General features: G+C 42.5%; 1 pseudogene; it reads right to left on the reverse strand.

Annotated features, from left to right (window-relative positions):
- Nucleotides 1–14,097: 14,097 nt before the first annotated feature.
- On the reverse strand, nucleotides 14,098–45,523 carry LOC128942657 (coiled-coil domain-containing protein 171-like; annotated as a pseudogene).
- Between the last annotated feature and the right edge of the window lie 26,566 nt (nucleotides 45,524–72,089).

Consider the following 72,089-nt stretch of genomic DNA (forward strand, 5'->3'; position numbering starts at 1 on the left):
CTAATTCAATGGAGTCACTAAGAAAGAGCAGGAAGGCATACAAAAGTTATCGGTTAGGTTACATCCAGGGAAAACCTCTACTTACGTGCCAGCTGAGTCAGGTAGTAAGCAGAATAAAAAATGGCAAAAGCAGCAAAAACTGCAGCAGTGAGTTCCTCCCTCATTGTGGCACTGCTCTACAAGTGTGCAGGCTGTGCTTACACAGTTGGTAAAACAAGGCTCTTGTCAGTGCACAGCTGTCCAATGACAAATGTCTTAACCAGGAGGATGCTCCTGCTCTCAGCAAGACCTACAGCTGCTCTGACACTCAGGCCTTCTGTGCACCAAGGCAACCTTCTGATGTCACTATCACGACGTGGAAACCATGCCCTGACATCGCAAAGTAAACCTTCTATGTTGGTCTGTGAATTTATGCCAAGCAATAACCAACCTTCCCTACAGCAAACACAAAATAGCCTGCAAAGTTCTCCTCTGTCAAAAAGCAGCATAAATTCCCCTCATGAGCCAAACCCTGTTGTTCAAGAGATCCAAGAGGAACTCCAAGAGTGCACAAAGCACCTACAGCCTGGACCCCAACTGAGCACTCAGATGGGACCCAAGCAAAGGAAACCAGGCCAAGAAAATGGCCCACAGCATTGCACAGAACCAGGAGAGAAGCCACTGCTGGCATAACAGCTGAAATCATTCCTAAAAAATCTCCCCACATATTTGAACATTTCTTGGACATGCCCAGGGCTCTGGTGCATGTACATCTCTGCCTTTATTCCCCTTTGGAAGCAGTCAAACTGGCAGCATCTGCCTGTATGCAGGAGCTGCTCCAGGCTGGGAATGTCACTGGTGGTGCTGATTTCCAGAGGCTTCTGTGTGCCAGGGGAAGCCAAGGCAGGAGCGGGTTGAACGGCGCTGCTGCTGCTGCTGCTGCTCTGTGCCAGAGAGCCCTGGCTGGGCAGGGCACAGTGCCCACTGCGCTGCGGGCTCTTTCTTCTGCCTGAGCTGGGCACACCTGCAACAAGGCATGACAACTGGTGGGCAAACCAAGGGGTTTCTGGGGCTGCTCTGCTCTGCACACACCCAGGACACCTTGGCTCCCAAAAAGGTCCACCAGAGGAAAACATAAGGTGAAAATGTTTCATTTTGACCTTTCTTTCCTGCTTACAGAAGTTGCCAAAATGAAAGTTTCTAAGCAGGGTCTGATCCCTGCTGCCAGCTCAGGGTTGGAAAGGAGGCATTACTGTATTTTAGTACTTGGTGCACAGGGAATCACTTCTCTTACATATGTACACGCAGCAATCTCACTTACTACTTTGTATCCATGGAATTAAGAAATATTCAATACTTTGCGGAAACTCACAGGCTAAACATTACTCCAATTTTATCCGACATATTTCAATCACTCTCAGAATTTATTGACATCAGAGTAGGAGTGGGTCCCTGGTGGTCACTGTCACAGGCTCAGGAGGAGACCCATGCACAAAAGAACCTAAGCCCCAACCGGGCCTGCAAAGCAAATAATACACAGAATCACTGAATTTCTAGGTTGGAAGAGACCTTTAAGATCATCGAGTCCCACCCATGTTCTAACACCTCAACTAGATCATGGCACCAAGTGCCACATCCAGTCTTTTTTTAAACACATCGAGGGATGGTGACTGCATGCACCACCTCCCTGGGTAGATGACTCCAGTGTTTGACCACTCTTTCTGTGAAAAACTTCCTCCTTAATTCTAGCCTGTATCTCCCTTGAGACAGCTTGAGACTGTGTCCTCTTGTTCTGTCTGTTGTTGCCCGGAGAAAGAGACCGACCCCCAGCTCACTACAGCCACCCTTCAGGAAGTTGAAGAGAGTGATAAGGTCACCTCTGAGTCTCCTTTTCTCCAGGCTGAACAACCCCAGCTCCCTCAGTCATTCTTCATATGGCTTGTGCTCCAAGCCCCTCACCAGTCTCGTTGCTCTCATTTGGACATGCTCAAGCATCTCAACGTCCCTCATAAACTGAGGGGCCCACAACTGGACGCAATACTCAAGGTGTGGCCTCACCAGTGCTGGGTACAGGGGAAGAATGACCTCCCTGCTCCTGCTGGCCACACCATTCCTGATACTAGCCAGGATGCCATTGGCCTTCTTGGCCACCTGGGCACATTGCTGGCTCATGTTCAGCTGACTGTCAACCAACACCCCCAGGTCCCTTTCCACCTGAGCACTGTCCAGCCACACTGTCTCCAGCCTATAACGTTGCAGGGGGTTATTGTGGCCAAAGTGCAGGACTCAGCACTTGGACTTATTGAACTTCATCCCATTAGATTCAGCCCATAAATCCAACCATTCCAAGTCCCTCTGCAAAGCCCTCCGTCCCTCTAACAGATCAACACATGCTCCCACCTTAGTGTCATCTGCAAATTTGCTAATGAAAGATTCTAAACTCTCATCCATGTCATCAATAAAAATATTAAACAGAACTGGCACTGACCCCTGAGGGACACCACTGGTGACTGGCCACCAGCTGGATGCAGCACCATTCACCACCACTCTCTGGGCCCGACCATGCAGCCAGTTCTGAACCCAGAAAAGAGTGCTCCTGTCCAAGCCACAGCCTGCCAGTTTGTCTAGGAGAATGCTGTGGGAGACAGTGTCAAAGGCCTTGCTGAAATCCAAATAAACAACATCTGCAGCCTTCCCTGCATCCACTAGGTGGGTTACCTGGTCATAAAAGGTGACCAGGTTGGTCAAACATGACCGACCCCTCCTAAACCCATGCTGGCTGGGTCTGATACCCTGGCCATCCTGTACATACTGTGTAATGGCACTTAATATAAACTCTTCCATTATTTTGCCAGGTACTGAGGTCAGGCTGACTGGTCTATAATTACCAGGATCCTCCTTTGCACCTTTTTTGTGAATGGGTACCACATTGGCCAGCTTCCAGTCATCCGGAACCTCACCAGTGAGCCGGGACTGTTGGTAAATGATGGAGAGTGGCTTTGCAAGCTCGTTTGCCAGCTCTCTCATTACCCTGGGGTGGATCTCGTCTGGTCCCATAGGTTTATGAACATCCAAGCATTTCAGTAGTTCTATGACTGCCTTCTCTTGGATAATGGGGGGAACCATTCTGCTCCCTGTCACCATCAACCAGCCCAGGCGGGCAGGTGTCTTGAGGGCAAGTCATCTTCCCACTCAAAACTGAGGCAAGGTAGGCATTAAGCGCTTCTGCCTTCTCCTCATCTACAGATATTAAGTTCCCTCCCTTGCCCAATAGAGAACAAAGGCTGGTCCCACCCTTCCTTCTAGCATTAATGTATTTGTAAAAACATTTTTTATTATCCTTTACAGAAGTTGCCATTCAGTGTTCAAAATGAGCTTTGGCCTCCCATATTTTTTTTCTGCATGCTCCAGCAGCCTTCTTGAATACTTCCTTAGAGACCTCCTTCCAATGCTGATACATCCTCTGTTTATTCCGAAGTTCCTCCAAACCATCCTTGCCCAGCCAGCCTGGACATTTACCCTGCTGACTGATCTTTCAGCACACAGGGACAGTCTGTTCCTGTGTCCTCAAGATCTCTATTTTGAGGTATGCCCACCCTTCCTGAACTCCTTTGTTTTTAAGGGCTGTTTCCCAAGGGATGCTCTGAATAAGTCTCCTAAACAGGCCAAAGTCTGCCTTCCGGAAGTCCAATGCAAGAGTCTTACTGGTGCTCCTCCTGACTTCAGCAAATATTGAGAAATCTATTAGTTTGTGATCACTCTGCCCCAAGCGACCTCCAACCACTGCATCTCCCACCAGCCCATCTCTATTTGCAAACAGCAGATCTAACACAGTGCCTCCCCTGGTGGGTTCCCCCAGCAGCTGCAACAAAAAGTTGTCCTCCATGCATTCTAAGAATTTCCTGGACTGCCTCTTTACTGCTGTATTAAGTTCCCAGCAGATTTCTGGTAGGTTGAAGTCACCCACAAGAACAAGGGCTGATGATCTTGAAACATTACCTAGCTGCTTATAAAATAAGTCATCTACCTCTTCTTCCTGGTTGAGTGGATGATAGCAGACTCCCAGTAGGGTGTCAGCCTTGTTGGCCTTCCCCTTAATTCTTACCCATAGACATTCAACTCCATCTGCCTTAGTTTCAATTTCTATGGCATCGAAAGTCTGCTTAATATAAAGGGCCACCCCTCCTCCTCTTCTTCCTTTCCTGTCTCTTCTGAGGTGCTTGTATCCATCCAGTGCAGTACTCCAGTTATGTGAGTCATCCCACCACGTTTCCGTGATGGCAACTACATCATAGCTCTGCAGCTGCACCATGGCCTCCAGCTTTTCTTGTTTGTTGCCCAAGCTGCATGCATTGGTATACATGCACCTCAGCTGGGCTACTGACTTCACCCTTAACTTAGCCTTGCAACCCTTGGGCCTGTTTCCAGATAGCTCAGCTGGTTCCCCTTCCCCCTTCAAACATAGTTTAAAGCCCTCTCAATGAGGTCTGCCAGTTCATGAGCTAAAAACCTTTTGTCCTTAACAGAGACATGTACCACATCTGGCTCTAGCAGAGCAGATGCTGTAAAAGTTTCCCCATGATCAAAGAATCCAAAATTTTGCCGACGACACCAACACTTAAGCCACTTGTTGATGATGTGGATTCTCCTGTTTCTTTCATCATTTTCCTCCGCCACCTGAGGGACTGAGCAGAAAACTACTTGTGCTCCTGCCCTATCAACTACCTGACCCAGTCCCCTGAAGTCCTTTCTAATTGCCTTGACACTCCTCTTTTCAATCTCATCACTACCAGCCTGGAGTATCAGCAGTGGGTAATAATCAGAGGGCTGAATCAGCCCAGGAAGTCTCTCAGAGATATTTTGTACCTGGGCTCCAGGGAGGCAACAGATTTCCCTGTGGGATGGATCTGGCCAACATATGGGGCCCTCAGTTCCCTTCAGAAGGGAATCACCTACTATGGTTACCCTTTTTTTCTTCTTGATCTTAAAGGTAGTGATCCATCTTACAGATGAATCATAATTGGGGGGTTGACTGGGCAGACAATTTTCTCCTAAATCATCTAGTTGCGTCTCCAGATCCAGGACCTCATACCTATTCTGAAGTGGGACATACCAACCCCTGGATTCCCAAAATCTGCTGAGCAGGAAGAGATGGATTGTGGTGATCGGCACCAGGGGCAGGTAGAGAGTGCACTTCCAGGACATCCCCTGGATCAGAACGCTGTGCATGTCTTGTCCTTCTCACCCCTCCACCCCAGAACCAAGGAGCATCCCCAAGGAGCCAGTACACCTCGTGCTCCTATTCCTGCTGTTGATTATAAGTCTGCTTCTGAAAATATTAGAGCCATCTGGATGTGGGTTGAGAGACCACATCCATGGGGAGTGGTTGAGGTGGGTGGGTGTTTGCATTTTGAATTTTTTTCCTTTTATTACGTCTTTTATTTGCATGCTTGCTTGATTTCTCTTTTTATTTCATAGCAAAATTGTTTTTCCTCTATTTCTATTACAAACCATTCATATTCTGTAATAGCCTTTCCTTTCAAACATAACCATTTCCAATCACTGCATTTCTGTGGTTTGTAAATCCTATTTTTCCTCAAGGGATAATACTCAGCCTCATGTTTCACCCCAAGCAGCTCGTACACCTCCTGGTCCTCCTGGTCCTGGTCCTGGTCCTGCTCCTGGCCCTGGGCCTGGTCCTGCTCCTGGTCCTGCTCCTGCTCCAGCTCCTGCTGGTAAGTTTTCTTTTCAGGCAGTTGTAGTGACTGGGATGTCACTACAACTGCCTGCATCTCCCTTCACGCTGTGCAGCTTCTGTAGGCCAATACAGCAACACTTCATTGTAAACATAATGGAGCATTACAACTAGTGCAAACAGAAAGGTCATGATACTTTATAGAGAAGGGAAAGCTGTAGGTGGAAGCAAACATAGGGTTTAAAATTATTACTGGAAATATTTTCCATTCGTCTCTATGTCCTTGTGGGTTTGCTTTGGTTTTTCTTTGAGTTTGGATGCTTGGTTGCTTGGATTCTTTTGGTTTTGGGGAGTGGTTGAGGTGGGTGTGTGGGTGTTTGATTTTTTATTTTCTTATTTAAATGCTTATTTTAATACTCTTTCTTTTAATAATAGATTTGTTTCTCTATTTTTCTGTTACAAACCATTCATATATTTAATCATTGTTCATTTCAATCATAACCATTTCCAATATGTTCATTGCCTTGGTCCTTAAATCTTTTCTAGAAGAGATAATATTAAGCCTTGTGTTTCACCCTAACAGCTCATAGACCTCCAGCTGCTCCTGGTCCTGCTCCTGCTCCTGCTCTCGTTGCTGCACCTGGTCCTGGTCCTGGTCCGGGTCCTGGTCCGGGTCCTGGTCCGGGTCCTGCTGGTAAGTCTCTTCTTCAAGAGAGCAGCCACTGTAGTCACTGGGATGTGGCTTCCTAGCCAGCATCTCCCTGCACGCTGCACAGCTTCTGTAGGCAAATACAGCAACACTTTAGTATAACGATAATGGAGCAATTCACCTAGTGCAAAGAGAAATGTTCTGAGACATTCTTCACACAAGAAAGAAGTGGTGTAACTAACACAGGGATTAAAGTTTTTGTCAGACTGTAGGAGAAGTTGCTTTCCTTGATTAAAAAACACACTTTAGGATTTATAAGGACCAGGGGAAAAATATGTGTGTGAAAATATGTAAAACTTCAAACAATGTCTAATTACAATACTTTGTAGGGCAAGATACTTGTGCTAATGTCGTTTGCCTATTAAGGATAATAAAGAATATTTATATGCCATGTCTTTCAAATAAGCAATTAAGAGGCAGACAGTTGTAAATACTTCAAATACATAGTCTTGTCAAAGCTATTTTACAACAAATGTAGATTCTCTCCTGATATGTTTTTGTTCATTTTTTTTTATTCTAGCATTCTGGGGACGTCAAAGATTCAGAACCTACAGTCTGTCTGAAATCGACTCAGGTTACAGTAGTATGACACCCGACAGAACCTACACTCTGTCTGGAAGCGACTCAGTCTTCACTTCATCACCCAGCAGATCCTATAGTCTATCTGGAACCGACTCAGGCCTCCATAGTCTGACACTCGGCAGAACCTATACTGTGTCTGGAAGCGGCTCAGCCTTCAGTACGTCACCCAGCAGATACTATACTGCGTCTGAAGGCAACTCATTCTTCAGTACGTCACCCAGCAGATACTATACTGCATCTGGAAGCAACATGTCTGGAGGTGTGTCATCCTACAGAACCTGTACTGTCTCTGGAACCAACACTGCCTTTCCTTCCAACTACAAGCATTTCCATTCCATACATCTCCTTTCTTTTTAAAATTTACCATCACTGAAGCAAATTCACTTTCTCTGAACAGACTCCATCAGGCCTCCCCAAGGAGCCAGTACACCTCGTGCTCCTATTCCTGCTTTTGGTGGTAAGTGTGCTTGTGAAAATGTTATAGTGATTTGGATGTGGGTTGAGATCCCACATCCAAGCGGACTGTTTGCGGTGGGTGGGTGGGTGTATGCATTTTGATTTTTTTCCTTTTACTACTTCTTTTAATTGCATGCTTGCTTGCTTTCTTTTTTTTTTTCCTTTTTAAATTGCAAAGTTGTTTTTCCTATATTTTTATTACATACCATTCATATTCTGTAATAGCCGTTCTTTTTAAACTTAACCATTTCCAATGGGTGCCTTTCCATGGTTTATAAATCCTATTTTTCCTCAAGAGATAATATTCAGCCTCATGTTTTCCCCTCAAGCAGCTCGTACACCTCCTGGTCATCCTGGTGCTGCTCCTGCTCCTGCTCCTGCTCCTGCTCCTGCTCCTGCTCCTGCTCCTGCTGGTAAGTCTCTTTTTCCAGCAATTGTACTCACTGGGATGTGGGTTCCTAGCCAACATCTCTCTTCATGCTGCACAGCTTCTGTATACCAATACAGAAATGCTTCACTGGAAACGTAATGAAGCATTACAAATATGGCAAACAGAAATGTTTTTATACTATTTAGAGAAGTGTAAGGGGATGGCAATGTCTAATAGACAGTTTAAAATTATTATTGGAAAGTTTTATTTTTCTAATTGTTTCAATTTTTTTTTCCAAATTGTTTCAAATTGTATTTCATTTTCAAATTTCATTTCAAATTGTTTTTTCTTTATTTCTCTTACAAATCATTCTTATTTATTAATAGCCTTTCCTTTAAACCATAACCATTTCCAATCTGTGCATTGCCTTAGTTTTTAAATATTACTTTTAATCAAGAGATAGTATACAGCCTCGCGCTTCACCCCTAGCACCTCATAGACCTCCTGCTCCTCCTGCTCCTGCTCCTGCTCCTGCTCCTGCTCCACTTCCTGCTCCCGTTCCTGCCCCTGGTCCTGGGCCTGGGCCTCGTCCTGCTGGTAAGTCTCTTCTTCAAGCAATTGTAGTCATTGGGATGGGGGTTCCAAGCCAGCATCTCCCTTCATGCTGCGCAGCTTCTGTAGGCAAATACAGCAACAGTTTAGTATAACGACAATGGAGCAATTCACCTAGTGCAAAGAGAAATGTTCTGAGACATTCTTCACACAAGAAAGAAGTGGTGTAAATAACTCAGGGATAAAAATTTTTGTCACGACTGTAGAAGCTTCTGGTTTCCTTGATTAAAAAACACACTTTAGAATTTATAAGGACCAGGGGAAAAATATGTCTGTGAGAATATCTAAAACTTCAAACAACATGTGATTACAATAATTCCTAGGGCACGACAGTTGTGACAATGTCCTTTGTCTATTAAGGACTAATATAGAATATTTATATGCCATGTCTTTCAAATAAGCAATTAAGACACGGAGCAAACAGTTGTAAGTACTTCAAATACGTACAGAGACCTATTTAAGAGCAAATGTAGATTCTCTCGTGATTTGTTTCTATTTTTTTATTCCAGCATTCTGGGGACGTCCAAGATTCAATACCTACAGTCTGTCTGAAACCGATTCAAACTACAGTAGTATGACCCCCGACGGAACCTATACTGTGTCTGGAAGCGACTCTGTCTTCACTTCGTCACCCAGCAGATCCTATAGTCTATCTGGAACCGACTCAGGCCTCCGTAGTCTGACACTCGGCAGAACCTATACTGTGTCTGGAAGCGGCTCAGCCTTCAGTACGTCACCCAGCCGATACTATGCTGCGTCTGAAGGCGACTCACCCAGCAGATACTATACTGCGTCTGGAAGCGACATATTTGGAGGTGTGTCATCCTGCAGAAACTTTACTGTCTCTGGAACCAACATTGCCTTTCCTTCCAACTACAAGCATTTCCATTCCATACATCTCCTTTCTTTTTAAAATTTACCATCTCTGAAGCAAATTCACTTTCTCTGAACAGACTCCATAGGGCCTCCCCAAGGAGCCAGTACACCTCGTGTTCCTACTCCTGCTATTGATTATAAGTCTGCTTGTGAAAACGTTATAGTGATTTGGATATGGGTTGAGAGCCCACATCCATGGGGAGAGATTGAGGTGATTGGGTGGGTGTGTGCATTTTGATTTTTTTCCTTTTATTACTTCTTTTAATTGCATGCTTGCTTGCTTTTTCCTTTTTTTAATAGCAAAATTGGTTTTCATTTATTTCTATTACAAACCATTCATATCCTGTAATAGGCTTTTTTTTTCAATCATAACCATTTGCAATCAGTGCATTTCCTTGGTTTGTAAATCCCATTTTTCCTCAAGAGATAATATTCAGCCTCGTGTTTCAGCCCTAGCAGCTCGTACACCTCCTGGTCATCCTGCTCCTTCTTTTAAGTCACTTTTTCAAGCAATTGTAGTCACTGGGATGTGGGTTCCTAGCTGCCATCTCCCTTCCTGCTGCACAGCTTCTGTAGGCCTATCCCGTAACACTTAATTATAAACACAATGGAGCTTTAAACCTCGTGCAAACAGAAATGTTATAATACTTTTTAAGATGTAGGCTAACACAGGGATTAAAATTAATACTGGAGGATTTTTTTTCCCTATGTGTCCTGTATTTGCTTAGATATTTGTTTTTTTAGTCTGGGTTTAGCTGCTTGGTTGGTTGGATTCTTTTTGGGTTTTCAAAGTGGTCCTTGTGGTTGGGTGGTGTTTTAGTTTTGATTTATTTTTTTAGTATTTCTTTTAATTACATTTCTTAAACTAAGTCCCTTCTCCTTTCTTTCTGTTTTAAACCATTAACATTTTTATAATAACTTTTCCTTTCAACCACAAGCATTTCAGGTCTTAGTGTTTACTTGTTTGTTAAAACTTACTTTTTTTCAACAGGTAATTTTCAGCCTTCAATTTCATCCCACGCAGCCAGTACACCTGCTACTCCTACTTCTCCTGATGGTAAGTCTGCTTTTCAAGAAATTATAGTCTCTTGGATGCGGGTTTCTAGGCAGCATCTCCCTTCATGCTGATCAGATCTTGTACGTAAATACAACAATACTTTATTTTAAACATAAGGAGCAATAAAACGAGTGCTAACAGAAATGTGAGATTTTTTAAAGAGAGAATGAGGATGGTGAAACCTAACACAGGGATTAAAATTACTTGTGTAATTTTTCTTTTGGTTCTTGACTGCATGAAAAATTTTTGTTTTCAGTTTGGATTTGGTTGGTTGGGTTCTTTGGTTTTGGGGAGTGGTTCCGCTGGGTGGTTTGGTGTTGGGGCTCTAATTTTTTTGTTTTAAAATTATCTCCGCCTTCAACTTTTTTTTTTTACTGAAGGCATTTCTTTTCTTTATGTGATAAATCATTGTAATAGCCTTCCCTTGCAAACATAACCATTTCAGTTTCATATATTTCCATAGTTTTAAAATTCACCTTCTCTGAAGTACATTTACTTTCTCTACACAGAATCATTTCAGCTTGTCTTCGTACCCCAAGGAACCATTTCACCTCGTACTCCTGATCCTAATGGTAAGTCTGCTTGTCAAGAAATTATAGTCATTTGGATGTAGGTTCCTTGCCAGCATCTTCCTTCATGCTGCACAACTTCTGAAGACAAATACAACAATACTTGATTGTAAACATAATGGAGCAATAACACTATCGCAGATATTTTGAAATAGTAATTTATTGCAACTATAGCCATTTCAAATCTGTGCATTTCTTTGCGTTTAAAAATGTACCTCCTCTGAAGTCATTTTATTTTCTCTGAACAGCCTCTTTTCAGTTTCCGGTTTCAGCCCAAGCTGCTCGTACACCTCCTGCACTAGCACAAGCTCATGATGGTAAGTCTGCTTGTCAAATAATTGTAGTCACTGGGATGTGAGTTCCTAGCCAGCATCTGCCTTTATGCTGCACAGCTTCTGCAGTCAAATACAACAATCCTTAATTGTAAACATAATGGAGCATTAAAACTATTGCTAACAGAAATATTCTGAGACATTTATCAGAAGAGAAAGGGGTGGTGAAAGCTAACACAGGGATTAAAATTACTGCCGTGATTCTCTCCATTGGTGCCCAATAGCTTGGCTATTTTTGGTTTGGGGTTCTTTTTTGGTTGGTTGCTTTTTATGATTTTTTTGGTTTTCCAGAGTAGCAGTAGTGTGTGGGTGGCTTTTTGACGTTTTGAATTTTTTTCTTACTTTTTTTTTTTTTTTTTGCCATATGCTTCTTCCTTTCATTATGTTACATACCATTAGCGTTTTTTAATCATATTCTCTTGCAAACACAACCATTTCAGTTCTGTGCTTTTCATTGCTTTTAAAAATTTACCTTCCCTGAAGTAAATGTATTATCTCTGAACAGATATATTTCAGGTGAGCTTTGGACCCAGAGCACCCCGTACACCTGCTACTTCTACTCCTGCTGGTAAGTCTTCTTTTTGAATGTTTTCTTTTCTAACTTAGTTTAATTACATTCTTTCTTTCATTCTTTCTTTTGTTCTTTCTTTCTTTTTAAGAGCCAAAGGCTTTTTCCTTTCTTTCTGTTATAAAACATTAACATTCAGAATAAGTTTGTTTCCTTGAATAAAAAACACAGCTTTGGAGTTAATATGATGAGAAATAAAAGATGTCTTTATGTGAATACTTGTAGCACTTCATTTAAAGTGCTATAGCAACTATTTACGGGCTAGGATACTTGTGCTAATGTCCTTTGTCTATTAAATATTTATATATAATAATCAGGTGCCATGTGTTTCAAAGAAGCATTTAAGGAGCAAACATCTAGAAGTACTTCACATACATGCCCTTGTAAGGAGCATTTAAGAGCAAACATTAATTCTCTCTCGATTTGTTTTTTATCCTTTTGTTTACTCTAGCACAGCGGAGAGTGCCTAGACACAGAGTCCACACTGTGTCTGGAACCAACGTACCCCCCTTTGTGCTACCAGCCAGACCCTACAGTGCATCTGACACCAACATCCCCTCCAGTGCGATGCCACGTCGAACAGGTTTTGGGTCATCAATGGAACCAGCCATCAACCTAATTCCAACCAGATCCAATATTGGGCCATCCATGGATGCATCGTCCCACACGAGACAAAACAGAGCTTTTACCATGCCCTCAAGCAACACGCCCTCCCACCTGACAGGAAACACAGCTGGTATTGGGTCTTCATCCTTCAGTTTCAGACCACGCAGAACCAGTTCTTTGCCTTCAGTAGCTCCTTTCAGGCGGGATGTGATACCCAGCACTAGAAGAAATAAGGAAATTTAATTATCAGATGTGAGAGAGTTCTTCATAGAAATACTAGCTTCTCTCCCGAAGAAAAACACTCCAGCAACACAAGATCTAAATAAAGTACAGTCTTACCTACTTTTGTATTGTGGTTCACTGTAGATATTTTTTGTAATTTCATATTGTTATGAAAATGTCATCCATATCTTCACATTTCTGTGTTTCTAATTAAAAAGCACTTCTTTATATAACTCTTTTTATTGCAGTTTTTAATTTTTATGTAGTATATTTTAAAATGTTATAAAACAACACCTTTTGGGTAATTTTCCCCATTACTAAAAAATAATAAATCCACAAGCCATTTTAGTCTCTGTCTCTCAAAGTTGTTTCATATCCGTGTATTCTAAACCAGGATTTCCATACTTTAATAGGATTGAGAGAGGTCCATGATATGTACACCAGTGACTCCTCTTGTGGAAAGTCATGGCCCTGTGTTTGGTTTGAAAAGGCAGGTGTCTGCTAAGAGAGGAAGGAGCCTCCCTTGAAATCAAAAATGCAAACTCCCTCTCTCTGAATTATCATTTTGAAATTAAGGGGCTCTCAGGCAAAGACATGGGAGTAGGAATAGTAGTTGTTTCTTAGGAAAATTAAAACACAAATGCACTAGTACAAAAACAAACTACTGACAGAGTCAGAATATGCCCTGACACTCTGTTGGTCAGGGTGTTGGTAGCAGTCCAAAAATGGACAGCATGGTGGCTGTAGCTTTCTTGGAATGGTGGATGTGGTTCTTTTGAAGCAGTGATCCTGTAGAAGGGTGTAGTCTTCCTCTGAAGGTTCAGCGGTCGTGTAGATGCGCTTGGTCTTCTTCTGGAAATCTAGTGAAAAAAAAGCTGCTCTTCTGGGAATCTAGTGGGAAAAGTGCCTCTTTCCTGTGAGTCAGCTCCCCCCACCCTTCTTGCTGCTTCTCCTACCCCGACCACGGCCTCCCCTGCCCCCACTGCGCCCGCCCCCACTGCAGCCACCTCTGCTGCGGCTCCCCCTACCCCTCCTCCCGTTCTCCCCCCGCTCCCGCCGCAGTCCTTCCCATCCCCGCCACCAGTCCCTCAATCCCAGCCCCCACCCCTGCTGCTGCCACCTGCACCCGGGCGGGTATCCCCATCCCATCCCTGCCTGCTGCACTGGCAGGTCTCCCTGCATGCCGGCACACCCCAGCCGCAGCACACCACGCTGTACCCGCGGCAGCCCAGACCAATCCCACCGGCCCCTCTCCCCCGCTTCTCCTTTACCCCCACCCCAGGCTTTCCAGCCGCCCACCCACCCTCAATGTCACCCGAACGGAACCTCAGAGACCCCCCACGGTACCACCCCACTTCCTCAAGCCTGTGCATGTCATTCTGCTGCCCTTCCAGCTCCACTGCTGGCTCCCTCTGGCCAAGCTCTTTTGTGCCTTCTCTCAGCCATAAAAACCCCTGCAAAATCTCACTCCAACGCGCCGTAAAAAGCATAGGCCACGGCCTGCTCGCTCTCATTCCTCCTCTAAGGACAGCAGTGGCAGTGACTCTGATTCTCATACAGAGGACATTGACCCATGGGCTCTCATTAAGATAGAAGCGACCAAGGCAGGAGACTGGCAGATGGCACAAAAAATTAACACCTTCTCCGTAGATTATAAAAAGGGAAAAAGAGAAGGAGCCACTAAGAGAAAAACATGGGAACCTAACTCAAAGAAGGAACTCACACAATTAAGAAATATAGCCAAAGTACATGGCAGAAGTTCACATATTTTTAGACATTTCCTAGAAGCTATGTTCTCAACACATATTTTAGTACCCCATGACATTAAAAATATTGCCCACTGACTCCTTGCCCCAGCAGAATATATGTTTTGGAAAAGGCATTGGAAAAGACAATTAAAAACATTATTAGATTCATATTCTACAAATGCTGGTAAGTCTGATTTCACCGTTGAACAGCTAGCTGAGGAAGGGGATTTACAGAAACCCTCTGACCAAGCTGACCCCTTACCTAAGGAAGCATTACACGATGTGGCACTTGCAGCAAAAACTTCCTTGCTTCTTACCCCAGATAACTCTATCCCTACCCAACACTTTTCTAATGTTAAACAAGGAGTAGATGAAAGCTTTATCAAATTTCTGGACAGAATTAAAGATGCTCTGAAAAAACAGCACAGAGGCAAGAAAGGGGCTGTTATGCAAGCTTGCCATGAGTAACCCAAATGAACAATGCAAAACAATTCTGAGGTCTCGACCCTTGGATACAGAACCTACCTATTACATGCCCTGTTCTAAAAGACTTTTACACTGTTTTCCCTCTCTCTGTGTTTTCACACTTGTTCAACAAGGTTTTCTTTCTAAGAATATTAATCACAATATCCCAAAAAATGGTTGTGTATTTGCTCCCTAAGTATTTACAAAGGAACAATTAAAAACCAAAAAATCTGTATACATGCTGGATGTAAAATGCAAATAAAAATAAACTTGAGAATTCTGCCAAAAAACCTTAAGAAAAAAACCCCATGTATCCTGTAAAACCCAGAGTATCCATCTACAGAATACAAAAATGGGCACGTTGTAGAAGACAAAATTTGTAAAATGATTCTGCACAGAATTCTATGCTTTCAAGCTTTTTGCCCTTCAGGGGCAGTGCCATTCTCTGAACTGGAATGCTCTGAGCATGTTCTGCTCACCACGGCAACTTTCTGCTCTCCCCTGGTACAGATCATCCTCCCAGCAAAGGGGGAGTGCAGCCACCACAACTCGCAGCACTTTCCCACACAGCAAGAACCTGAAGTACAGAGATGGCTTTCACCAGCTCCTGCGGGTTCTAATAGTGCCACCTCTCGGCTGCTGAAACCCTGAATTTCTGTGTCGCGATGTCTTAGTTTATTGACTTAAATCTTTTGTTATCTTGTGGTGTGTTCAAGTGTTCCCCGAGTAATTACACTTCGGTCTTCCCTGTGTTATGATCTCCTACCCAAATGGCCGTCAAGGAATCTCCTCCCTCCTCACCAGATTTTTCCCTGTCTGTCAAGACAACCCGGCCCCTTGGGCCCATCCATCAGCCCAAACCCTACCCTTTGTTCCAGAAAGTTCCCTGTCCCTCACCCCAAGATCCAATCCCCACCCCAACCCTGTCTCCTCCCCTTGTTCTGATTTGTTGTAGCCTTCAAAACCACACCATGAGAGTCGCTTATTGGTTACTATATGGTGTCCACCCCCTGTTTTGAAAGATTTTAAAAACCCGTGCACAGCAGGGATGGGAGTTGTTTTTAGTTTTGCTTGTTGTTTGCAATTCATTTCTATGTGCTTTTCTCCCGCCTTTTCTGATAAATCTGCTGTATTTTACACTGCAGAAGAGCTTCCTCTGTCTCCTTCACTTGGTCCTTGTTGGTGCTCTACAGGTCTCTACTGGTAGGCAATTAGCTTAGAGGTTCTGGCTCAGGCAAAACCCTAACCTAGCCAGTTCCCCATTCTTGCCACTGTCCTTGGAACATCACAGAGCTAGCCAGGGCTCTGGAGGGACAGCGACCCATGCCCTGGCATGTCACAGCCCCCAGAGCCACACCTGCCAGGCCACAAGCGCCAGCCCTGGTCCCCACTGCCAACCGCAGCAGCTCCTGGGCATCTTCACCCTGAGTGCAAAGTGCAAAGGCAGCCACAGGTGCCCCCCAGAGCGCTCTGGATCCAGGCTGCAGACACCCTAAAGCCAGCACTGAGAGGGACATGGATGGGGACTGCAGCTGCATCTCCCAGTGCTCACCAGCTCTGACTGCTTGCTCAGTGCACCCAAACCTCACCTGCAGCACCTTGAGCACATTTACTCTTCTTGTCTATTCTGGAACGTGATGTTGTCCCATCCTCTACCAGCGCTTTGCAGGGAGTGATCAGCTCCCAGCTGCTCTGCTACCCTGGCCTTACTTTCTGTTTCCTAGCAATGAATTTAATGGATACACTCATGAGTATCCCCACCCAGCATTTGTTTCTCAGGACCTCTTAGGCAAAAAAATTCCACTGATGACTAGTTTTTGCACAGAGGAGGAGGTGCTGACAAACATAAGGCACAAGCAGGGCTCGGGCATGAGAATTCCTGATCCACAGGATTCCACCCATTGGTGTTGCCAACTGCTTTGCTCGTATGTTCCACCCAGTTTGGGACAGAAGTTGCTGTTGCCAGGGTAGGAAAATTTGGAGAAATAAAGACGCAGAAGACAACCAAGAAATCCCAAGAGGAAAAATATTTAGAAACACAGAGCACAAAAGTTCCCGGAGATGGTTCAATAGAAAATGCCACCAGCAGTGAGCAGAGCCCAAGGCTGGTCACTGCCACCAGAGGGGCTCCTCAGTCCCTTGCTGGTTTATGTCTCATCTCTACTTGGCTCTCTCTGCCCCTTCAGCAGACACAGCCCTGCCTGGAAAGGGCTCCATGCTCTGGTGTTCCCAGCTTGCTCCAGGCTACATTTTTAGCAGCACTGAAAGAAGAGGTGAAACAATGCCGTTTTTTGTCCTGCTTGCAAACTCTTCTCCTTCAGTGCTATTGCCAGAGATCATCCTTCTGTCAGCTTGGCGCTGTGTCTGCTGCTGCAACCTTGTCCATGTCCCTTCCATCAGCTGCTGCATATCGGCGCTTGTTGTCCCACATGAACTGAGAAGAGCAAAGATTGAATTTTCTTGGTTTTTCCAACAGACACAACAAATCTAAGTCCAATAACTTGGTTGTTTGTTTCAGCCCTCCTTGTAGATAACTCTTTCCTGCTTTAATGCAAGAGGTTCTTTTCCTACATGGATGGAATGTTCTGTAATTGGCAGTTGTTTCAGGCTGTTAGGCACTATGGGAGTTTTCTGTTGTCTCTGATGGGGATTTGGTGAATTTTCCATTGGTCACTTGGTGGAGGCCCCATGGGATGAACTCAGCGGCCGACTCTGCTGTCCCCAGGGGATGCATTGGGACGCCAAGCCTCTCAGGGCTGGAATTCGGGGTTGGGCGGGCTCGGAGCGCGCGGGGCCTGGGCCCGTGAGGAGCTGCTGCTGGCGGTGGCTGTGCTCAGCCCGCTGTGCCGAGCAGCCGCGGCCATGGAGACACGGGCGGGAGCTGTGGCCGATGCCGGCAGGCGGCCCGGGCCGGCTCGCAGCTGCGAGGACGCCGGCAGCCTGTGCCCTGAGGCCGAGGCTGTGGCGGGCGCTTTGCGGGCAGGGCTTTTCCGAGGCGGCCGCAATGTGCTGCCTCCCGTGTGGGCCCGGCTGCGTCAGAGGCAGGCGGGAGCGCGGCGGGGCCGGCAGCGGCGGGCAGAGGCCGCAGAGAGCAGCAGCCCGGCCGGGCCCGCTGCGGAGCGGCACGGAGCTGCCGGACAGCCCTCGGCCGTGGCTGTGGGCACAGGGCAGGAGCAGAGGCAGGAGCCGCGGCAGGAGCCGGCCATAGCGGCAGCTCGCCGTGCCCGGGGCCGCAGCCGCAGCTCTCCCCTGCCGGCCACAGCAGCAGCCGGTCGCCTCCGAGGCTCCGGCGCTTCCCGAAGACGAGGGGCCCGGCCCCCAGCACGGCCTGGAGCCCCGCAGCTAGAGGAGCAGCCGGCGCCGCAAAGGGCAGCGCCGAGGGCGCAGGTTGAGGAGGAGGACATGAGGCTCGCTGTGGGCCGCGCTGGGGCAGCTCTGCCCTCTCGGCCTTCGCCTTGAGCCTTTTGCTTCTTTTCCAGGAGCCCTGATGCCCGTCCTTGGCAAAGGGCCCCCGCAGCCCTTTCCAGGCGTGCAAGAAAAGCTCTCTCAGTGACAGAATCACAGAGTCAGTGGCTTGGAAGACAGACACCTTCAAGATGATCGACTCCAAGCCATGTCCTAACAGCTCAACTAAAGCACGGCACTGAGTGACACATCCAGTCTTCTTTTAAAGGCTTGCAGGGATGGTGAGTCCACCAGCTCCCTGGAAGGGTCTGTCCCAGGAAGAACCAAGATAACACTGGGGCCTTCTACCCCCCAGCATTTGGAGCTCTGGAAGTTTGTCTTTCTGCTTAGGCAGAGGCCATAGAGAAGGGCTGGGAAAAGTAGTCACAACTAGAGTGCCCTATAGAGCTCTAAATAGATATGCAAAGAATACAGAAAACAGTAAAGAAAAAGGCATAACCCAAATGGCATCAGCAAAGTCTTGGGCATAAACACATAGATGCAGATGGTCTTCTCAGCCCTCTTTGTATTTCTGGGAACCAGAGGAATCCTGCTTTGAGCCTCTGGGGAGATGGGTTTGGGAGGTAAAAGTTCATTGCTTTTTTTTTCCTTGGGGCAGATCCTGTTCCTAGCATCAGCTGAGCCTCTCTCCAGCCTGATGCCTGTTCTGATTGTTGCAGCAAAACAATTGATGGCAGACAGAAGACACTGACACTTGCAGAGATGTGACTTTTTCCAATGCCAGCTGTGAGTGGGAGTCAGAAGACTCCAGAAAGCACAACTCCATTGGAAGATTGCCTTCCTTTTCATTCTGTAAAGAAGCTCTAGATCCACTTGCGAATTGTCAGTTATTTGTTAAGGATGGGAAGTTGTCTTTCATGATTTTTTTCCATGTGGTTTGGAAGTGGATAAGGCTCTCCTTCATTCACAAACTCCAGACCCAAGTGCCTTTGGAATATGGCCCACTGGGGAGTTTTTGCCCAGCCATGGTACTTGTGGATAGAAGAAAGCAAGGGCAATGGTATTTGCAGCCAAAACCCAGCAAAGCTTGGCTCAGCCAAAACATCCTGGGGAGAGAGAGGCCTCCAGCTTTTCCTAGAAATCAGCAGAGTTCCAGCCAAATGGTTTTAAGTGCACTCTCTTTGCCTGGATCAGAGCCTTGCTCAGCTGAAAAAGCAGAAAGATCAGCAAGGAGTTCCCAAAGGCCCATCACATTGTTTTGATTTTGCTCATCTTGTGTAAGTTTGGAACTAAACATGTGTTTGCCGTTGAGCTGATGAGAGGAAAAAAAACCCAAAAACCAAAAAACTAACAAAAAAAGCGCCAAACCCAAGAGGCTTATGACAGGGCCATGACATTCCACAAGAGGAATCACTGGTGTGCATTTCATGGACCTCTCTGAATCCTAGAAAAGTATTGTAGCCCTGATTTAAAATAGACCAGTATGAACCAACTTGGAGAGACAGAGACTGAAATGGCTTATAGGGTTTGTTTTAAAAGTGAGGAAAACTACCCAAAGGGTGTTGTTTTGGGACATTTTAAAATAATACTACTTCAGAATTACCAACTGCAATAAATCAAGAGGTAAAAAAAAAATGATTTGGTATAGGAATAATTAGAAACACAAAAAATGTGAAGATATGAATGCATGTTTTCATAAAAATCATGAAATTAAAGACAAATAGATGCCCTGAATTACAATAGAAAGGCAGGTAGAACTATACTTGAATTAGCTCTTTTTACATTGCTGGAATTTTTTTCCTTCTGAAGTGGAGCTAGTAGGGTATTGCTGAAGAAAAGTGACCCAGGCAGGATGGGGCAGCGTGCTATGCTCCCTGCAGAGGCTGCCAGGGGCTGCCCGAAGAGCGCCCTGCTGCAGCCAGAGCCCTCCTGGCCTGCGGCCTGGGAGCAAAGGGCCAGGGCAGCCACCTCCTCCTCGTCCTGACCCTGCCACTGCTCCTTGCTGCTGCTGCTGCTGCTGCTGCTGCTGCTGAGGGAAGGAGAACCAAAGGCTGTCGGTGGAGAACACCAGGCCATTGCTGCTGCAGTCTGTCCTGCCCTAACCCTGCCTTCAGCGCTGTGCAGAACCTGGACATCCTGGACAAGGAACAACAGCTGGCGTGTGCTTGTGGCTCCGAGGCTCCTGAGAGCTGATGTGTAACTGGGAAAAGCTGCCCCAGCCCTGACTCTGCCCCTGCAAGTTGTGGCAGCAGTGCAGACTGTCTCTGCACAACCATCTGCCGTGTCCTCGGTCCACTTGGTTTCCTTGCCTGCCCGGGGATGCCCACCCTCAGGGTGCCACATCTGCATGGCTACACTTCTGGGAACAAGTGAGCACAGCTTGGCCAGAAGAAGAGGTCAACTTCCCACAGTCACGTGGTGAGAGGTCAAGTACTTGTCTGTCACTGGACAGCACCAGGGCAGGCTCTTGCTTGGTATCAGTGGCTCTCTTGATTGTTTGTTCCTTGTCATACCTCTGTACACGTTGCAACCATGTCACCAGCTCACAGCGGGTGTCCCTGCACTGCCACCAGCATGATTTTTGGCGACCTGGCTACGACTCAAAGCAGCCCTACACCGCAAATCCCTGGAATGCTGCCCCTGACCAAGAATATACTGACCCAGCTTGACAGAGCCATCAGTTCTGAGAAGGATGTTGCCGCTCTTCACATCTTGGTGGCTCACGTAGTTTGAGGGCAGAAAATGCAGTCCTTGCAGGCACAAGAAGAGAAAACAGGAAGAGGAGGGCAAAAAAATGTGAGTTCATCACAACAGAAAGAAAACAAACTCTCTCAAAGATTTCCTCTCCAGGGGAATGGGGAGTATTGGCAGAACACAGTGCCATTGAGAGGAAGAGCTGGCTCACCCACTGCCAGTATCTTCCAGTTCAGTGAATTTCATGATGGGATTTTCCTTCTCTACTATTTTCTCAGAGGGAAACAAAATTCAAGATGCTGACTTTAAAGAAGAGATCCCAGCTTCCAGGACATATAAAAGGCAGCTCCACTATCTGGGGCTCTCCGCCGTTTGTGCTCAGCTGGGTAACAACCACCACAATAGCAACAGGACAGGCAGCCCTGCAGTGTAGATGGCTGGCACAGAGGCTAACAACTGATTTTATACAGTTGTTTGAAGAGTTCTCTTGACAGGAAACAAAGCACAGGTAGAAGCATCCCACGCTTGAGAGACAAGGAGATCTTCCTGGTCCTGTTCTTGATGCAGGCAAGACGTCGGCAGCATGGACATGTCTCTTGACAGTGCCTTCTGAGCATATTCACAAATTCTGAGCAGCACTGAGAGATGGGACCATCTATCCCCAGTGTGGGAACATGTTTGCAGCTGGCCTAACTTCACACTGGATAGACATTCCACCAGAAAAACACCTGGCCCATGACTGTGCAGGGGTATCTGCGGTTGGACTCCTTTGCTGCCAGTATGTTCTAGTTCGGTGTATATTGTCATGGGATTTTCCTGGTTCACCATTCTCCCTGAGGGAAACAAAATGCAAGATGCTGACTTTAAAGCAGAGATGCCAGCTTCCAGGAGATACAAAACGCAGCCCCACTCTTGGGGGCTCTCAGCCCTTTGTGCTCAGCTGGGTAACAACCACCACAACAGCAACAGGACGGGCAGCCCTGCAGTGCAGATGGCTGGCACAGAGACTGATTTTGTACAGTCCTTTGAGAAGTTCTCTTAACAGGAAACAAGAGCTGTTGTGGTGCTGTGCCCACACCTTTGTGGGCTGTTCTTCTTGTCCAGAAACTGTTCCAGAAAGAAGTAATTCTTCAAAGAAAGCTGTCATCTGCATTTCAACTACTATCTAATATGTGATAATTTTCATCTAACAGTCCAAAACCACTAAGGGCATAAAACCTGTTAAGAGCAAAACTGAAGATGATTAGATATTTTTGAGCTTAAAAAAATTCCATTTTACTAGCTAAGAACAGGAAGGACAATGGGCGCGACATCATCTAGCAGATACTCTTTGCTTGGTAGAACCCCCTGACAGGTTCTACCAACTAGGCTTCGGGTTGGGGAACCCACAGTGTCTCAGTAAGTCAATCACCAACAGCAAAAGGCTCAGGGGAATTTTGTGCTACTGAGAATATAGACAAAAGCTTTTTTCCCCCTGCCATAAAGTTACTTCTTCAGGGAAACAGACCTGCTAAACTTTGCATTGTATTTATTATAACATTCACCAACATCCATACAGAGTTTAAACTGCTATGTTTATATTTCATTAAAATTTTTATTGAATACCCTCATTCCCACTGACTTTATTCTATTAAGTGAAATCTTCTTTGAGGATATATAAATCAGATCAACATTTCCAGCAAATGGGAGAACCTGGATTGCTGAAGACCAAACTCTAATTTATACAGGATACCTCCTTCTACAAATCAAAAGATAACTCCAGTGGAAAAGAGATATTTCTAAATAAATCTGTCTTCTGGTTTAGTGACATTTACAAGGCAAGGTTTCTGGAAAATTCTGTTGAAAGTAAATCAATTTGATGCTTGTTTTCCAAAAGAACACAAATCAAAACATGTGTAGAAAGGAGAGTCTCTTTTAAGCAAGAGAGCCTCCAAGTCAAATGCACTTACTTGCTGAACTTCACTTAATTGGGTCTGCAGTCTGTGGGTTTTTTCAGCATCCTTTTGCATCTTGTTGAAAGCTCATCTGCATTCTTGAAGCTGCAGGTACAGTGAGCGGGACTCTACTTCTGCTGCATGAAGCCTTCGTGAAAATTCAAATATTTCTTGCTGCAAAGTTGCTATGTTTCTCTGTCAGCAAACAAAAACAAGTTGATGGGCTATAAAATCTGCTGTTTTAGCAATAAAATAAATAATATTTAAGACTCAAGAAAAAGAAGACAAAACATAATTTTTTCCTCCATCTCTAAAAGACATACACAAGGACAAAAGTTTGAAGCTGTCACCTACCAAGGGTAACTGCAAATTCTGTTTACAAGGAAGTACTATTTTCACCTAAGGTTTACTAGAAAAGATTATTAGGGAAAGAGTTTATCCTTTTATTTTGGTTAAAGGGAAGAAGGTTATCTTTACTGAAAGAAAGGATGGTAAACATGAGAAAGTAGAAAACAAGAATAAAAAGCAACCTTAACATTTACATCAAGCCAAAAGCAAATTTGTGCTTATAAGCTAATGCAGATCTGATAGAACTTAAAAAAAATCTTTTACTTGGATACACTAAACCTCCTCCAAAAATTCTTTCTCAATAAAAGAAAAGACCTATTCACACCCTAATGTGTGACAAATCAACTTCTGAGTGTCCATATAGTAGCACTTCACTCTCATGGACTCATCACCAGTCTGAAACAAAATAAATGCTGCTATCAAGGGAGCTTCAATGTTGCTGTAAACCTTCTGTTTCCATGAAGGAGGACTGCAAGTCTGCTTACTGTGCTGGGCAGTCTGTCATGCAATCCAGCTTCCAGGGCCTGGGCATTTAGTCTGCGGAGCCCACGAGCCAGCCTGTCTATCAGGGAGTCCCTCTCCAGGAAGGCTCTGCACCCACGAGTGTTCCCTTGAACTGTCTCCATCAGAACGCTCAGGTTGTCATCATTTTTGCAAAGCAGTTCCTGGCTGTGCCGATCAGCGAGTTACTAGAAAGCCACAGCTCTGAATCTTTAAGAAAAAAACAACAAAAAGGAAACATCAAGCAGGTTATTAGTTCCCATTTCTTATAATATCATGTTCGTCTTCACTTATACAAGATGGAACCTGTAAATATTTTGAAACACAGAATGCTGAATCTGAAACACTGTTCAAACTTTGCTTTTAAAGGATATGAATTCAATTTATTGAAAAGAGCATGATGAAAGAAGAAAGTGCCTGAAACTGAATCTAAACACACTTGATTCAATGTCAACTTTTATACCAATGTAGTGTTTAGGCTTCTGGAAAATGCATCACCTTGTCTTTCTCCTGCTATTTCCCTTTATTCACATAAATTATCCCTCTTCTACTATCCTTTTTTCTGTGACAAAAATGTGGGGACTCTAAAACTATAGGTTAATAAAGAACCAGGGGTGGCGGAAATGCAGATGAATCAAAGGGAACCTGTATCAGTTCTCACTGTAAATAAACTCCAGAAACAGCCCTCTGCTTCCATGGCCTCTATATACCGAAAGGATAAAATATCCTATCAGCTGTTTAAGAAAATTAATCTGTTCCAACAGTACAGAAATGTGATCATTCAGAGAATGTAGAAAAGGGTTATTATTTTAGCCTGCAGTAAAATTACTCTTTCAGGGAAACAGCCCCACTTAAATTTGTATTGACTAGCTCAGGACATAACTTCTAGTCAAAGGTGTCTATCATAAATATTCAGAAATATCTCTTCAGAGCTATCTAAACAGAATAGTTTAGATAAAATCATAAAAATGGAAATTATATGACCACTCTGACTTATTTATTTTTTAAATACATTTCTGCTACAACAATATACAGTTAAAATTACCTTGGTTGTTGAGAACACCCTCCAGATCTGAGATAGAATTGATCATTGCAGTATAGAGGTTAGAGCTACACAACCAGTTAATTGCTTCAATACAGTCAACTCCTTCCTCTCCAAAACCTGTAAAACAGAAGTGCAGCTAGCAGCATAAATAAATCACAAAAATATGGCACACTGCTGCCTCCAGCTCTTTAAGAAATTAACCAAAAATAAGCATATAAACAAGAAATTAGTCAGGACAATTTAGACTGTTTGAAGCATGCTTCCTGAATGACATTAAAAAAAAAAAAAAAGTAGATGAATCTTCTAATTTGGAAAACATTTTTAATACCATTTATCCTTGTAGAGAGAAATATAAACTGGTCTGGCAACAGAAAGGGGCAAATAGACATAATCTCTAAAGAAAATTTTGAAATCCTATGCTAATGTTTTACCTGAATCAGAAAGCAATTTTTGTGGGTTTTTAGGAAATAAATATTAAAAATTATTTTTAAAAAAAGAGGAAATACCTTTTCCAAAAAAAAGAAAAATCGATTAGGAACATTGCAAGATATTTACCACAGGGAAGATGCTGTAGCACCTAGTTCTGAAATCCATAACACAAATATCAAAAATATCAGATAATGTTGAGTTCATGAGCATAACTGAACTTTTACCTGCAATTCTTAACCTAAGACTAGGCATTTCCTCTTATAGTGAAATACATTCATCAAGCTATATAAAAAACATAAATCCATAAACAACATTTGTCAAAATGTCATTAAATATGTTTTTATGCCCCAACACTAAAAATAATATTCCTCTTTGTTATTCCCCAAACGTGCAATTTGATGTAACTCTTTAAAAACATTTCACTTACGTGTCACAGGATGCCTGCCTCTGGATTCTCCCAGACAAACTTGAATTCCAGGGCTTCCTCTGCATCCGTCTGACCAGACAAAAAAGGTACAAGAATATCGGGCCAGACCCCTCAGCCTGTTGGCAGCCAGAGCTACAATCACAGCTCTTCGGAACACATAAGCCAGCTTCTTGGCTCTTCTTTGCCTTGTCCTGACTTCGTCCTGGTTTCTTTCCATGACAGCAGGGAGAGCATAAAGGAGGCTGACGATCTTGTGGTTCAATAGTTGTTGCTGGTTCACCTGTTCCTGGAGAATGTCTCTTTGGCAAGACATGGCGCACAGTCGGCCGTAGAGAGAGCACAGGGCCCCTGATAGCAGTGCAGAGGCTGCCAGCAGGAATGAGCGTGCCTTGAAAGCATCTAATAATGAATTTTTCAAGGTATTGTTTTCCTGGGCCAGTTTGTCAGAGAGTTGTTCAAGGCCATAGAGGTTTTGCCTGTTTTTCTGCACCGTTTCTTCACATTCCTGTGACAGAAACAAACCAAACTATAATGGACGAAACATTAACTACATGGTTTTTACCTAGACAAGAATGAAAAGAAAATTTAGCTTTGCCATTCAAATGATGCATTAAAGGAGCAAAAGTCGTTAGTAATAATCGTGATGAAAGTGTCTCTTCTAGTAAGCAATTACAGAATAAGATGAATGAAACAAAAACAGTGGTAGGAGGGAAATTTACATGATAATCAATTGCAAATGGACTCTTGATTTCTGAAAACAATCCACCAACACCGTGACAGCTCACAGAAGGTCCAACACCACCTGTCTGCCCACAATTCAGTTTTATTAATTGCCTTAACAATACTAATAACATCCTCCAATTTCAGAGAAAACACTGCTGTACCGAGCAGAAAGCCAGTGTAAGTGAGAGGAAAAACATCAGGAAGTCTGGAACATGAAAGCTGACAGATTGAATTTTTCAGCATGCAGAGACTTCCAGTCCTGAAATCTGCATCAAATACAGCATTATTCTGTAAAGTAAGTTGCAGTAACTCACAAATAACAAGGGACATCTATTTCCTTTATTCACTATGCTTTTAATTGAAACAGGCGTGAAGGAGTGTGATGATATGCAGCGGTTCCGCGGCCGCTAATCCTGTGCCTGGCTAGCTGAGCGGGCGGCCAACAGCCCCACTACAGCGGGGGGTGTCAGTCCCGGTGGCAAGGCCCCAGGACTGGCAGCTTCAGGCACCCCTCGGCGGTGAAAGCCTCGGGCTGTGCCTGCAGGACGAGGTCTCGGAGGATAGCTGCGAGGCAGGGCGGAGTAAGCAAGAGCCGGACACTCTCTGGGGTAGAAACTGGTTTAATGTCCCAAGGGACGACCAGCAGGGATGACGAACTGGGGAGGACCAGCAGGGAGTGCCAAAGAAAATGAGCAGAACATGAGATTATAAAGGGGGGTGGTAACTGGGGGTGAACCAATCCGGGGAGGTCAGGGGAAGGGTTTAACACAACAGACCGGTGAAAAGAACCAATGGATACAGTGTAAAGGAGGGGCCCCGGGACCTCACTACTACATTGATAGTAGCCAATCACTACTCCCATTGTAGGGAACCTTCTAGAAGACAGGGAGTGGTGGGGAGTGATTGACTGGGTCCAGGGAGGAGAGAAAATGATACATATTTGGACATAGGAGGCGGGGGAGGCACGTAACAGGGGAATAACCATAGCAACCATGTAACTGACAGAAACCAAGGTGGGGAAAACTGGGAGGACAGAACCATCGTAACAAATGGGGGAGAAACAGAACAAGCCAACACATTACAACATCTCCCCGTTTTTTGTTAAATAAAATTGAAAAGAACAGAAATGTCTGTATATAAGATTTAAAAGGCTGGATTCTGGGGCTGGTCAGTCCATGAAATCTCTTCCTCTTCATACAGTTCCTGGTGCTATGGGGGTGGTGCAGGGAGCTCCTCTTCTTCTGCGGCTCCATCTGCCTCCGAAGGGTAGTCTCCCACCTCAGGGGACTTTCCTGCCTCCACCTGATTGACACTTGGTGCAGTGACTTTATTGATAAGTCTCTGGACCAGCCCACGAACCAGCAAAAAACAAGTCAAAAGTAAAAGCAAAACTAAAACAAACTTCAAAACAGACTCTAATATAGAGCTGGCCCAACTGCCCAAGCCCCAGCCCTTAAAAATGTCCCTCAGCCAATCTGATGTTTCTTGTTTTATCTGGTGGACTTTATCTTCCATCCTCAGGATGGTGTGTCTGACGTCCTCGGCTCGCGATGATAAATTCATGCAGCAGAGGCCCTCAAACTCCTCACATCGGTGGTGGTGGAGCAGCAACAGAAAGTCTATTGCCGCCCTGTTTTGGAGTGTCGCCTTCCTTGTTATTTCCTCGTCTGTAAGGAGGTCGTATATTGCAGCCGAGGTCAAATTGGCTTGCTTAACCACCCAACACTCTAGGCGGCCCAATTCACCTAGAGATTTCGCCACTGATACCCACGGCAATAAGATGGTAAAAGCGACGGTTTTGGAATGAGACCAATGAGTAATTTCGTCGTCACAGTCTTCGGGGAGATCTTTAAGATCCCTTTTAGACCTAGCCAATTCTGCTGTGACGTTTGTCCTTTTCCAATTCACAATGTGGGTCATGTTGGGGGTAAGCAGCATCAGCTTGCCAAATGTGCACGGCCCTCTGACCAGACCAGAGGGGATGCCTGCCCACGCTCGGTCGCCACAAATTAAAAAGACTCCCTTAGGAAGGGTATATGGGGTGCGACCAGTGGTGGTGGGGCCACTGATCTTCAAAACGGCCTTGCACCACTGGTAAGCTTGATACTCGATTTTATTTTGCTGCACCACTTCATTTCCCTTCTCTATGGGGGAAAGGGAATACTCAAATTGAAAACAAATTGAGGAGTTGGTCGAACCGAGTAGATGAAGTTCAGTGGGCTCGGAGGGTAAAGGATCCAGCCTCCCCACTCCGTCTCTCCAGGCGTTGCTAGAATCAAAACTAGGTAGGATAGTGAGGCTCCGGGCCAAAATAGGGGAAAGGGCTGGCTGAAAAGCGGAGGGGAACTCGCCTGGAGAGAAAGGGATCCCCACAAGGCAGGACGACATAGGGTCCTCTGCTGATCCGGCGTCGAGGCATATATGGTCTTGCCCCAACGCTTGAGCCAAGGTACGCCAGACGTTCACCCTTGGCTGAGGGACGATCCAGGCTGCCCATGGTGGTATGAAAGAGCAGATGATCGTGAAGAGCACACAAATGCTTGAGCGCTGACACGGTTGAGGGCTGAGCTGGGCCATGGTGTTGCGGAGTGGGCCAGGCAAATCAAGGACGAACTGAAAACGTAAAATAAACGTTGTTAAAACACAATTTCCTTAAACTGATGGTTCTGTCCCAAACAATAAGTTAAGCTCAGAGGAGGAGGAATCGGAAGTCGGGGAGGAAGGTCGGGAGTCGAAAACAACACAAAAAGGGGCACGAAACAAAGGAGGTGAGGAAGAGGATTCATCCGGAGGGAACCTGTCGAGGAGATAAAAATGGGAAGAGGTGGAAGGTTTCCTCCTCCGCCGCCAACATGCCTCTTGTACCTGCGGTACAGCCTCTGATGTCTTCGCCTGCTTGGGATGGAAGGGCTTGACCCATTTAGATGGAATCCATTTGGGTCCTGAGGGAGTGGACACGCAAGCGTATCCCCTCCCCCAGGTGACCAGGTCAAATGGCCCTTCCATCCGCCAAGTCTCCGGATCCCTTATGAGAACCGGAGGCCTGTCTTTCGGCTGCAGCTGTTGGTGACTGCCAAAATGCCGGACAACTGGAGGATTCAGGTTGTCGAAAGAGCAAGTGAGAAAATTGAGAGTGTACAATGCTCTCGACAACCGGACGTGGGGGGTTTCCACCTTCACTGCCGCATGTTGTTTCTCTAAGGTCTTCTTAAGGCTCTGGTGGGCCCTCTCCACAATGGCTTGGCCTGTCGGGGAATAGCGGATGCTGGTCTTGTGTTCTATTCCCCACTGCTGCAGGAAGCTCCGCAGTTCCTTGGAGGTGTACGCTGGGCCGTTATCAGTTTTTAAGGCCCTAGGGATGCCCAGGACAGCGAACGCCAGAAGCAGGTGCTTCTGGACATCCGCAGCCCTCTCACCTGTGTGGGCAGAGGCAAAGATAGCTCCCGAGAAGGTGTCAATGGAGACGTGGACGTAACACAACTTCCCAAAAGATGGGATGTGTGTCACGTCCGTCTGCCACACTTCACAGCTCGCCAAGCCCCGGGGGTTCACCCCAGATGCGATGGTGGGCATCTGATGGGCTTGGCATTGGGGACATGTGGCCACAATCGCCTTGGCCTGGTCCTGCGTAAGATGGAATTGCCTGACCAGACCTGGCGCATTCTGATGAAAACGCTGATGGCTGATCTTAGCCTGGCCGAACACATCTGGGAGCGGGCCCATCGTGACAGCAGCCGCGGCCAAAGAGTCAGCCCGACGGTTGCCCTCCGCGATGAACCCTGGCAGGTCGGTGTGCGATCTTACATGCATCACAAAGAAGGGGTGCTCTCGGCGGGAGACCAATTCAACTAATTTTGAGAGCAAGTTAAACAATTTTTGATTAGAGACCTCCTGCAGAACTGCCGATTCTGCTCTAGACACTACACCAGCTACGTATGCAGAATCTGTTACCAAATTGAAGGGACCCTGAAACCTCTCAAATGCTCGGACGACTGCGTCCAACTCAGCTACTTGTGGAGAAGCCTCCACCATGGCAACATCAGCCTCCCACCGCTGAGTCTGAGGATCCTTCCAAGTCATTACTGACTTATGGGATGCTCCGGATGCGTCAGTAAAAACTGTCAGAGCATCTAGAGGCTTCCTGCTCTGAATCCCTTTAATTGATAATTTAAATTCCGAATTAAAAAGTTTATGGGCCGACCGATCAACTGCAACGCGGCCAGTGTAGCTGTCTAAAGCAAATTGTAGCATTTTGTTAGTTTCAAGCAGTTCATTAAAGGTCTTCAATTTAAGTTGGCCCGAAACCAATTGAATTGGAAGATGGATGCATGCAAAATCACAGCCTGCCAGCTCCCTGATCCGAGATCTCGCTTTCCGGATCAGTTCGGCTATCAGCTCCTGTGGCCTTGTCATCCTTTTGGACCTGTGGTGGCTGAGGAACACCCACTCTATGATTAAGAGTGGGTCGCCCAGACCCTGGTCCTTTAGACTTTTGTCCCATTGATGGATCAAGCCGTGAAGATGTGGCAGTTTCCCCAAAACAATGAATTTGAAAGGCAGGCCCGGATGGTAGTGGTGGGCCTGCCTGGCCGAAATGATCTTTTGCACCTTCTCTAGGGCTACCCGAGCCTCTGGGGTGAGTTCCCTAGGAGAACTCAGCTCCTCTCCCCCTTTCAATAAATTGAAAAGAGGGGCTAGGTCTTCGGTTGGTATGCCTAGCCAAGGCCTCACCCAATTTAAAGACCCACACAGTTGATGGACATCCGCAAGGGTCTGGACTGAAGTCCTTATAGCCAATTTTTGCGGCACAATGGTCCGCTTCGTAATTTCAAGGCCCAGGTATTTCCAAGGCGGCATCCTTTGAATTTTGTCTGCTTGGAGCTCGAACCCTGCAGCAACCAACACACTGGTTGTCAGGTCAAGCGCATGGGCAAGTAGATCATCTGTTGGGGCGCAGACGAGGATGTCATCCATATAATGGTGTAACAGGACGACATCCCCGAGGGCTGTACGGACAGGAGACAGCAGCGAAGCGACGTACCACTGGCAGATGACAGGGCTGTTCTTCATTCCTTGTGGAAGAACACACCAGTGGTAGCGCTTGGCCGGGGACTCACGGTTGATGGAAGGAACCGTGAACGCAAAACGCGGGGCGTCATCAGGATGTAGGGGAATTTGAAAGAAACAGTCTTTTATATCGATAATAGCCAGATTCCAATTTTTTGGGAGCATTGTAGGGGATGGCATCCCTGGTTGGAGAGGACCCATATCAACTATTAGCTCATTAATTTGGCGGAGGTCGGTCAGGAGCCGCCACTTATCTTTGTTGGGCTTTTTGATTACGAACACTGGGGAGTTCCAAGGTGACATGGTCTCCACTAGGTTGCCCTTGAGTAACTGCTCCTGCACGAGCTCGTTGAGCGCCTTCAATTTTTGCTTGTTAAGTGGCCACTGCACTACCTGTACTGGCTCATCAGATCGCCAATCCAGCTTCCAGGTAGGGCGCTCCTCAGTGGCCACTGCCCGAAAAACCTGGGGAGCCTTTGGAAGGTCAATTCTGGCTCCCCACTGGGCTAGCAGGTCCCTTCCCCACAGGGGCTCGGTGTAATCTAAAACGAATGGGCGTACTGAAGCCAATTGCCCATCCGGCCCCATAATTTGTACAACGCTCTTCGATTGTTTCGCCAATTTTAAACCCCCTACACCTTGGATGTGTCCGGCTGCGTTTTGCAAATCCCAATGTGACGACCAATCCCGAGAGGGAATGATCGTCACATCCGCTCCTGTGTCCAGTAATCCCCGCACGATCTTGCGGTCAGCACCCAGGGACAATTGACAGGTCAACCTGGGCTTTTCTCTCCCCACAACCTGTGCCCAAGCAACCGTTGGAGGCGAGGACTCCCTAGATGGTGGAGAGTCCTGTGCCTCCTCCGGCACCGGGATGGCTTGGGCGATGACCTGGCCCTTGGGGAGAGAAAGCGGGGGCCGGACGCAGTACAGCCCTACAGCGAATCGGTCCCGGTCGGTTGACACCAGCCCCGGGACTATATGTAAATCAAATGGAGTGTATTTTGTGTCTCCAACAATGATCCACCTGCTGCGTCCAAGTCTCCTCCAGTTGCCGGGATGTAGAACGTCGGCAGTCACTAGGTGGAAGTCTGTGTCTGCTAGATGGATGTTGCAGGTCAGCTGCAGCCTGTAGGGAGAAAACGAGGAAATGGTTGTCAATGCAGGCTGAGGCTGTAGCCAACAAGTACAGTATGTCAAATCCGGATAAGAAATGTCCTGTCCAATAGAGGCATGTGGCGGGCCTTTCCCTGTTCCCTCCTCCCTGCTAGGTGTTAACTTGCCCGCCTTATTTATGTCTTTGCGCAGGGAGGGGCTGCGCTCACTTTCTAGTTTTTTTGTTTCCCCTCCTGCTTTTCAGCAGGGCACTCCTTCCTCCGGTAGGTTAAAAATTCCTCCCTCAGAGGGCAGTCAGGCATCCAGTGCCCAGTTTTCCCGCATAAATGACACGGGTGGGTGCCTGGATGCCTTCTGGTTCCTCCTGGAGTTGATGATCCGGCCGCCGCCGCACTGAAATCCTCCCCGTCGGCGCTGGAGGTCGACGCGAACGCCACCGAGGTCCGCTTGCTTTTGTTCCTTAGGTCAGGCGCTCCTGGCAGTGGGACCTTTCGCGCCACGACCTCCATCATCATCTCGACAGAAGGCCGCGGGCTACGGGGGAGGGATCGGATGGCTCTTCGGCAATCAGAATTGGCGTTCTTGAATGCCATCCGCCGTAATAGGTTTTCCCTTTTGCCCTCCTCCGAGGCTTGTGTCTCCACGTACCTATAGAGTCTCTCTAAGAAACGCAGATATGGTTCTTGAGACCCTTGCTGAGGCTCTTCCTCATCCTCCTGGGAAAAGACTGCGGGGAGTTTAAAGAAAGCTCTCTCCGCAGCCCGACAGGATTCGGTAATGTGGTCGGGGAAGAGCACTCGCGCCTGAGTCGCCCCACCAGCCCATGCCCCTGTACCCACCACATGGTTCGTGGATATCAATTGGCCCTCTGTGTCATGAGCGGTCGCTTGGTTCTCCCAGAGAACTGGGAGAACTTCCGCGACCTCTCTCCCCCACTCTACCGCCCAGGCCCTAAACTCCATAGGACCTAAAAGGCTGGAGAAGAGCGCCCTCAGGTCAGCGGGGACCAGATCTCCCGGTGCAAGGGCCGAGCAGAGGAGCCCCCGGAAATACTCTGATTCCCGGGAATACTCTCTCTGGGCCTTGCACAGATCCTTGATCCGATCTTGTGATATTGGAACCCACTGAGCCTGGGAGCTCCCTTCCCCGCTCAGGCGGTAGCTGACCGGGGCGGCATCAAAAACCGGGGCTTGCCCTGGCTTCCGGTTATCCACCCCCCCCCCCCGGAACACGAAGCGTGGGAACCGGAAGGGAAGGCGTGGGAACCGGAAAGGAGGGAGGCAGAGGCGGGGCCAGATATCTGGGAGGGGCAGGCTGATGGGCGTGGTGGAACAGGAGGTGGCAGCTGGACTTTCTCCGCCTCCGAGGTGGAGTCTGGAGGCGGGGCAGAGTGAGGAGGCGGGGAGAAGGTGGAACCACTGAGGGGAGGAGCGCAGAGGGGAGCAGAGGGTGGGGGCAGAGGAGAAAAGGGAGGAGAAAGGGGTGGATCTGAGGGTAGGAAGGGGTTGGGTTGAGGAACGAAAGGATTGTGGGAAGGAGAAGAGAAACTGGCGGGAAAAGGAACGTGGCCGCCTCCATCTTGGGCTCCATAGGAGCCATCTTGTGGAGGCGGTGGGGCATTGACTGGGGGGACATTAAACCGAACTTGCTTGGGATTTTCAACAGGGAACTGGGAGGAATGGGAAAAGGGGTAGGAAAACCTGCTCCGAGGAGTCTGGCCAGGATCTCCTCGGAGTCCTCCTTTAGGAGGGCCAGGTCGAGCCAATCGAGAGGGGGCAGAGGGAAGATGGAGCCTCTGCTGCTTGTTGGCCTTAAGGACCCCCCTCAAGGGCTCTGACCGAGGGACACGGGGTGAGGTCGACGGGGTAGGGACAGCAGAACTGGGAGAACTGGGGTGAGAACTTGAGGCAGATGGATTTTTTCGCAGTTCCCCCTGCGGACCCAACAAATGCAAAACTTTACCCGCCCAATAGGCGGCCGGGTAAAGTTTGGCTTCTCCAGAGCCGACTTCCTGATCTAATTTGGCCAATACGGCTTTCCAATAACGTGGGTCCTTCAACTGCTCTGGGGTCGTGTTGGGAAACTGTGAAAAAAGCCACCGCACTAACTTCTTTAGATCAGCTTTCGGGGGATCCAACCCTCCCCCTATTAACAAACTCTGAACTTGGTGGAAGGCTCGCTTCCGAGGGGAACTCTGCCGTGCACCCATCACGGAACTTAAAAGGAGAACGGAAGAAAATCAAAGAAAAGAGTCCCCCTCTGATGACAAATTTCACACACACCGGGATAGAAGGCAACTAAAACAAGAATCAACCCTTTGCCTGCTCCCACACTACTGGTGACTTAGGGGATCGGTCCCAGGGCAGGCATGAACCCCCCAGAGGCCAACCAGTATATAAGGATTTTGGGGAGAGTGGGTGCTTTTTCCTAGTGGCGGTCCCCGTCGGGCATAACCCCTAGGCTGCCGGTCCCAGGGAGGGCATGAGCACGGCACCCACAGGAAAGTAAAAACAACAAAGGAAGGGATATTTGGAGAAGAGGGGATAGGAGCAGTCCCCGAGGCAGGGCTCAGTTCCTGGGAGGGTTTTAAAAAGGGTGGGAGGGAAGACCCCCAAGGCAGGGGCTTACCAATCCGGCGAAGAGGCAAAAAGAAAACCGGTGCGGGTAGGACTCCGCCCTCGGAGCTCTCCCTGGGTGCGAGGAGTTGCAGCTCCGGATCCACCGGGAGCGCCGCTCCTAGAACGGAGCCTGCTACAACCGGTGGTAGGTCGACGTCCAAGGGTCCGATGACCTCTTCCGCGGGGTCCGAGCGACGACTCCGGCCTCGCGGTGGGCGCCAAACCTGCAGCGGTTCCGCGGCCGCTAATCCTGTGCCTGGCTAGCTGAGCGGGCGGCCAACAGCCCCACTACAGCGGGGGGTGTCAGTCCCGGTGGCAAGGCCCCAGGACTGGCAGCTTCAGGCACCCCTCGGCGGTGAAAGCCTCGGGCTGTGCCTGCAGGACGAGGTCTCGGAGGATAGCTGCGAGGCAGGGCGGAGTAAGCAAGAGCCGGACACTCTCTGGGGTAGAAACTGGTTTAATGTCCCAAGGGACGACCAGCAGGGATGACGAACTGGGGAGGACCAGCAGGGAGTGCCAAAGAAAATGAGCAGAACATGAGATTATAAAGGGGGGTGGTAACTGGGGGTGAACCAATCCGGGGAGGTCAGGGGAAGGGTTTAACACAACAGACCGGTGAAAAGACCCAATGGATACAGTGTAAAGGAGGGGCCCCGGGACCTCAGCCAATCACTACTCCCATTGTAGGGAACCTTCTAGAAGACAGGGAGTGGTGGGGAGTGATTGACTGGGTCCAGGGAGGAGAGAAAATGATACATATTTGGACATAGGAGGCGGGGGAGGCACGTAACAGGGGAATAACCATAGCAACCATGTAACTGACAGAAACCAAGGTGGGGAAAACTGGGAGGACAGAACCATCGTAACGAATGGGGGAGAAACGGAACAAGCCAACACATTACAACAATGATAAAGACAGTAAATGGTGGTTGTAGAATAACAGGGAACATTTTGGATTGCAAATAACTCATCTAACAAGGAGTGACAGTTTCACACTTTTAGGCCACTCCTCACTGTAGTATCAGAAAAACAGAATTGCTTAACACCATTGAAATCTACCACTGCTCTTAGGGTCAGTACATACGTAACTAAATTTATCCCCAGGTGATACCACATTATTGTTATTCTATACAATCTCTGCAAATGATGATGCTGAAAAAGTAGCTGCTGCCATCAGTAATTCTTAAAACAAGCAAAGTTGATCTTACAGCTTTAACATTCTCAGAAAAAGAATACTGCTATCTGCAGATGAAGTCAGGCTTCTCAGCTGGGCCTGAAGACTAAATTCTCTTCAACAAATGCTTCATCCAAGTAATTTATTTCTTTTTTTAAGTGATGTTAATATTAGCACAGGGATGGGTTGGTTTGTTGTTTGGTTTTGGATTTTTTAAAACTTTAAACGTATACTAAAATTCCCAAATGACCTTTGACTGCTAACAGGCTTAAACTATTGAAATAATCAATTCAATTTTTAAAGAAAAAAAAAATTAGAAGTTCACTGCACCATACCTGTGATCTTGCATGAATTTCTGCAAGGGCGTTTGAGTACTGCTGTTCAAGATATTGCTTTTCTTTCTGCGACCAGTGTTCCTGTGCTTTTAACTGTTCAGACGTTTTCTCCAAAGCATCCTCCTGGTTCTGCTGAAGGTTGTTCATAGTTTCAGTCTTGTGCTTGCACATATATTCTAGGTGAGATATCTGTGTGACAAGCATTTAAGAAGAAATTATTATTTACCTTTTCACTTTAAGTTAAGCACAGACTATTCCAGCATAAAATCTAAACTGCAGTTTTTTCAATATTTTATTAAAACTAAGTAAAACCCTTTCATGGCAGATAAATTACTTGGTTCTCAAAACAAAACTGAAATATATTTTTTGGTTTCGGTTTTGCCTTCTACCACCTTGTCACCCTCTTTGCAGGAAACCTGAGCCAGACACTTCATAACTTTTTTTTTTTAAATGATTGTATTCAGTTTTAGTAAATTAGTAATCCAAGTATATCCTTTAGAAATTTGTGATGATTGCAAACAATAATTAAAACACAGCCTTTAATTTTTTGTTTGTTTGTTTGTGGTTTTTGATTTTTTTCTTTTGTTGAAAAGTCAAGACATTCCAGGTTATTATTAAGTTTTAAAACAATTTCAGGGAATTCTAGCACAGAGAATTTTTTCCTTACAAATAGCTCATAAGTTTATGCTGTATTTTCAACAAACATGAAGGGATTCACTCTTGTGCTTTAACACTGCACTTCTCATGCAAGCTAAATGGAGGAATGAACCAAGCCAACAATGATCCCCAAATGCACACACCTCAACTTTCTGTTCCTAGAAAATATCAAGATACTTCCAGATAGATCACACTGAATTGTGTGGAAAAAAAGTTTTTTCAGCACAGTCTAAAATCCCAGAAAAGCTGCTAAGTACATGAGAAGAGCCCTAGAGACCTCACAATCAGTCTTAATAACAATCCTTAATTAAATAGCAAGCAACAATAAGACACAAGCCCTACAAACACTGCCAACAGTGTTCACCTTCCCTTCCCTTTTCCTCATCTACTTCAAAAGAGAAATAAACCAGAACACAAAGTGATACCCTAAAGAGCTCTTTAGGCATAGCTTAGCCTCTGGAGCCAGCTGAGTTATTTTAGAAGGGGCTTTTTCCTTCCTAAAACCACAAGGTTTTCTGGGGAGAAAAGCCATGTAAGCTCATTTGCTTCAAAACCTTTCAGAAAAGTACAGCTCCTCCTTCATACAGATCCTGACATGTTTTAGAATAGGTATTTCTGTTTGTTTCTGAATAAAAATGTCATAATCCAAAGTTACAATTAAACAAAAAAACCCCACACTGGCATTCTTTCAAATAGTACGTCTGAATCATAAACACATAATTACAAGGTGATATTCCTTGAGAAAGTGTATTTTGCCTCTGGATTACAGTAAAATAAAGATTTGATTTATGACTGTAAATGACTATGTTCAGTGAATTTCTTCCTCAGTAAGATGAATTTATTGTCTTTTAATTAGGTCCCTGTGGCTACTATCAGATTGTCCTTTCAGAATATCCTGCACAGAAGGTGGAGCTGGGAGACTTGATGCACACTCCACTCACATCTAAATGCCCCTGGCAACAAACTGAGCAGTGGACAAGCCATAATTAATGGTGCTCATTTGTTAGTGTCCAAATCCTTTTTTGGGGGCATGAATATCAGTCCTTTTTAACGAGACTGCAGTGTGAATAAAAGTCACTGAGCTCAGCAGAGGCAGCTGATGCCTGGGGACGCTCACCCTCTGCTTAGCCTTGTTGAAGTTCGAGACCAGGGCTTCAACATTCTCATGCAAGAGCGCACAAAGCTCTGTCCAAGGTAATTCTTCCAGGGGGACGTTTGTCTGTCTGGAAAGCACCTGGGCGTTTGCCAGGGTCTGGTATAAGTTCAGGAGGATGGACATCTCCCTCTGGAACACAAAGAAAAAAATTAATTGCTGTAGCTGGGCAATGTTAAAATCAAAAGAGATGCATCATATGTGCAGTAGCAGCGCTGAGCACAGCTGAAAACGAGCCCTTAAGGTTCATTCTCACAGCTTTACAAAATTCCTCAGTTCATTTCTAATAATTGCAGCCATAATATTACAGCAGAGTAAGAAAACAGATTTCACAAAATTTATCTAGTTAGACACAGTATGTAAATAAAGTATGTGAGTAAATCCCAGTCCTGTGGGAGCCACAACCATGACCTGGCAGCTAAAAATGTCCATGCTCTTAGTGGATGCAATTCATTCACCCATGTTAATACCTTGAGGTGCCTCCAAATTGTCCCCCAACACTTGCACAGCACACAGAAAACTGTCCATTTGGCTTGGCAGCACAATACACTCTAAATTCCTTTAAAAATTTGCTTTGTGTGGATTATATATGATTAATCAGCTGGCCAAAATGGGCCTACAGCTCCATCAGTCAAACTCCACAAGCCATGCCTCATTTATTTACAGTGATTTTAATCAGTAGTATATTAAATGGATTAAAAATAAATTTTAGCAACAACAGCATGCAGTAGAAATTCAATTGTTCATACTTTCAGTTCATACAAGTGCCTTAAGATAATAGAAAGCTGTTTCTCAAGTGCTGTATCAGTACAGTCAGAGATCACTATAAGATTATCAGACTAGAGTAGAAAGAACATATTCAGGAAGCATAAAAATGGTATAAAACATGGAAAAATACTGTACAGATCAAGAAAGCAGGAGGGGAAACTGAATGGAAGAGAACACACTGGCATTTTCACACAATTTAAGCATAGGTATAGCAGAGACTAACAGCAATATATTAAATGTTATCTATACTTAGTTTTTCATTTTGGGAAGCAAAATCAGAGCTGTCTCAATGGAGTAAACAGGACCACCTACAGGTACTTCTGCTTCCCAAACAAATACAAACAGCTTTGGGAAAATGCAAAGCCATCCAAGGCAATAAATACCTGATCTCATAAGACAACTACTAATACAACTCTTCCAAAAATGAACATTTTTATCACCTGCTCAGGACAGTCTTGTGGTTTGAAATCCTTTGAGTAAAACAATTAAAACAACCAGTTCTATGAATATGACAGTGAGACAACCCTTTATTTTTTAACCTTGCGATAATATAACATTAATTTTGAGTCTACCATTAAATACTGTTTCCATTAAAAGAAATCTTGATCATGAATGGAATCTTGTCCATAATTATTGCCATGTCATATATTTTACTAAGGAATACAAATTAAAAGGAAAACTTCTGCCACAGCAACAGCTAGCAAGCACTTTAGGTTAAGCAAGAATTTTAGTAGAATATTTTCAGCTTGCAATTGTGTTTTGTAGTTATAAATAGCAATCATTAATGCCTGTAGTTAGGACAGACAGTTGCTTTTCTCTGGATGTATTCCTTTTGTGCCTGATGAAATTACTTTCTCAGCCTAACTAGGCCAGCAAATGTCTTTTAATACATGAATGCTTGCAGGGAAGAAGCTGTTATTCTCCCAGAAAGAAAAAAGAAGATCCTGATTTCATTTGTCTCCAGCTTATGAATCACAGATCTGCCTGGGCAGTGGACAGCACTGAGACAAAATGTGGAATCACTCCATCAACTGAACAAAAGACACCCACAAATCTGAAGACTCTCTGATGCAGGTCTCTGCTCCTGTCCACAGGGAACAGACCTCATGTACCTTCCATGCTCAGAGCTCTGAGAGAGAAAGAGAAGTTTCCAAGCCACCAGCAAAAAAATATTTATATTGCTAAGAGTAGAAAGAGAGCAGATGTTACCACACTATCAAAGGAGAGATTTTCTAAACATGCTGACAACTTTCCTTTGTCCCTGCTGCTATGCAAAACGATGACAAAATTGTTATTCAAGGTGTAGCTGGGTAAAGACAGTAGAAAAGCCCAAAGTGGTCCCATAAGAGGAGAAAGTTTTCAGAAAATAATCCAGCGAAATACATCCAATGTGCCAAAGCCACAGCAAACCAAGTAAAAAACAAAACAACAACAAAAAAATCCCCTCTGCTTTTCCACCTGAAAGCTTGAAACAATTTTCAAGCAATTTTTACAGTTAAATACTTGCACTAAAACTAAAAAGGTGTATGAAATAGAAATAAGCATTTCTACAATGGTAGCTAATGAAACTTGACAAAAAAGTTAAGTAGAAAGAACATTCTTCACATGATATGATAATCAATATCTACAAAATGCCTTAATTAGGAATGCCAGTACATCCTACCCATACTTTAAAAATATTTTCAAATGAGCTTCTCCAAGTCATTGGTTACATTTATTCAGGTAGTAAATTGTTTTAAAGGTAACATAATAACAGAAAGGGTGAGAGAATGGCAGAGTTCTTCTGCAGCTCAGCACAGCAAATGCAGCAAATCCTCACCACAGTAAATATTTTGACAGTATGTTTTAAAACACCTCAACAATGTGTGTCACATATTTTTCCTTACTATTGAGCACTTTTTATTTGTATTTGCAATTTACTATTGAGGATTTTTTTCCTTACTATTGAGCCTTCATGCAGGCTGAAGCTGTCTGGAGGAACCGCTATTGTGGCATTGGGATCTTGAGCTCTCCTCATGGCCTCAACCTTGTCTTTCCATTCCATACCGTAGGTTATATGCTGTCTTGGTGAACTGGAAAGTTTCCACAAAAAAGATACTTTAACCAAAATTACTTTTGTCGCATGCTCTATGTTCTTTTAAATGATAATCAATGGATATGGCAGATACCACTTTAGCACATCACATGGATCCTGAAGCTGCTTGCCTTTCTTAATTGAATGAAGAAATTGATATTCCTTCTAAGAAAGATTTTTCAAGAGGTTATATTTTCAGTTACCAAGCCTGCTGTCATGCAATTCATAAGATTTTTTGGATGTGGCCTCAAAGTTACATATAACAAACAGAATTCTTCATATTTTAATTAGCACAACAGCTGTCTTCAGAGAGACCATGTCACATGTTGCATCATCAGTCCTGATTTCAAGTACAGTTCTTGCTCTTAAGATTTCCACATGCCTGACCCTACTCTGGTCTGACTTTGAAAGCAAGCTACCCAGAATTTTAATCTGTTCTTGTACTGTGTCAGTCAGGAAAACAGATATACCAAGAGCCTGGCATGACTAAACAGGCAGCTGATGAGGAAACTACAAGGCAAAACAACAGCATAAACGACACAGAAGCACAGAGAGGGAATGCAAGGAAGAATTTTAAAAGATTGCCTAAGTATTTAGGCATGGTATCAGGAAAGCCAAAAGCTTGCTTAAAAATGATGTTTGCAAAGGATGACAAAGGTTTTTCCAGCTCAAGTTTGAAGTATCTTACTAAAAACATGTCCGTAATCATGAATCTTGAACGAGTTGCTCGGGCCACAAACTTCCTTTCTTGTGGGAAAACTGATTTTTTTCCTTCTCCACTACTCCTTGTGTGAGTAAGTCAAAAGAAACACCTGTGTATACGGACCCAAATAGTTCTAGGCTGAAAGAGAGGTCACCCAAGTTCTGCTACCACAGGCACAGCAGACTGTGCTGTGGAAACATCCCAAGAGATTTCCTGTGCTCTCACACTTTTCAATGTTTTTTAACCATGTCAAGCTTTCTACAGTCATTCAAAAGTTGAAAACAAAGATTAGCCACTATAAATGATACCCAACTTCTTGACAGGAGTCTTAGAGATCCAACTGACTCACTGAAGTGGAAAACAATGTTATCATAATAATATAAGAATTGGACATCTTTTGGATATCTGCTGGATATCCTTTCCTACACTCACCCCAAACACTACTGGAGGCTGGACCCTACCATAAATACGATTTTCAAAATTTTTGGTTTGGCAAATAATCTGTAGCAGGCCAGTTATTATCTGTACCATTCACAATAGCTTTGGTTACTGATATGGGCCTGTTATTAATGGACTGCCAGATTCTGAACCTTTAGCTTGGTTTGTCCCATTGCCCTAGAATTTTCTGCTGACTGAAAATTGCAGGGAATTTTCTATTTTGTACTCAAGCTGTCTACTGCCATTTTGGAATGGCTTTAAAAGGAAACTTACGCTTTTTTTCCTGTCTCAAGAGCATTTACTGGCTCTCTGAAATCTTCCCTTGCTACCCCTTCTGGCAAAGCTTGTCTTCTGCCGAGCTGATCTTCATTCAAAACGTCTTCGAGTTCTTGAATTCTCAACTAGCAAATGTTAAGAAAGCAGTTAAGGGAAGTTAGGAAAGATTACCACGGTCTTTCATGCTGTTCACTGCTCTGTTCTGCTTTTTACAGGTGAATATATTCTATTAATTCTGTAGGGAATCAGAAAGCATTGAACACACATAGAAATGTATTAATACATAGAGTTCAAAACAGAGAGAAATAGATATGCCAACCAAAAGCACATTTTGTTGTCCTTGCGTGGTGTTTGGATTTTCCTGATTTCAATTATTTATATTACTGAAGTTTTCCAGGGGAATTCTATTCATTAAGTAGGCTCATAAAAGTGTAGGATAAACAGTAAAAGTTACACTTGCACTCAGAGCAAAGCTCATGTGGAGCTTGTTCATGTACATAAACAAGAAAGAAAACCTGCTGTGTTCTTCACCCAAAGAAGAGAAATCTCTAACTTCCAGGAATGTTACCTTTCCCTTTGTATGTTGTAAGAGTACAGAAGGAATAAAAAAACCTGCATCATCATTACTTATTTAATCAGCACTTCAGAAATCCAAGTGCCTGTACTTAGAAAAAGTAATAAAAAAATAACTGACTGAAGAAGTGGAAATGCTTTTTTGAGTTCCTCAGAAAATAAGAAAAAATTAATGAAATTCCCTTTTGTTTTCTCATTTAATGTTTCTAAATTCCACTGCTAGTCAGATCACTCAGCAGATCAAAAGATCACTCAGCAATCATCTTTCAGGTTTTTCACTTTTTTTTTGTAATAAATCCTAATTGCTTTAATGGATCAAACCCTATGTGACACAGTTTAGTGATACAAAAATTTAATATTCAAGTATACATATAGCATTTTTTCATATATTCAAACTTTTCTGGTAACAGCAGATGTAATAGCAGAAATGAACTCTGAATATTTACATTTGGAACTGCAGCCTCAGGATGCATTAATACCTCACACCTAGAGAAGTTGGGTGAGTACACTCTATCTCTGAAATTATATAAGTGCCCATTCCAGAGATATAGGACAAAATATTTTAGCAGTTTAACTATTGTGAAACATTTCCTTTCCCCTCACTGTTTCAATGCTACTTTGAATTCTAAAACATAAGAATGTGACATTTTATTTTAATATTGATTCTATTAACTTGAGAGTTCCCTAGAAATAAAGGAGATGTTTTTCTATTACCTTTTACAGTCTTGACAATCATTGCAAAAATATCTACTCAGTGTTTTCACTGGAGCAAGGAAATCTTAACATTTTTGGAAGATTGCACCTTTACAAGTCCATCTTCTATTTTACTGCAAACTTCCACCAAATATTTAATCAAAAGTTTACCTACATGACATCTGTTGTGTATTTACATTCTACATGTGCTAGTCTTGCTGCTGCAGCATCATCCTCCAGTTCCTTTATTTTCACTGCAGCTGCCTAAAAGTACATTTTAAAAATATTTAAGTCCAGAAAGATGATAACATCATGCAAAGACAACTTTATTTGTTCAGTTTATTAGGGCTCCATAAACCAACCTGTGGTATCTGAACTACTTGCACTTTGGAACTGTGAAAACTCATGCCAATAAACAAATGAAACGAAATCATTACATATCCAGAATATCAAAGTAATACTTTCTATTTAGTTTAAGAAATTGATGTAGGATTATGCTCTTGCTACAGTTTTTATAGTCACAGATACGTGTCTCTACATAAAGGCCTGGACATGATATTTCAATTGAAAAAATGTTTTTAGCAAAAGCAGTAACTACAGAGCTGCTGTAATAGAAATTCACATGAAATTTTAATTACATTCTTTCCTATCAAAAACATCCTCTCACTTTGACTGATGATTGATTTGAAAAGAACATCACACCCCAAAATGACTCCTGCCTTCAAGTGATGCCACAAAGATGAAGAAAAGGACATTAATATTAAAAGTAATTTAAGACACTCAAGGTTACACAGATACAAGTAAAGCCATTGATTTTGGACAGGTAAAGCAAAGTAGCAAGTATGTGAGACTGAATCCTAACTCTAAGAATTTCAGTTAGGGAAATGTTAACTTAAAAATAAATAAATAAATAAAATTTACATACTAGCTGTTGGCAATAAATTTAAACTCTGTATAAGCCCGCACATTCACAAAAGGAAATAATTGAGAAACAGAGATCTGTGGAAGGCCTATTAAAGAAAAAGCCACAGCACAGAGATCACCAAACCCCCTCCACAAAAGCATCAGCCAAAAGGCTTAAGCTTTGCCTCCTCCCACAAGACCTATCCGCTTAACATGCTTAAATAAAAAATTTTAAAAAACTCACAAATCCTGCACAAATTCTTCTTCTATACATCTGTATTGCTAAGATTGCTTTCCCAGTGACATAAACCCCTTTCCATCTGCAGTTCAAACACCACTCTCAGGTCGGGCTCACAGCATTCACCTGTGAATCCACATTTCCTGCAAAGTGACACTCCACATTTTGTTAACCAAACACAGGGCACTCATAGCCTGACTCAGAGGTTTCACCCCTCAGAAATGACACTGCTCAGTTGTGCCAGTGCTTGCTGAGGCTCCCAGCAGCAGGCAGAAAGCTTTACCTCCAGTTCTTTGAGGAGCCTCTCCTGCCGTTTGTTCTTGATTTCCAGAGAGCTGGCCTGGAGCCTCAGCACCTTGGCGCAGCCATTGTGCTCTGCCTCCATGTCCTTCAGCTTCTTGGCAATGCTTTGCAGGGCAGCATTAGTTTTCTAAAAGTAAGCAGGTAAAGGAATAAATAAATAAATATGCCAAGAGGCACTTTTTCTCTGATAAAGTATTGCAGTTGAGAGTTCAACAGAGAAATGGAGACTGCATCAGAAGATGATGTTAGAATTTTAAAATCTACGACGCCAGCACATGTCAACAGAAGTGCTTACCCAACAGCAGAGATGCTTTTGATTCACCATCAAGAAATCTATGTTGTGCTAAAAAATCACTGTGAACATGATCTTCTGTGGTAACAATAAAATCAATATCAGATCTCAACAGGACATCTTTCCCTAAAAGACTACAGCCCTTCCAATCTCTTCTGTCTCCCAGCTCCGTGGCAATGAAATGGAGTGCATTGGGTGAACTTTTGTCCCCCAACAGGGGACATTTTTGTTATGATTTTGATTGCTCAAACTTCAAATCAGATGTTTTTTAGAAACAGCTAGTCCCACAGACTAAATAATTTTGATTTCTGGTATTCTGAAAAGGATTTGCTACTATCTAGAAACTGAATTACTTTAAAAACTTGTGAAATATGAAGTCCTCAGTAGAATAAAATAATCTGGTCCCCACTCAATTTCTGCATACAGAAATTGAACTAAGCTGCAGGCTGGAAGCATTACTTCAATTACTGGACACTGCAGCTCCACGAAATCACTGCTACAGGATCCCCATTGTCCATATGAATTTCATTTAAATTTAAGGTAATCCTCTAGGTTTGAATGTCCAGCAAGACAGTTTTCTTCCCTTTAGAATGCAAGATAAATAAATAAATAAATAAACAAAAATTAACTGTTTTCTACATTTCCTAACATTTCTACTCTATACCTAGAAAGATAGAGAAATATCAGGTTTATCTTCCTAATATTAACAAATTTGAACTGGGGAATGTGAAATAAGTAGCAGGTAGTTTGCTGTGAAATACTACAAAAAATTTAGAAACATTTTCTACTGGAGATATAATTCGCATTAGCAAACTAAAATTGTCGTGAGTATATCAAGCTCATTAAACAAGTCAGAATGAGCTGCAGGATTTCAGAGTTCTGAAGAATTTCTGAACTTTTCGGAGATGATATGACTGTTGAATACTATCCCCATAATATTTGCTCATGAAAACCACAGCTGTTTGGGTTTTTTTTTTGTTTTGTTTTTTGTTTTTTGGTTTTTTGTTTGTTTGTTTGTTTGTTTGGGGGTTTTTTTGGTTTTTCTTTTTTTGTTTTTTGGGGGTTTCTTGGGGTTTTTTTTTGTTTTTTTTTTTAAACGACACAATCTCCCAGGTTTTTGAAGGAAAAGACCATGAAGGGCTATGGACTCCTGCCTAACCACGAGACGATGCTATTGCCCTTCCTATCGCATCCGAGCCCTCCTGTCCCGGGCCAGGATCCGCCCAACAGATCCTGTCACAAAGCAGAGAAGGTGATTTTTCCTGCGTGCTCGTTCCAGAGGCGCATTTCAATACTCCATGACTCCACTCCCATGCCTACCTCAGCATTTTCACAGCCATTTATAAGTTCAGAATTACGGCTTGTGACCTGCAGTTTTTCCGGGAAGGATTTGCCTACATGCTCAGAATCCCACTTCTCTGCACTTATTAAGACCACAATTAAATCTCCTTAGCTTTCATTTTGTAACTCAGAATAACTAAAGGAGATTTAAACCAGGCCTGTAAATACACAACACAAAAGACTGCAGTGTATGCAAAGTCATAATTTATAAACCCAAACATTTCTGATGTTCATCTGACAAGTTTAAATGAATTCAGCTTTCAATGCAGTCAAGCCCAGATGTAAGAATTTTTATTTCCTGTAATTTTATAACTATCCATAACATAACTCTAGGGTGATGGGCAGGCGAACAGCTACAAAAGCAAAGTGGAAAAATTTAACATTTTTATTACCGAGGCAGGTTAGGGTTTGGCACCTACCAGTGAATCAGATTTTCATTTCAGTGAAAGTCCTGAAAGACTTTTGAGTTCAGTGACATCAAGACTGAAACCCTACAGCTCACTCTGGCCTGTTTAACTAGATGTATTCATGGCAATCTTAGTCTACTCATGCTAATTACATTTCCTACAATTTTGTATCTTTAATGCATTTACCAACAAAACCCCTTCCTCTACAACCACTGTCAGAGAACACTGCCAGGGGACTGACAGACAACACAATGTCCTGAGCCATACACTGCTCCTTTTGTCCCGTTTCAAGGACAAACATCACTCGACAGAGCATGGCATACTTTTTCAATGCTGATTTTTGATGCAGCATTAAACTCTCTGAAGGTAGCTCCTATAAAACACTGTACACAACAGAAGGCAATACCCTTCCAGAGCCTCCTCAAATTAACTCAGCCACTTCTGTTGGCCAGAACTCAGAGCTTACCCTGCTGCCCCTGGCAACTTAAAAAGGAAAACTCTACCTAAAAGTGGGCTTCTTCACCTCCGATATCCTGCCCAGCTTTACAAGGATCAGCATTGAATAAAAACTGGTTTGTGTTTCTGTTGCAGTGTGTTATAATATCCTGTTTTAAACTTCCGGGTCCCTTCCCCAGGTGTGCCAATACCTCTCTCCCTTCCCCCTCGCCCCCTTGCTGAGTGAGTTCTGTCAATCAGGCTTAACATTCCAGCATGGCCGCCTATGGTTGGTCACTTTCAAAGGATGCCCTTCAAGCCTGGGGATCATTGGCCTGTCTAGGTGTCCCTCGTCCCTTGAGATCCTCCCCCTCCCATCTGGTTGGTGGCACACCTGTCCTTTCCCTTCCCCTCCCCCGGAGCTTAAAAGGGCAATCGGACCATGTGCTCAGGATTGTGTTGGAGCTGTTGCCAAGATTCAGACCTCTGTGACCATGGAATAAAGCTCTGGATATCAACCCTCCACCAGAATCCGTCTCCTTTCTCTTCACCATAGCCTGAAGCCTTCTCTCCTGAGGTAAACGGAGTTCCTAACAAGCCTGGACTTGTTCAGCTGCCCAGCTGCAACCACCAGCAAGCTAAAGGTGTCTCTGGGGTGACACACCACAGTAGCCGCCTTTGGCCCAGCAGCAAGGGTCAGACTGGCCCAGGCACAATCTACCTGGTGATATTGGGATTCATATTCAAATATTTTGGCGCCCAAAGTGAGGCTTCATGTTTCTGCTTGTTTTGAGAAGGACATCAGGTCCTGTCCACAAGCTCCTCTGTTTTTCACTACCACTGTGTACTGATAATTTGGGTTAGGTGTTTACCATGACAAACAGGCACAACACCTTCCATCAAAGCCCCAAACCAGCATTACACACTAAGTGTAATAACTTCATAATTCTGTAACTTCATTACTTCTGTAATCTTCAGTATTATTCTGCAATATTTAGCTATTTGGGGGATTTTTTTCCCCCTTAAACCAGAAAACCTCCAACCCACCCCACACTTTGTACCAAAAACCTTTCAGCCAGCATCTCATGGAACTTTCCATCTATTAATACATCATACCTGAAAAGCCATTTCTGCTTCAGCTTTTTCTCTAATGAGGAATTCTAGCTCAGCAAGGTGTACTCTGTGGATGTTATCCTTCTCCACTGCACATCTTTGTTGCTCTGCTTGAAGCTGCCACTGATCACTTTGAACTAATTTCTCAATCTCTGATGCTTTTTGCTGATGTTTGTCATTGATTACTGTTGTTTACAAAAAAAAAAAAAAAAGAGAAAGAGAAAAAGAAAAATGGCACTGAAAATTAGCATGTTCAGAAAAAAAGTAGAATGAACATAAGTTCCTCTGTATATTGTGATATCCTGTGAAACACTGGAACAGTAACACTTCCAGTTTCACTACAGAGAAACAATCACATTTTGTGTTCCTGCAGCAACTTTCACACAAGGACATAGAAATGCTTTGGAGATTTCTACAAGTTTAGGCTCTTCTCCCTTTGGAAAGGAATAAAAATTCAACTCTTTCAAGTGAGGCCTCTATAGCATAGGGAACTTAATAACTTAATTACATTTTTCTGCAACACTTGGCTAGCTTATTTCCAAATATTTATGAGATACTTCAGTCTGTAGCAATTAATTTCAAGCTCATTTTAAGTATCAATAAAGACAAACACCAGCCACATGAAAATGATTCTAGGAAAACCTTAGGCAGGTTGGGCTAATGAGCAAAGGCTTAGCTTTTCTGGGGAAATTTACTGCTGCTCAAGAGAGTTAAATCTTCAGCCCAATGGTTGCCCCAAGATAGGGAAATACTGGATCTACTTCTCCGTTAAAGCGTAAATCCCAAGGAAGAGCTCTTTTCCTAAAAGCAGTTTTACTAGGAACTTTGCTTCATTTCACAAACTCCGTCAAAATATGTTGATTTTTTTTTATGTTGCTGAGTACAACTAGCTATGTTGGCATTTATGTGATCACCACTTTCTAATAGATTTTTACTTCAAATTCATCCCATTCTTCTGAAATTTCTTCCTAGATGGAGAAGGCTGAGAAAACCAGAAGAGACATGTTGGGAAAACACAGAGAATTTGTGGACCCAATGATGGAAAAGACCTGTCAGATGTCAGGAATCAAACCTCAAGAAGAACAGCAGAAAAACAGTTTGGAGAGGATACTAAAGAAAGGGCACAAGTGAGGTGCTCTGTCCAAGAAGTTAAGCTGAGATGGTGTCAAAAACACCACACGAGGTGAGCAAGGCTCCAAGAGACAAGGAAGAAGAAGCAGTAAGTTAAAAACTGAAAAAGAAATGAGAAGCAACACTGCAACTATTTGGCTTTGACATTTATCACAATGAAAACAAAACCGGGGGAAAAAAACCAACAAAGAACAGAACAAAACAAAACTAAACTAACAAAAAAACCCCCTACCAAACAAAAAACAGCTTGAGAAATTTAAACCAACCAAGATTTTTGTAATTTGTGTGTTCTCCAAATGAATGAAAGTGCAGAATTCTTATTATCTTTTAAAAATATGGCAGTGTAAATGCACTTTCAAGTTTCAGAGTTTCCTTCCATCCTTGTAAGGTTACAAAGTTCAGGAGTGCTCCAGTCTTTTCAGTGAACACCAAAGATTCCCAAATACATCTCCTGTACTGAATTTAAACAGCATTTTATTTACTTAGGTAACAAAAAAAACCAAGCAAACAAACAAAAAAAAAATCTCCCCAGCTTTTAAGAGTGAGAAATCTCTTTCTGCTTGAGAATAATTAATAACTTAAGTTTCTGAATGCAAAACTAGTAGGGGAAAAATGTGCAGGTAAAACCATTCTTTTCCACAAACTAAACAAAACCAAAGATGAGATGAAGAGGCCAGATATGAGCAACAAAAAGCTAGAAATATCTGAAAAGGTGAAAGAAAAAAGCAGCACGATGAGAACTCCTGGGGAGAAAGACAAAGCTTTTTGGAAAGAGTGTAAACAAATAAACAGGGTTTGATTTTATTATATTTTTCCCCCTGAAAATAAAAAGGAAGAACTGCTGGACATAGTGATAAGCAGGATGGGGAGAGGGACTCCTTAATTACAATTCTGTACACACTGAAGGAAGGAATAACAGAAGGTAAGGAGCAAGAGAAAACAAAGGTATTGATAGGCATAGCAGGTTATATTTAATTCATACGAGACAGCAAGGGTTTTGCAAACTCTTATGAGCTTATAGAAGCAGAGGAGTAAGACATGGGAAAATAAGAAAATAAGAGACTTTCAAAGAATGCTGTAACTGTAAAACCTTGTGCAATCTCTGCTTTTTTAATGACTTGGGACTGGTGTATCCTCTGGCCATGATTTTTTTTTTTTTTTGAAAATTACCTTGAAGTTCCATAACTTTGGTTTTTGCATCACACAGTTCATCCTCTGCAGAATACAGCTGTAAATTAGCTTCTTTTCTAGCAAATTTCATTTCACTCTCCAGATTTTGATGAAGAAGTTCTCCTTTCTCAAGTTCCAACCTTAATTGCAGTATTTCTTTTTCATAGCGAGACATCTAGAAAATAAATATTTCAGAGATTGCATTCACAGCTGCCATCTTATCCCATCTGATTTTTAAATACAGTCTTGAAACCACACATTTTAGATACTTTTATTTTTTTTATGCAAACTGATCCTGTTCCTAGATCATTTTCATGTACCTTAAATGTACCTCTCTGTTTTTCCAAACATGCTCTGCCTTAAGAAAATAAAAGCTACAATTATATTCCACAGGCAATTTTATGGTAACTGTATTTAGCAACTAGAAAAGCAGTTGTGTTGGGATATTAGATTATCAGACACCTAGGAACTCACTATGTAAACACAAACTTCAGTCCAATGATGTTCGGCAGTCAAGCAGAATGCTATTAAACACAACAAACAAAACAAAGAAAAGGCTTCAAAAAGGACTCTTACCTGGTGTAAGAAAGATAGTCTAGTCAGTGCTGCCAAAACTAGACCCAGGAAACCACATTCAAGCCATTAGAACTCAAGAAGGTGGAAAGTAAAACATGAATTTCTTCAGAACATCTACAAAGCAGCAGCATCCTTCATGCATGCCCCATTCATAGGAAATAATTTAGCCCCCTTACAAAGGTTTTCCCTGATGCTCTTGTGGCAAACTGGTACCTAAATGAAGTAGCAGTGAGAAAATGCTTCATTAAAATTTTCTTTCGTTTGAATTTTATTACTGATATAAGTAACAATTCTGCTCTTATCAGTTTTTTAGGGGCATCTGGTGTGGATGCTCATTCATCTGTTTCCTATTAAATACAGCCAATAAACCAAGTTTGTTGCTCCCTATCCATTTGTTTAAGGATTGCTGCTTCTTACACAGGGATTTGCCCTTGTCCTGACCCCATTGCTCCATCAATGGTGGGGTGATTCTGTAAAATGGACCCCTGGAATTACTGGGATTAAAATACTCAGACAAACAGACAAACAAACCACATCTTATGCTGAGAATTCCAAAACTGCCACTCCATCTTCCTCCATTCCTTCAACATCTCTCTTCTCCCTTTGCCAGACCCTCCTTACTGGCCTGATTTTCTTCCTTCATCTTCCACTCCTGTCCCTTTCCCAGGAAAGGCAATGTTCTGCGAAGCCTACATTCCCCAAAGGGTTAAAAGCTCTCCCAGGCGGCCGGACTGCCCGCTGCCCCCCCCTTTCTCCTCCCAGCCGTGCTGCCTACCGGCACATGATATCAAGTTTCAAGATATACAGTTCGAGCACGGGCTGCATTCTCTGGGGGGGGGGGGGAATAAACTGGTCGCTCAAGGGTCTGCCACCCTTCCTCCGAACCCGGACCTACCGTAGATGGGCCACGTGGCTTTCCCCTCCCCCAGCCCAGCCAGCAACTGGGCCGGGGGAGAGACTTCTTCACGCCGGAAATCCCAAGAGGACTCCGAAGGCCAAGAGCCCTGCTTTTAACCCCTTGGGTTTGTAGTCTCAAGAGGCGGATCCAAATGTCCCACTGGTCAAACTAAGTGCCCATCTTAAATTCCAATTACCCATTGGTAACCACAGCAAAGCAACATATCCCAGATGTCCCATTTCCGGTCAAACCACGACATGAAGCAAAGATCCTAGTAAAACTGCTTTTAGGAAAAGAGCTCTTCCTTGGGATTTACGCTTTAACGGAGAAGTAGATCCAGTATTTCCCTATCTGGGGGCAACCATTGGGCTGAAGATTTAACTCTCTTGAGCAGCAGTAAATTTCCCCAGAAAAGCTAAGCCTTTGCTCATTAGCCCAACCTGCCTAAGGTTTTCCTAGAATCATTTTCATGTGGCTGGTGTTTGTCTTTATTGATACTTAAAATGAGCTTGAAATTAATTGCTACAGACTGAAGTATCTCATAAATATTTGGAAATAAGCTAGCCAAGTGTTGCAGAAAAATGTAATTAAGTTATTAAGTTCCCTATGCTATAGAGGCCTCACTTGAAAGAGTTGAATTTTTATTCCTTTCCAAAGCGAGAAGAGCTGAAACTTGTAGAAATCTCCAAAGCATTTCTATGTCCTTGTGTGAAAGTTGCTGCAGGAACACAAAATGTGATTGTTTCTCTGTAGTGAAACTGGAAGTGTTACTGTTCCAGTGTTTCACAGGATATCACAGAGGAACTTATGTTCATTCTACTTTTTTTCTGAACATGCTAATTTTCAGTGCCATTTTTCTTTTTCTCTTTCTCTTTTTTTTTTTTTTTTTTTCCTAAAAAACAGTAATCAATGACAAACATCAGCAAAAAGCATCAGAGATTGAGAAATTAGTTCAAAGTGATCAGTGGCAGCTTCAAGCAGAGCAACAAAGATGTGCAGTGGAGAAGGATAACATCCACAGAGTACACCTTGCTGAGCTAGAATTCTTCATTAGAGAAAAAGCTGAAGCAGAAATGGCTTTTCAGGTATGATGTATTAATAGATGGAAAGTTCCATGAGATGCTGGCTGAAAGGTTTTTGGTACAAAGTGTGGGGTGGGTTGGAGGTTTTCTGGTTTAAGGGGGAAAAAAATCCCCCAAATAGCTAAATACTGCAGAATAATACTGAAGATTACAGAAGTAATGAAGTTACAGAATTATGAAGTTATTACACTTAGTGTGTAATGCTGGTTTGGGGCTTTGATGGAAGGTGTTGTGCCTGTTTGTCATGGTAAACACCTAACCCAAATTATCAGTACACAGTGGTAGTGAAAAACAGAGGAGCTTGTGGACAGGACCTGATGTCCTTCTCAAAACAAGCAGAAACATGAAGCCTCACTTTGGGCGCCAAAATATTTGAATATGAATCCCAATAACACCAGGTAGATTGTGCCTGGGCCAGTCTGACCCTTGCTGCTGGGCCAAAGGCGGCTACTGTGGTGTGTCACCCCAGAGACACCTTTAGCTTGCTGGTGGTTGCAGCTGGGCAGCTGAACAAGTCCAGGCTTGTTAGGAACTCCGTTTACCTCAGGAGAGAAGGCTTCAGGCTATGGTGAAGAGAAAGGAGACGGATTCTGGTGGAGGGTTGATATCCAGAGCTTTATTCCATGGTCACAGAGGTCTGAATCTTGGCAACAGCTCCAACAGAATCCTGAGCACATGGTCCGATTGCCCTTTTAAGCTCCGGGGGAGGGGAAGGGAAAGGACAGGTGTGCCACCAACCAGATGGGAGGGGGAGGATCTCAAGGGACGAGGGACACCTAGACAGGCCAATGATCCCCAGGCTTGAAGGGCATCCTTTGAAAGTGACCAACCATAGGAGGCCATGCTGGAATGTTAAGCCTGATTGACAGAACTCACTCAGCAAGGGGGCGAGGGGGAAGGGAGAGAGGTATTGGCACACCTGGGGAAGGGACCCGGAAGTTTAAAACAGGATATTATAACACACTGCAACAGAAACACAAACCAGTTTTTATTCAATGCTGATCCTTGTAAAGCTGGGCAGGATATCGGCGGTGAAGAAGCCCACTTTTAGGTAGAGTTTTCCTTTTTAAGTTGCCAGGGGCAGCAGGGTAAGCTCTGAGTTCTGGCCAACAGAAGTGGCTGAGTTAATTTGAGGAGGCTCTGGAAGGGTATTGCCTTCTGTTGTGTACAGTGTTTTATAGGAGCTACCTTCAGAGAGTTTAATGCTGCATCAAAAATCAGCATTGAAAAAGTATGCCATGCTCTGTCGAGTGATGTTTGTCCTTGAAACAGGACAAAAGGAGCAGTGTATGGCTCAGGACATTGTGTTGTCTGTCAGTCCCCTGGCAGTGTTCTCTGACAGTGGTTGTAGAGGAAGGGGTTTTGTTGGTAAATGCATTAAAGATACAAAATTGTAGGAAATGTAATTAGCATGAGTAGACTAAGATTGCCATGAATACATCTAGTTAAACAGGCCAGAGTGAGCTGTAGGGTTTCAGTCTTGATGTCACTGAACTCAAAAGTCTTTCAGGACTTTCACTGAAATGAAAATCTGATTCACTGGTAGGTGCCAAACCCTAACCTGCCTCGGTAATAAAAATGTTAAATTTTTCCACTTTGCTTTTGTAGCTGTTCGCCTGCCCATCACCCTAGAGTTATGTTATGGATAGTTATAAAATTACAGGAAATAAAAATTCTTACATCTGGGCTTGACTGCATTGAAAGCTGAATTCATTTAAACTTGTCAGATGAACATCAGAAATGTTTGGGTTTATAAATTATGACTTTGCATACACTGCAGTCTTTTGTGTTGTGTATTTACAGGCCTGGTTTAAATCTCCTTTGTTATTCTGAGTTACAAAATGAAAGCTAAGGAGATTTAATTGTGGTCTTAATAAGTGCAGAGAAGTGGGATTCTGAGCATGTAGGCAAATCCTTCCCGGAAAAACTGCAGGTCACAAGCCGTAATTCTGAACTTATAAATGGCTGTGAAAATGCTGAGGTAGGCATGGGAGTGGAGTCATGGAGTATTGAAATGTGCCTCTGGAACGAGCACGCAGGAAAAATCACCTTCTCTGCTTTGTGACAGGATCTGTTGGGCGGATCCTGGCCCGGGACAGGAGGGCTCGGATGCGATAGGAAGGGCAATAGCATCGTCTCGTGGTTAGGCAGGAGTCCATAGCCCTTCATGGTCTTTTCCTTCAAAAACCTGGGAGATTGTGTCGTTTAAAAAAAAACCAAAAAAAACCCAAAAAAACCCCCCAAAACACAAAAAAAGAAAAAAGAAAAAAAAACCAAAACAAACAAACAAACAAACAAAAAACCACCAAAAAACAAAAAACAAAACCAAAAAAACCCAAACAGCTGTGTTTTTCATGAGCAAATATTATGGGGATAGTATTCAACAGTCATATGGCTGCCGAAAAGTTCAGAAATTCTTCAGAACTCTGAAATCCTGCAGCTCATTCTGACTTGTTTAATGAGCTTGATATACTCACGACAATTTTAGTTTGCTAATGCGAATTATATCTCCAGTAGAAAATGTTTCTAAATTTTTTGTAGTATTTCACAGCAAACTACCTGCTACTTATTTCACATTCCCCAGTTCAAATTTGTTAATATTAGGAAGATAAACCTGATATTTCTCTATCTTTCTAGGTATAGAGTAGAAATGTTAGGAAATGTAGAAAACAGTTAATTTTTGTTTATTTATTTATTTATTTATCTTGCATTCTAAAGGGAAGAAAACTGTCTTGCTGGACATTCAAACCTAGAGGATTACCTTAAATTTAAATGAAATTCATATGGACAATGGGGATCCTGTAGCAGTGATTTCGTGGAGCTGCAGTGTCCAGTAATTGAAGTAATGCTTCCAGCCTGCAGCTTAGTTCAATTTCTGTATGCAGAAATTGAGTGGAGACCAGATTATTTTATTCTACTGAGGACTTCATATTTCACAAGTTTTTAAAGTAATTCAGTTTCTAGATAGTAGCAAATCCTTTTCAGAATACCAGAAATCAAAATTATTTAGTCTGTGGGACTAGCTGTTTCTAAAAAACATCTGATTTGAAGTTTGAGCAATCAAAATCATAACAAAAATGTCCCCTGTTGGGGGACAAAAGTTCACCCAATGCACTCCGTTTCATTGCCACGGAGCTGGGAGACAGAAGAGATTGGAAGGGCTGTAGTCTTTTAGGGAAAGATGTCCTGTGGAGATCTGATATTGATTTTAGTGTTACCACAGAAGATCATGTTCACAGTGATTTTTTAGCCCAACATAGATTTCTTGATGGTGAATCAAAAGCATCTCTGCTGTTGGGTAAGCACTTCTGTTGACGTGTGCTGGCGTCGTAGATTTTAAAATTCTAACATCATCTTCTGATGCAGTCTCCATTTCTCTGTTGAACTCTCAACTGCAATACTTTATCATAGAAAAAGTGCCTCTTGGCATATTTATTTATTTATTCCTTTACCTGCTTACCTTTAGGAAACTAATGCTGCTCTGCAAAGCATTGCCAAGAATCTGAAGGACATGGAGGCAGAGCACAATGGCTGCGCCAAGGTGCTGAGGCTCCAGGCCAGCTCTCTGGAAATCAAGAACAAACGGCAGGAGAGGCTCCTCAAAGAACTGGAGGTAAAGCTTTCTGCCTGCTGCTGGGAGCCTCAGCAAGCACTGGCACAACTGAGCAGTGTCATTTCTGAGGGGTGAAACCTCTGAGTCAGGTTATGAGTGCCCTGTGTTTGGTTAACAAAATGTGGAGTGTCACTTTGCAGGAAATGTGGATTCACAGGTGAATGCTGTGAGCCCGACCTGAGAGTGGTGTTTGAACTGCAGATGGAAAGGGGTTTATGTCACTGGGAAAACAATCTTAGCAATACAGATGTATAGAAGAAGAATTTGTGCAGGATTTGTGAGTTTTTTAAAAGTTTTTATTTAAGCATGTTAAGCAGATAGGTCTTGTGGGAGGAGGCAAAGCTTAAGCCTTTTGGCTGATGCTTTTGTGGAGGGGGTTTGGTGATCTCTGTGCTGTGGCTTTTTCTTTAATAGGCCTTCCACAGATCTCTGTTTCTCAATTATTTCCTTTTGTGAATGTGCGGGCTTATACAGAGTTTAAATTTATTGCCAACAGCTAGTATGTAAATTTTATTTATTTATTTATTTTTAAGTTAACATTTCCCTAACTGAAGTTCTTAGAGTTAGGATTCAGTCTCACATACTTGCTACTTTGCTTTACCTGTCCAAAATCAATGGCTTTACTTGTATCTGTGTAACCTTGAGTGTCTTAAATTACTTTTAATATTAATGTCCTTTTCTTCATCTTTGTGGCATCACTTGAAGGCAGGAGTCATTTTGGGGTGTGATGTTCTTTTCAAATCAATCATCAGTCAAAGTGAGAGGATGTTTTTGATAGGAAAGAATGTAATTAAAATTTCATGTGAATTTCTATTACAGCAGCTCTGTAGTTACTGCTTTTGCTAAAAACATTTTTTCAATTGAAATATCATGTCCAGGCCTTTATGTAGAGACACGTATCTGTGACTATAAAAACTGTAGCAAGAGCATAATCCTACATCAATTTCTTAAACTAAATAGAAAGTATTACTTTGATATTCTGGATATGTAATGATTTCGTTTCATTTGTTTATTGGCATGAGTTTTCACAGTTCCAAAGTGCAAGTAGTTCAGATATCACAGGTTGGTTTATGGAGACCTAATAAACTGAACAAATAAAGTTGTCTTTGCATGATGTTATCATCTTTCTGGACTTAAATATTTTTAAAATGTACTTTTAGGCAGCTGCAGTGAAAATAAAGGAACTGGAGGATGATGCTGCAGCAGCAAGACTAGCACATGTAGAATGTAAATACACAACAGATGTCATGCAGGTAAACTTTTGATTAAATATTTGGTGGAAGTTTGCAGTAAAATAGAAGATGGACTTGTAAAGGTGCAATCTTCCAAAAATGTTAAGATTTCCTTGCTCCAGTGAAAACACTGAGTAGATATTTTTGCAATGATTGTCAAGACTGTAAAAGGTAATAGAAAAACATCTCCTTTATTTCTAGGGAACTCTCAAGTTAATAGAATCAATATTAAAATAAAATGTCACATTCTTATGTTTTAGAATTCAAAGTTGCATTGAAACAGTGAGGGGAAAGGAAATGTTTCACAATAGTTAAACTGCTAAAATATTCTGTCCTATATCTCTGGAATGGGCACTTATATAATTTCAGAGATAGAGTGTACTCACCCAACTTCTCTAGGTGTGAGATATTAATGCATCCTGAGGCTGCAGTTCCAAATGTAAATATTCAGAGTTCATTTCTGCTATTACATCTGCTGTTACCAGAAAAGTTTGAATATATGAAAAAATGCTATATGTATACTTGAATATTAAATTTTTGTATCACTAAACTGTGTCACATAGGGTTTGATCCATTAAAGCAATTAGGATTTATTACAAAAAAAAAGTGAAAAACCTGAAAGATGATTGCTGAGTGATCTTTTGATCTGCTGAGTGATCTGACTAGCAGTGGAATTTAGAAACACTAAATGAGAAAACAAAAGGGAATTTCATTAATTTTTTCTTATTTTCTGAGGAACTCAAAAAAGCATTTCCACTTCTTCAGTCAGTTATTTTTTTATTACTTTTTCTAAGTACAGGCACTTGGATTTCTGAAGTGCTGATTAAATAAGTAATGATGATGCAGGTTTTTTTATTCCTTCTCTACTTTTACAACATACAAAGGGAAAGGTAACATTCCTGGAAGTTAGAGATTTCTCTTCTTTGGGTGAAGAACACAGCAGGTTTTCTTTCTTGTTTATGTACATGAACAAGCTCCACATGAGCTTTGCTCTGAGTGCAAGTGTAGCTTTTACTGTTTATCCTACACTTTTATGAGCCTACTTAATGAATAGAATTCCCCTGGAAAACTTCAGTAATATAAATAATTGAAATCAGGAAAATCCAAACACCACGCAAGGACAACAAAATGTGCTTTTGGTTGGCATATCTATTTCTCTCTGTTTTGAACTCTGTGTATTAATACATTTCTATGTGTGTTCAATGCTTTCTGATTCCCTACAGAATTAATAGAATATATTCACCTGTAAAAAGCAGAACAGAGCAGTGAACAGCATGAAAGACCGTGGTAATCTTTCCTAACTTCCCTTAACTGCTTTCTTAACATTTGCTAGTTGAGAATTCAAGAACTCGAAGACATTTTGAATGAAGATCAGCTCGGCAGAAGACAAGCTTTGCCAGAAGGGGTAGCAAGGGAAGATTTCAGAGAGCCAGTAAATGCTCTTGAGACAGGAAAAAAAGCGTAAGTTTCCTTTTAAAGCCATTCCAAAATGGCAGTAGACAGCTTGAGTACAAAATAGAAAATTCCCTGCAATTTTCAGTCAGCAGAAAATTCTAGGGCAATGGGACAAACCAAGCTAAAGGTTCAGAATCTGGCAGTCCATTAATAACAGGCCCATATCAGTAACCAAAGCTATTGTGAATGGTACAGATAATAACTGGCCTGCTACAGATTATTTGCCAAACCAAAAATTTTGAAAATCGAATTTATGGTAGGGTCCAGCCTCCAGTAGTGTTTGGGGTGAGTGTAGGAAAAGATATCCAGCAGATATCCAAAAGATGTCCAATTCTTATATTATTATGAAAACATTGTTTTCCACTTCAGTGAGTCAGTTGGATCTCTAAGACTCCTGTCAAGAAGTTGGGTATCATTTATAGTGGCTAATCTTTGTTTTCAACTTTTGAATGACTGTAGAAAGCTTGACATGGTTAAAAAACATTGAAAAGTGTGAGAGCACAGGAAATCTCTTGGGATGTTTCCACAGCACAGTCTGCTGTGCCTGTGGTAGCAGAACTTGGGTGACCTCTCTTTCAGCCTAGAACTATTTGGGTCTGTATACACAGGTGTTTCTTTTGACTTACTCACACAAGGAGTAGTGGAGAAGGAAAAAAATCAGTTTTCCCACAAGAAAGGAAGTTTGTGGCCCGAGCAACTCGTTCAAGATTCATGATTATGGCCTTTTTTTTAGTAAGATACTTCAAACTTGAGCTGGAAAAACCTTTGTCATCCTTTGCAAACATCATTTTTAAGCAAGCTTTTGGCTTTCCTGATACCATGCCTAAATACTTAGGCAATCTTTTAAAATTCTTCCTTGCATTCCCTCTCTGTGCTTCTGTGTCGTTTATGCTGTTGTTTTGCCTTGTAGTTTCCTCATCAGCTGCCTGTTTAGTCATGCCAGGCTCTTGGTATATCTGTTTTCCTGACTGACACAGTACAAGAACAGATTAAAATTCTGGGTAGCTTGCTTTCAAAGTCAGACCAGAGTAGGGTCAGGCATGTGGAAATCTTAAGAGCAAGAACTGTACTTGAAATCAGGACTGATGATGCAACATGTGACATGGTCTCTCTGAAGACAGCTGTTGTGCTAATTAAAATATGAAGAATTCTGTTTGTTATATGTAACTTTGAGGCCACATCCAAAAAATCTTATGAATTGCATGACAGCAGGCTTGGTAACTGAAAATATAACCTCTTGAAAAATCTTTCTTAGAAGGAATATCAATTTCTTCATTCAATTAAGAAAGGCAAGCAGCTTCAGGATCCATGTGATGTGCTAAAGTGGTATCTGCCATATCCATTGATTATCATTTAAAAGAACATAGAGCATGCGACAAAAGTAATTTTGGTTAAAGTATCTTTTTTGTGGAAACTTTCCAGTTCACCAAGACAGCATATAACCTACGGTATGGAATGGAAAGACAAGGTTGAGGCCATGAGGAGAGCTCAAGATCCCAATGCCACAATAGCGGTTCCTCCAGACAGCTTCAGCCTGCATGAAGGCTCAATAGTAAGGAAAAAAATCCTCAATAGTAAATTGCAAATACAAATAAAAAGTGCTCAATAGTAAGGAAAAATATGTGACACACATTGTTGAGGTGTTTTAAAACATACTGTCAAAATATTTACTGTGGTGAGGATTTGCTGCATTTGCTGTGCTGAGCTGCAGAAGAACTCTGCCATTCTCTCACCCTTTCTGTTATTATGTTACCTTTAAAACAATTTACTACCTGAATAAATGTAACCAATGACTTGGAGAAGCTCATTTGAAAATATTTTTAAAGTATGGGTAGGATGTACTGGCATTCCTAATTAAGGCATTTTGTAGATATTGATTATCATATCATGTGAAGAATGTTCTTTCTACTTAACTTTTTTGTCAAGTTTCATTAGCTACCATTGTAGAAATGCTTATTTCTATTTCATACACCTTTTTAGTTTTAGTGCAAGTATTTAACTGTAAAAATTGCTTGAAAATTGTTTCAAGCTTTCAGGTGGAAAAGCAGAGGGGATTTTTTTGTTGTTGTTTTGTTTTTTACTTGGTTTGCTGTGGCTTTGGCACATTGGATGTATTTCGCTGGATTATTTTCTGAAAACTTTCTCCTCTTATGGGACCACTTTGGGCTTTTCTACTGTCTTTACCCAGCTACACCTTGAATAACAATTTTGTCATCGTTTTGCATAGCAGCAGGGACAAAGGAAAGTTGTCAGCATGTTTAGAAAATCTCTCCTTTGATAGTGTGGTAACATCTGCTCTCTTTCTACTCTTAGCAATATAAATATTTTTTTGCTGGTGGCTTGGAAACTTCTCTTTCTCTCTCAGAGCTCTGAGCATGGAAGGTACATGAGGTCTGTTCCCTGTGGACAGGAGCAGAGACCTGCATCAGAGAGTCTTCAGATTTGTGGGTGTCTTTTGTTCAGTTGATGGAGTGATTCCACATTTTGTCTCAGTGCTGTCCACTGCCCAGGCAGATCTGTGATTCATAAGCTGGAGACAAATGAAATCAGGATCTTCTTTTTTCTTTCTGGGAGAATAACAGCTTCTTCCCTGCAAGCATTCATGTATTAAAAGACATTTGCTGGCCTAGTTAGGCTGAGAAAGTAATTTCATCAGGCACAAAAGGAATACATCCAGAGAAAAGCAACTGTCTGTCCTAACTACAGGCATTAATGATTGCTATTTATAACTACAAAACACAATTGCAAGCTGAAAATATTCTACTAAAATTCTTGCTTAACCTAAAGTGCTTGCTAGCTGTTGCTGTGGCAGAAGTTTTCCTTTTAATTTGTATTCCTTAGTAAAATATATGACATGGCAATAATTATGGACAAGATTCCATTCATGATCAAGATTTCTTTTAATGGAAACAGTATTTAATGGTAGACTCAAAATTAATGTTATATTATCGCAAGGTTAAAAAATAAAGGGTTGTCTCACTGTCATATTCATAGAACTGGTTGTTTTAATTGTTTTACTCAAAGGATTTCAAACCACAAGACTGTCCTGAGCAGGTGATAAAAATGTTCATTTTTGGAAGAGTTGTATTAGTAGTTGTCTTATGAGATCAGGTATTTATTGCCTTGGATGGCTTTGCATTTTCCCAAAGCTGTTTGTATTTGTTTGGGAAGCAGAAGTGCCTGTAGGTGGTCCTGTTTACTCCATTGAGACAGCTCTGATTTTGCTTCCCAAAATGAAAAAGCCGAAGACTGTAGCAGAAACTAAGTATAGATAACATTTAATATATTGCTGTTAGTCTCTGCTATACCTATGCTTAAATTGTGTGAAAATGCCAGTGTGTTCTCTTCCATTCAGTTTCCCCTCCTGCTTTCTTGATCTGTACAGTATTTTTCCATGTTTTATACCATTTTTATGCTTCCTGAATATGTTCTTTCCACTCTAGTCTGATAATCTTATAGTGATCTCTGACTGTACTGATACAGCACTTGAGAAACAGCTTTCTATTATCTTAAGGCACTTGTATGAACTGAAAGTATGAACAATTGAATTTCTACTGCATGCTGTTGTTGCTAAAATTTATTTTTAATCCATTTAATATACTACTGATTAAAATCACTGTAAATAAATGAGGCATGGCTTGTGGAGTTTGACTGATGGAGCTGTAGGCCCATTTTGGCCAGCTGATTAATCATATATAATCCACACAAAGCAAATTTTTAAAGGAATTTAGAGTGTATTGTGCTGCCAAGCCAAATGGACAGTTTTCTGTGTGCTGTGCAAGTGTTGGGGGACAATTTGGAGGCACCTCAAGGTATTAACATGGGTGAATGAATTGCATCCACTAAGAGCATGGACATTTTTAGCTGCCAGGTCATGGTTGTGGCTCCCACAGGACTGGGATTTACTCACATACTTTATTTACATACTGTGTCTAACTAGATAAATTTTGTGAAATCTGTTTTCTTACTCTGCTGTAATATTATGGCTGCAATTATTAGAAATGAACTGAGGAATTTTGTAAAGCTGTGAGAATGAACCTTAAGGGCTCGTTTTCAGCTGTGCTCAGCGCTGCTACTGCACATATGATGCATCTCTTTTGATTTTAACATTGCCCAGCTACAGCAATTAATTTTTTTCTTTGTGTTCCAGAGGGAGATGTCCATCCTCCTGAACTTATACCAGACCCTGGCAAACGCCCAGGTGCTTTCCAGACAGACAAACGTCCCCCTGGAAGAATTACCTTGGACAGAGCTTTGTGCGCTCTTGCGTGAGAATGTTGAAGCCCTGGTCTCGAACTTCAACAAGGCTAAGCAGAGGGTGAGCGTCCCCAGGCATCAGCTGCCTCTGCTGAGCTCAGTGACTTTTATTCACTCTGCAGTCTCGTTAAAAAGGACTGATATTCATGCCCCCAAAAAAGGATTTGGACACTAACAAATGAGCACCATTAATTATGGCTTGTCCACTGCTCAGTTTGTTGCCAGGGGCATTTAGATGTGAGTGGAGTGTGCATCAAGTCTCCCAGCTCCACCTTCTGTGCAGGATATTCTGAAAGGACAATCTGATAGTAGCCACAGGGACCTAATTAAAAGACAATAAATTCATCTTACTGAGGAAGAAATTCACTGAACATAGTCATTTACAGTCATAAATCAAATCTTTATTTTACTGTAATCCAGAGGCAAAATACACTTTCTCAAGGAATATCACCTTGTAATTATGTGTTTATGATTCAGATGTACTATTTGAAAGAATGCCAGTGTGGGGTTTTTTTGTTTAATTGTAACTTTGGATTATGACATTTTTATTCAGAAACAAACAGAAATACCTATTCTAAAACATGTCAGGATCTGTATGAAGGAGGAGCTGTACTTTTCTGAAAGGTTTTGAAGCAAATGAGCTTACATGGCTTTTCTCCCCAGAAAACCTTGTGGTTTTAGGAAGGAAAAAGCCCCTTCTAAAATAACTCAGCTGGCTCCAGAGGCTAAGCTATGCCTAAAGAGCTCTTTAGGGTATCACTTTGTGTTCTGGTTTATTTCTCTTTTGAAGTAGATGAGGAAAAGGGAAGGGAAGGTGAACACTGTTGGCAGTGTTTGTAGGGCTTGTGTCTTATTGTTGCTTGCTATTTAATTAAGGATTGTTATTAAGACTGATTGTGAGGTCTCTAGGGCTCTTCTCATGTACTTAGCAGCTTTTCTGGGATTTTAGACTGTGCTGAAAAAACTTTTTTTCCACACAATTCAGTGTGATCTATCTGGAAGTATCTTGATATTTTCTAGGAACAGAAAGTTGAGGTGTGTGCATTTGGGGATCATTGTTGGCTTGGTTCATTCCTCCATTTAGCTTGCATGAGAAGTGCAGTGTTAAAGCACAAGAGTGAATCCCTTCATGTTTGTTGAAAATACAGCATAAACTTATGAGTTATTTGTAAGGAAAAAATTCTCTGTGCTAGAATTCCCTGAAATTGTTTTAAAACTTAATAATAACCTGGAATGTCTTGAATTTTCAACAAAAGAAAAAAATCAAAAACCTCAAACAAACAAACAAAAAATTAAAGGCTGTGTTTTAATTATTGTTTGCAATCATCACAAATTTCTAAAGGATATACTTGGATTACTAATTTACTAAAACTGAATACAATCATTTAAAATAAAAAAGTTATGAAGTCTCTGGCTCAGGTTTCCTGCAAAGAGGGTGACAAGGTGGTAGAAGGCAAAACCGAAACCAAAAAATATATTTCAGTTTTGTTTTGAGAACCAAGTAATTTATCTGCCATGAAAGGGTTTTACTTAGTTTTAATAAAATATTGAAAAAACTGCAGTTTAGATTTTATGCTGGAATTGTCTGTGCTTAACTTAAAGTGAAAAGGTAAATAAGAATTTCTTCTTAAATGCTTGTCACACAGATATCTCACCTAGAATATATGTGCAAGCACAAGACTGAAACTATGAACAACCTTCAGCAGAACCAGGAGGATGCTTTGGAGAAAACGTCTGAACAGTTAAAAGCACAGGAACACTGGTCGCAGAAAGAAAAGCAATATCTTGAACAGCAGTACTCAAACGCCCTTGCAGAAATTCATGCAAGATCACAGGTATGGTGCTGTGAACTTCTAATTTTTTTTTCTTTAAAAATTGAATTGATTATTTCAATAGTTTAAGCCTCTTAGCAGTTAAAGGTCATTTGGGAATTTTAGTATACGTTTAAAGTTTAAAAAAATCCAAAACCAAACAACAAACCAACCCATCCCTGTGCTAATATTAACATCACTTAAAATAAGAAATAAATTACTTGGATGAAGCATTTGTTGAAGAGAATTTAGTCTTCAGGCCCAGCTGAGAAGCCTGATTTCATCTGCAGATAGCAGTATTCTTTTTCTGAGAATGTTAAAGCTGTAAGATCAACTTTGCTTGTTTTAAGAATTACTGAGGGCAGCAGCTACTTTTTCAGCATCATCATTTGCAGAGATTGTATAGAATAACAATAATGTGGTATCACCTGGGGATAAATTTAGTTACGTATGTACTGACCCTAAGAGCAGTGGTAGATTTCAATGGTGTTAAGCAATTCCGTTTTTCTGATACTACAGTGAGGAGTGGCCTAAAAGTGTGAAACTGTCACTCCTTGTTAGATGAGTTATTTGCAATCCAAAATGTTCCCTGTTATTCCACAACCACCATTTACTGTCTTTATCATCACACTCCTTCACGCCTGTTTCAATTAAAAGCATAGTGAATAAAGGAAATAGATGTCCCTTGTTATTTGTGAGTTACTGCAACTTACTTTACAGAATAATGCTGTATTTGATGCAGATTTCAGGACTGGAAGTCTCTGCATGCTGAAAAATTCAATCTGTCAGCTTTCATGTTCCAGACTTCCTGATGTTTTTCCTCTCACTTACACTGGCTTTCTGCTCGGTACAGCAGTGTTTTCTCTGAAATTGGAGGATGTTATTAGTATTGTTAAGGCAATTAATAAAACTGAATTGTGGGCAGACAGGTGGTGTTGGACCTTCTGTGAGCTGTCACGGTGTTGGTGGATTGTTTTCAGAAATCAAGAGTCCATTTGCAATTGATTATCATGTAAATTTCCCTCCTACCACTGTTTTTGTTTCATTCATCTTATTCTGTAATTGCTTACTAGAAGAGACACTTTCATCACGATTATTACTAACGACTTTTGCTCCTTTAATGCATCATTTGAATGGCAAAGCTAAATTTTCTTTTCATTCTTGTCTAGGTAAAAACCATGTAGTTAATGTTTCGTCCATTATAGTTTGGTTTGTTTCTGTCACAGGAATGTGAAGAAACGGTGCAGAAAAACAGGCAAAACCTCTATGGCCTTGAACAACTCTCTGACAAACTGGCCCAGGAAAACAATACCTTGAAAAATTCATTATTAGATGCTTTCAAGGCACGCTCATTCCTGCTGGCAGCCTCTGCACTGCTATCAGGGGCCCTGTGCTCTCTCTACGGCCGACTGTGCGCCATGTCTTGCCAAAGAGACATTCTCCAGGAACAGGTGAACCAGCAACAACTATTGAACCACAAGATCGTCAGCCTCCTTTATGCTCTCCCTGCTGTCATGGAAAGAAACCAGGACGAAGTCAGGACAAGGCAAAGAAGAGCCAAGAAGCTGGCTTATGTGTTCCGAAGAGCTGTGATTGTAGCTCTGGCTGCCAACAGGCTGAGGGGTCTGGCCCGATATTCTTGTACCTTTTTTGTCTGGTCAGACGGATGCAGAGGAAGCCCTGGAATTCAAGTTTGTCTGGGAGAATCCAGAGGCAGGCATCCTGTGACACGTAAGTGAAATGTTTTTAAAGAGTTACATCAAATTGCACGTTTGGGGAATAACAAAGAGGAATATTATTTTTAGTGTTGGGGCATAAAAACATATTTAATGACATTTTGACAAATGTTGTTTATGGATTTATGTTTTTTATATAGCTTGATGAATGTATTTCACTATAAGAGGAAATGCCTAGTCTTAGGTTAAGAATTGCAGGTAAAAGTTCAGTTATGCTCATGAACTCAACATTATCTGATATTTTTGATATTTGTGTTATGGATTTCAGAACTAGGTGCTACAGCATCTTCCCTGTGGTAAATATCTTGCAATGTTCCTAATCGATTTTTCTTTTTTTTGGAAAAGGTATTTCCTCTTTTTTTAAAAATAATTTTTAATATTTATTTCCTAAAAACCCACAAAAATTGCTTTCTGATTCAGGTAAAACATTAGCATAGGATTTCAAAATTTTCTTTAGAGATTATGTCTATTTGCCCCTTTCTGTTGCCAGACCAGTTTATATTTCTCTCTACAAGGATAAATGGTATTAAAAATGTTTTCCAAATTAGAAGATTCATCTACTTTTTTTTTTTTTTTAATGTCATTCAGGAAGCATGCTTCAAACAGTCTAAATTGTCCTGACTAATTTCTTGTTTATATGCTTATTTTTGGTTAATTTCTTAAAGAGCTGGAGGCAGCAGTGTGCCATATTTTTGTGATTTATTTATCCTGCTAGCTGCACTTCTGTTTTACAGGTTTTGGAGAGGAAGGAGTTGACTGTATTGAAGCAATTAACTGGTTGTGTAGCTCTAACCTCTATACTGCAATGATCAATTCTATCTCAGATCTGGAGGGTGTTCTCAACAACCAAGGTAATTTTAACTGCATATTGTTGTAGCAGAAATATATTTAAAAAATAAATAAGTCAGGGTGGTCATATAATTTCCATTTTTATGATTTTATCTAAACTATTCTGTTTAGATAGCTCTGAAGAGATATTTCTGAATATTTATGATAGACACCTTTGACTAGAAGTTATGTCCTGAGCTAGTCAATACAAATTTAAGTGGGGCTGTTTCCCTGAAAGAGTAATTTTACTGCAGGCTAAAATAATAACCCTTTTCTACATTCTCTGAATGATCACATTTCTGTACTGTTGGAACAGATTAATTTTCTTAAACAGCTGATAGGATATTTTATCCTTTCGGTATATAGAGGCCATGGAAGCAGAGGGCTGTTTCTGGAGTTTATTTACAGTGAGAACTGATACAGGTTCCCTTGATTCATATGCATTTCCGCCACCCCTGGTTCTTTATTAACCTATAGTTTTAGAGTCCCCACATTTTTGTCACAGAAAAAAGGATAGTAGAAGAGGGATAATTTATGTGAATAAAGGGAAATAGCAGGAGAAAGACAAGGTGATGCATTTTCCAGAAGCCTAAACACTACATTGGTATAAAAGTTGACATTGAATCAAGTGTGTTTAGATTCAGTTTCAGGCACTTTCTTCTTTCATCATGCTCTTTTCAATAAATTGAATTCATATCCTTTAAAAGCAAAGTTTGAACAGTGTTTCAGATTCAGCATTCTGTGTTTCAGAATATTTACAGGTTCCATCCTGTAGAAGTGAAAACGAACATGATATTATAAGAAATGGGAACTAATAACCTGCTTGATGTTTCCTTTTTGTTGTTTTTTTCTTAAAGATTCAGAGCTGTGGCTTTCTAGTAACTCGCTGATCGGCACAGCCAGGAACTGCTTTGCAAAAATGATGGACAACCTGAGCGTTCTGATGGAGACAGTTCAAGGGAACACTCGTGGGTGCAGAGCCTTCCTGGAGAGGGACTCCCTGATAGACACGCTGGCTCATGGGCTCCGCAGACTAAATGCCCAGGCCCTGGAAGCTGGATTGCATGACAGACTGCCCAGCACAGTAAGCAGACTTGCAGTCCTCCTTCATGGAAACAGAAGGTTTACAGCAACATTGAAGCTCCCTTGATAGCAGCATTTATTTTGTTTCAGACTGGTGATGAGTTCATGAGAGTGAAGTGCTACTATATGGACACTCAGAAGTTGATTTGTCACACATTAGGGTGTGAATAGGTCTTTTCTTTTATTGAGAAAGAATTTTTGGAGGAGGTTTAGTGTATCCAAGTAAAAGATTTTTTTTAAGTTCTATCAGATCTGCATTAGCTTATAAGCACAAATTTGCTTTTGGCTTGATGTAAATGTTAAGGTTGCTTTTTATTCTTGTTTTCTACTTTCTCATGTTTACCATCCTTTCTTTCAGTAAAGATAACCTTCTTCCCTTTAACCAAAATAAAAGGATAAACTCTTTCCCTAATAATCTTTTCTAGTAAACCTTAGGTGAAAATAGTACTTCCTTGTAAACAGAATTTGCAGTTACCCTTGGTAGGTGACAGGTTCAAACTTTTGTCCTTGTGTATGTCTTTTAGAGATGGAGGAAAAAATTATGTTTTGTCTTCTTTTTCTTGAGTCTTAAATATTATTTATTTTATTGCTAAAACAGCAGATTTTATAGCCCATCAACTTGTTTTTGTTTGCTGACAGAGAAACATAGCAACTTTGCAGCAAGAAATATTTGAATTTTCACGAAGGCTTCATGCAGCAGAAGTAGAGTCCCGCTCACTGTACCTGCAGCTTCAAGAATGCAGATGGGCTTTCAACAAGATGCAAAAGGATGCTGAAAAAACCCACAGACTGCAGACCCAATTAAGTGAAGTTCAGCAAGTAAGTGCATTTGACTTGGAGGCTCTCTTGCTTAAAAGAGACTCTCCTTTCTACACATGTTTTGATTTGTGTTCTTTTGGAAAACAAGCATCAAATTGATTTACTTTCAACAGAATTTTCCAGAAACCTTGCCTTGTAAATGTCACTAAACCAGAAGACAGATTTATTTAGAAATATCTCTTTTCAACTGCAGTTACCTTTTGATTTGTAGAAGGAGGTATCCTGTATAAATTAGAGTTTGGTCTTCAGCAATCCAGGTTCTCCCATTTGCTGGAAATGTTGATCTGATTTATATATCCTCAAAGAAGATTTCACTTAATAGAATAAAGTCAGTGGGAATGAGGGTATTCAATAAAAATTTTAATGAAATATAAACATAGCAGTTTAAACTCTGTATGGATGTTGGTGAATGTTATAATAAATACAATGCAAAGTTTAACAGGTCTGTTTCCCTGAAGAAGTAACTTTATGGCAGGGGGAAAAAAGCTTTTGTCTATATTCTCAGTAGCACAAAATTCCCCTGAGCCTTTTGCTGTTGGTGATTGACTTACTGAGACACTGTGGGTTCCCCAACCTGAAGCCTAGTTGGTAGAACCTGTCAGGGGGTTCTACCAAGCAAAGAGTATCTGCTAGATGATGTCGCACCCATTGTCCTTCCTGTTCTTAGCTAGTAAAATGGAATTTTTTTAAGCTCAAAAATATCTAATCATCTTCAGTTTTGCTCTTAACAGGTTTTATGCCCTTAGTGGTTTTGGACTGTTAGATGAAAATTATCACATATTAGATAGTAGTTGAAATGCAGATGACAGCTTTCTTTGAAGAATTACTTCTTTCTGGAACAGTTTTTGGACAAGAAGAACAGCCCACAAAGGTGTGGGCACAGCACCACAACAGCTCTTGTTTCCTGTTAAGAGAACTTCTCAAAGGACTGTACAAAATCAGTCTCTGTGCCAGCCATCTGCACTGCAGGGCTGCCCGTCCTGTTGCTGTTGTGGTGGTTGTTACCCAGCTGAGCACAAAGGGCTGAGAGCCCCCAAGAGTGGGGCTGCGTTTTGTATCTCCTGGAAGCTGGCATCTCTGCTTTAAAGTCAGCATCTTGCATTTTGTTTCCCTCAGGGAGAATGGTGAACCAGGAAAATCCCATGACGATATACACCGAACTAGAACATACTGGCAGCAAAGGAGTCCAACCGCAGATACCCCTGCACAGTCATGGGCCAGGTGTTTTTCTGGTGGAATGTCTATCCAGTGTGAAGTTAGGCCAGCTGCAAACATGTTCCCACACTGGGGATAGATGGTCCCATCTCTCAGTGCTGCTCAGAATTTGTGAATATGCTCAGAAGGCACTGTCAGAGACATGTCCATGCTG

The sequence above is a fragment of the Melozone crissalis genome, unplaced genomic scaffold (assembly GCF_028551555.1).
Source record: "Melozone crissalis strain CALT ecotype California unplaced genomic scaffold, PUWL_Pcris_2 ptg000005l_1, whole genome shotgun sequence".
Lineage (NCBI taxonomy): Eukaryota > Metazoa > Chordata > Aves > Passeriformes > Passerellidae > Melozone > Melozone crissalis.